This window comes from Astyanax mexicanus, chromosome 24, assembly GCF_023375975.1.
Source record: "Astyanax mexicanus isolate ESR-SI-001 chromosome 24, AstMex3_surface, whole genome shotgun sequence".
NCBI classification, from domain to species: Eukaryota; Metazoa; Chordata; class Actinopteri; order Characiformes; family Acestrorhamphidae; genus Astyanax; species Astyanax mexicanus.
The window spans coordinates 19,273,904-19,345,992 of record NC_064431.1 but is presented as its reverse complement, the minus strand read 5'-3'; the positions used below and the strand labels follow the sequence as shown (position 1 = coordinate 19,345,992).

General features: G+C 35.8%; 3 protein-coding genes across 3 annotated transcripts; 1 reads left to right on the top strand and 2 right to left on the bottom strand.

The window, feature by feature from the left end:
- The first annotated feature begins 16,603 nt into the window (after positions 1–16,603).
- On the top strand, positions 16,604–44,930 carry csf1a (colony stimulating factor 1a (macrophage)). The gene is made up of 10 exons (XM_022682690.2): positions 16,604–16,966; positions 23,417–23,530; positions 25,186–25,248; positions 26,780–26,950; positions 30,954–31,134; positions 33,803–34,573; positions 40,896–41,077; positions 41,212–41,262; positions 41,365–41,404; positions 41,520–44,930. The coding sequence occupies exons 1-9, from the start codon at positions 16,934–16,936 to the stop codon at positions 41,392–41,394; spliced, it is 1,596 nt and encodes a 531-aa protein (XP_022538411.2). The 5' UTR covers positions 16,604–16,933; the 3' UTR covers positions 41,395–41,404; positions 41,520–44,930.
- Positions 44,931–45,728: 798 nt separating this feature from the next.
- On the bottom strand, positions 45,729–63,729 carry LOC103047578 (uncharacterized). The gene is made up of 8 exons (XM_049471971.1): positions 63,452–63,729; positions 59,375–59,635; positions 57,624–58,514; positions 57,417–57,516; positions 55,783–55,880; positions 53,518–53,625; positions 53,370–53,425; positions 45,729–49,448 (listed from the first exon to the last, which is right to left on the bottom strand). Exons 1-8 carry the CDS (start codon positions 63,501–63,503, stop codon positions 49,140–49,142), a joined length of 1,875 nt encoding a protein of 624 aa, XP_049327928.1. The 5' UTR covers positions 63,504–63,729; the 3' UTR covers positions 45,729–49,139.
- A 3,978-nt stretch (positions 63,730–67,707) lies between these two features.
- kiss1 (KiSS-1 metastasis suppressor) lies at positions 67,708–70,059 on the bottom strand. The gene is made up of 2 exons (XM_049471858.1): positions 69,946–70,059; positions 67,708–68,038 (listed from the first exon to the last, which is right to left on the bottom strand). The coding sequence occupies exons 1-2, from the start codon at positions 70,019–70,021 to the stop codon at positions 67,797–67,799; spliced, it is 318 nt and encodes a 105-aa protein (XP_049327815.1). The 5' UTR covers positions 70,022–70,059; the 3' UTR covers positions 67,708–67,796.
- Positions 70,060–72,089: the final 2,030 nt, after the last annotated feature.

Sequence of the window (72,089 nt, the reverse complement as noted above, 5' to 3'; positions counted from 1 at the left end):
CTCTGTGTTGATGGCTGTAAGAGCAAGTTACCATTTGTTGTACATATGTGTTTTACTTATGTATAAAAACTCAAAAAACTAAAAAATGTCATACTAAACATTTCACCCACCTTAGAAGTCCTGTGTTATTTTAACTCTAGGGGTCGGCCATAGGCGGCCCACGGGTTCTTGGGCTCCCTATATCTTTATAAGGGCATTTTTTTTCCCCGGCCGTGTCCCAATTTACTAGCCAGAGCAGTGTTGGTGTATTGGACCGTGACCCTGAAAGACACGCTCGTGTGAGGAGCGATGTGTTTATTTTATTTTGATTTTTTTTCCTTTTTTCTTGGGTTTACCTGCTTTAAGATCAGCTGTTCTGCAATTGGGTTCAACAACCCTCTGGGCTGGAAAGCTACTAGTTCCCATTACACTTCATTTTCCAAAACAGATTTGTTTTTGTGGTCCGCCACGTAATGGCATGGAAAACTGTTTTTTAAGTTCTTAATCAAGAAAACAGCAAAACTGATTAACTGGATTAACATGGCTAACATGCATTAGCCTTTAGTTTTAAAGAACGTAAGATGCAGTGAAGGCTTTGAGTTGTTTCTCGAGGCTCAGGGAAGAAGGATGTTTGTGGCCAGTATAACCAAAAAACCTTAGCTAATGATCATGGATTGCACAGATTCCTTTTACACATTAAACATCGCTAACATAGCTAGCATAGCTACACTGGAGACACATCAAACAAGCTAACCTAACTAACTAGCTAACCCTAATGCTAACAGTAAACTAGCTAGCTAACCTAGCTAACAGAGCTGCGTTACATGCGTTACCTGCCTCCAGAAATCTAAACAAGCTTACCTTTCTAAATATCTTAGTGATGATGCTACAAAATATTTTTTATTCCACATATTTTGAGTTTTGTTTTCTATGGTTATGCAGCTGAACTTATGCATTAATCGTGTTTATTCCAGTAAGGGGGAAAGAAGCTGCTGTGTGAATCAGCTGTGTGGTGGAGTGAGGGTTTTTGGGTACTGGTCATGTAGACATTGTGTGAAGAGGCTGTGTTCAGATCACTGGACAATTAATTTCCCCATCAGTTTAGTTTTTATCCGCTGACGAAAAGTGTAATAAATTTCATCGTAGTTTTTGTTTTCAAACATTCATTTTTCTTTAGTTCTCGTCTAATTTTCGTGCTAAAAAATAGGTTGTCAATGAAGATTTTTTGTCATAGTTTTCGTTAAAGAAATTAACGCTGGAAACGAGCTAGAAGAGCCAGTTTTTCAGGGCTACTTTGGTCTGCTCTGGTGCTTAAAAGCTCCACTTGAGGCAAGTGTTCAGCTTTCCAGCCCAGAGCTTGAACCCCTAACAGGTGAAGGAGGGGTTGGGGGGAGACACCAGAGGATGGTGGTGCCGTGGAGCTCAGTTGCCAAAGTGCATTCCACTGCAGAGTTCAGAGCGAGGGTGAGGAGCAATTTCTTCACACTGGAATTTCAGAACTTATACAAGGTCTGTTTACCATCCCATTCTGTTTACAGGCCGTGTGATATGTCTCATTAGTACATACTTCTGCACTGTAACTAATCGCCATATTTTATACAAAAAAAATCATACCATCAACTATAGAATGCAGTGCATCTTGGGATGCCATGAATGCTATGAATACAGCTGCCACCTGTACATGTACCTAGTGCATATTAAAACAATAGAATATCATTGAAAAGTTACTTTATTTCAGCAATTTAGTTCAAAATGTGAAACTCATATATCATATACAGCTCTGGACAAAAAAAATAAGTGACCACTTACAAATGCTGAGTTTCTTTGATTTTACCAAATTAAAAACCTCTGGAATATAATCAAGAGGAAGATGGATGATCACAAGCCACCAAACTGCTTGAGTTTTTGCACCAGGAGTAAAGGCATAGAGTTATCCAAAAGCAGTGTGCAAGACTGGTGGAGGAGAACATGCCAAGATGCATGAAAACTGTGATTAAAAACCAGGGTTATTCCACCAAATATTGATTTCTGAACTCTTAAATCTTAATGAATATCAATTTGTTTTCTTTGCATTATTTGAGGTCTGAAAGCTCTGCATCTTTTTTTTTTATTTCAGCCATTTCCCATTTTCTGCAAATATATGCTCTAAATGACAATATTTTTATTTGGAATTTGAGAGAAATGGTTTCTAAGCCAAAGATGGTTATAAAACTCATGAGACATTTAAAAAGCATGTTTAAAGGCAAGGCCACTGATTACTTTGATTTCCTTTCAAGAAAGTCTTTATTGTAAAGAAATAATTGACTGCATGTTCAAATAATTGATATTTATGACAAAAAAAACCCTCCTGTTACTGGCACTCATTCCTGTTACTTTTCATGTTTTGAGTAATGGGAATGAAAGGAACAGGAACGAGTTGCTTAGCATAGAATTAACAAAGACATGAAAAATAGCTAAATAGCCACTATGCTAATAGCATGAGGACACTTAGCACGTTCTAGTGATTTTCCCAAAATATGTTGTTTTTAAATAAATAAATAAGATCTAAAAATTAAATTAGTTAACACCATAGACTGTATATAGCTGGACGGAGCATCGTCTCTCAAAAGTGAAGCCACCACAGGTCGGGCGCCCCCTGCTGTTCGGTTTCAGAAAGCTGTGTAACCCCACCCATACCCATAGGTTTCAATGGCAAAACAGACAACTTTCAATCACGTTTTTTTCCCAATATACTGTAATTCTACCTCCATTATTTAAATGCAACAGCTAGTGTAACCTCTGCTTATATTGTCAATTTTTTATATCCCTACAGAATTCGGTTTTTAAAACTTTATTCAGCTCTATTCAAAAAAGGTGTGGTTATTGTAAAAGGGCTGGTTATGGGAGGGACCAATAACAGACTGTCAGCTCCGCTCAGCTCCACTCTGCAGTCTGTGACCGCGAGGCAGCCCTCAGGGGCGGGGTTATTTAAATGAGTAGGCGGTCTCTCCACAGTCTTTCTCCCTCCTCTGGTCTCTACTGCGCAGATTCGGGTTTCAGGATCACCAACATGGCGGAAGATTGTGGCTTCATTTTCATTTAATGAATGGGAACGGCGACACGGCGTCCATCTTTTTTTACAGTCTCTGGTTAACACGAAAGAGTGTTGACATTAAGTCAATCTAAGGTCTTTCCATGATCTTCAGAAGAACCAGCTGATGTCACTTCCTGTTGTAGATGTGACTTGTAGAATGTTCCAGATGTTCCAGATGGGGTAATGCGTTATGGTAACAGGAATGAGTAAAACCCAGGGAAAACTAAACAACTAAAATTTGCATTCTAACCTAAATATTATGGATTTATTATATAAAAAAAATATTTTTAAAGCATAGATGGGATTTAGAGTCATACAATAATGCAAAAAACATCAATTACATCTCTGAGAGATTTTAATAATTATTTTTAACTTTTACCATTAAATAATAATTTCACGGTAAAAGTTTATAGTTAGTTATAGTTAGTTAGTTATAGTGTTCCAGTTTTCAACTGTATTTTTCTGACTGTCCTGTAAATTAAACATACATTTCAATAAACATTTAAATCATATTTCTCTTTATATCATTAAAATATGAATAAAATCTATAAAATAAAGTCATAATCAACCTTTCAATACAGTAGGAATCTATTTACTTACATAGTTAATTAGCCTTACGTTTTTTGTTCTTTTATTCTTTATTCTCACCGTCCTCTTAATTATACATATAGGCGCTGAGTGGTCCAGCGGGCTAAACGCTGCCACTGTGATCTGGAGATCGCTTGTTCGAATCCCGGTCATGCAGCTTGCCATCAGCTGCCCTGAGAAAGAAAAATTGGCTTTGCTCTCTCTGGGTGGGTAGGTGGTGCTTCCTCCCCACTTCACTCCAAAGTGTTCTAAGTATTTTTTTATTGATGTTTTTTTTAATTACATATTTTTCTTTAGCAATTAGGTCAATTTACAAGACACTGTGATTTATAAATTATTTATAAAATGTATTTTAAAGTTGTTTTGTGTGCAGATTTATATTTATATGTAATTTTCTGGGGACAGAAATGGAACCCATTCTGTGAAATCTTTAAAATTCTCTCTCTCTCTCTCATTTTTCTGTCATTTGGCAAATGTAAATCATTTTAGTCATATTAATTGACCTAAAATGGGAAAGGTTTATTCTGATTTCATTTCACACAGGAGGAAAAACATACACATGTGTCTTTTTATATAGTGTATGGAAACTTCTGGTTCCAACTGTCCAAAGGTTCAAATAAACCAAATTCAAGCAAACAGATAACTCCTAACTGTCTTTTTCTGATGAAGACACAGTATCAAGACATAATTATAACTGTTGATGGGACCTCAAACTGGATTTCCTCCTGAGCATGGAAAAGACTTTGATCTTATTTAATGAATAAAACAGGTTTGATCCTGCTGGTAATGTAAGTAAATTGAATGATGGAGCTAAAGAGAAAGTTTGCCTGTTTCACTGTAATGGCAGACGTCGCCAGAGCAGAATTAACAAGATTTATTGGGTTCCAGTTTTCTAGCACTCAAAAAAGCTCTATTGATGTAAAGGCAGATACACGGCTGATTCGCACATCTTCAGCACTCATCACACAGCTCAGACCGACTCAAAGCCTTTCCTGGAACGGGCCGAAACCATGTGACTAACGAGGAACTGATTTGATAAGAGTCCCTTCTGTAGTGGGAGCTGGTGGAATGTGCTAACAAAGCACGCTAACATCCAGACTCTCCTCCAGCAGCTGCTTCTCAGCATCACAGAGGGGCATGTTTACACACAGCTGAGCATTAATTACTGCAGTATTTACAGAAAAAAAACTTTGTCAAAATAGATTAAAAACTGGACTGTTTTAACTGAACATGCATATGTTCAAGTTTTAAGTTCCACTTTCAGATCATTCAACACACTACAGTAAACAAAGCACTGATTACATTGTGTTTGAGTACTTTTGTTGTTTTTGCAGTTAAAGTTGTTCAAATGTCCCATAAAAAAAAAAAAAAACTGTAGTCTTTAGTTAATAGTAACTTCCTAATAGCGGCTGGCTAACAGTGCAAGCTAAGCGATCCCAGCACTCAAACCTCTGAGTGATCACCTGTCAATCATCCATTACTGTAGGAAGAACTACCTTCCAACATCTGACAGACACTTCTCGTGATCTCATAGCTTGCTTCTACCACCTGATGTCCACAATCAACTGTATATACTGTATCAGACCGTATATAGACAGATGTGTAAGAGCCATAAAGCAGAAAATATAGAATGTGGAAATATGTACAATTTATATTTTATTTCTTTCTTAATTCATGTCATTGTGTAATTCATAATTCTAAGAAAATAATTTTTAATGCAAAAAATGTTGACGCTCCCTTAGAGTGACGTAACTGAGCATGTGCAGCACGAGTTTAGTCAGAGCTGCGATATAGTTATATGCGATATATGAGCATATAGTTTTCTTACCGTACGTGAGTTCATTTGTAACCTTTTGATTTTCTAAGTAAAGACACCTAAACTTAAAGAACTTGTGTCGTGTGTGTAAAGAAATGACTGTGTCTGCAGCTCTAAGTGGTACTTTTTGAAACGGAAGAAAGTGTCACTACAAGATGTGTGGGTGTATTCCATTCAATTTCAAATGGTGTGCACCAAAATTATGAGTGCTACCTCCTTTTTGGCCCTTTTGTTAAGAAGCTGCTAAATTAAACTAGAGCTATAGAGATTCATGGCAGTTGTATTTTAGCAATCAATGTAAAAACATTTGTAAAACTAAAAAAAGTAAAGGCAAAGAAAGAAAAATACTTCGTAAGACTGGGAAATGGGAAAATATTTAAATGAGTTTGAAACATAAATACATATGGGATACTTGGTCTGAAATATTTCTGTATGCAGTGTTTAAAAAAAAGCAAAAATGGTATTATGGTATTTCTTGAAAGTCTATGCATTGATTTAGTTTATGTACTATGTAGGATTACCAAGCGAAAGACAGTAGAAGGTGATTCTCTGAGATGGGTGCCTCTTCAGTCATAATTCATTAGCCTTAATTTTTTTGTTTTTTTATTCTTTATTCTCACTGTCCTGTTAATTAAACATATGGGCACTGAGTGGTCCAGCAGGCTAAAGTGTTCAAATCCCGGTTATGCAGCTTGCTATCAGCTGCCGGAGCCCTGAGAGAGCACAATTGGCCTTGCTCTCTCTGTGTGGGTAGATAGCGCTCTCTCCTCACATCACTCCAAAGGGTGATGTCAATCAGCACAAGGCGTCTGTGAGCTGATGTATCAGAACCGAGTCGCTGCGCTTTCCTCCAAGGGTGCTGTGATGCTACTCGGCGATGTTGCATCAACAACAGTTTAAAAAGAGGCGGAGTCTGACTTCACATGTATCGGAGGAGGCATGTACAAATCTTTACCCTCCTTGTGTTGTGGCATCACTAGTGATAGGGGATATATGGCTGTGTAGCAGCTGAAAGGGTGGGACATTTAGCCAATCTAAAATGGTAAAGAAGATTATTTCTGGACACAAATCTCTGGGCCTCCCATTAAAGTGTTGATTGTGATCATAATAGTACCCATAATTACACATTAAGCTGTTTTTGACTCATTCTTTTTTGCCACACAAATCATTTATTTCTATAACAGTATACAGCTCTGGATAAAAAAAATAAGAGACCACTTAAACATGATGAGTTTCTTTAATTTTACCAAATTGAAAACCTCTGGAATATAATCAAGAGAAAGATAGATGATCACAAGCCATCACACCAAACTGAACTGCTTGAATTTTTGCATCAGGAGTGCCATAAAGTTTTCCAAAAGCAGTGTGTAAGACTGGTGGAGGAGAACATGCCAAGATGCATGAAAACTGTGATTAAAAACCAGGGTTATTTTGTTATTTCAGTCATTTCTCATTCTCTGCAAATAAATGCTCTAAATGACAATTTGTTTATTTGGAATTTCGGAGAAATGTTCACAGAAAGGTCCACAAGTTCATAGAATAAAACAACAATGTTAATTTTACTCAAACATAAACCTATAAATAGCAAAATCAGTCAGAAACTAAAGTGTTTCTAAATTTTTCCCAGAGCTGTATATAATAAATGAGTTTCACACTTTGAACTGAATTACTGAAATAAATCAACTTAATTGTTGTTAATTGTTAATTGAATTAACATTGTTAAAATGTTAATTGAAAACCTTTTAAGTAAGAGAATCACACAATCACAAATTGTATTACCGTCCATCTACCTATAGATTTATCATTAATACACACCACATAAACAACTAGGAATATATTTAGAAAATAAACAGCTATATATGAAGGATCCAGCATGTACCTCATGTACCAACAACAGTAACAAAACTCTCAAAACCTCAATTTATCTGTATCTGTTCCTTGGCGCCTGAAATCCTGCACGGTCTGAACGTTCTATGATAATCTAATATGTCTATAAATAGACTTGAGAGCTCTTATGTTCTCCAAGCCGATCATGTGCATTTCGTAATCTCTCGTCTCTCTTTCCTGTAAAACGTGTTTCATTTTTAGCAGCAGATACGCAATATTGCATTTAAAGATAGCGGGGAATCCTTACGGTCTGTGCTATTAATAACTCATCATGAAAGTAGAGTCATACTGCAGGATCAGGCTAATGCTAATGCTATTGATAGAGATCAGGAACAAATGAGTAATATTTCAGAGAAACCCATGACTAAACACAACTGAACAGTGTAATCATGATGGAGCCCACAAAGGACAGTGCTGAACACATCTTATGTAATAAGTAGGATATTAGATATTATTCTTAATTGCTGCGTGATTGACCACATTAATGTGGTTAAATTATTAATGCTGGATGGACCAGTTGAGCTCTGGGTTAGTACGGGGTATGTTTTTATGATTTTGTTTTATGATTTTCTTTTTTTAGTTTAATGGATTAGCTTGATTGCAAAAAAAAATAAAAAATAGAGACCACCTAAAAACTGATGAGTTTCTTTGATTTTACCAAATTGAAAACCTCTGGAATATAATCAAGAGGAAGATGGATGATCACAAGCCATCAAACCAAACTGAACTGCTTGAATTTCTGCAGCAGGAGTAAAGGCATAAAGTTATCCAAAAGCAGTGTGTAAGACTGGTGGAGGAGAACATGCCAAGATGCATGAAAACTGTGATTAAAACCAGGGTTATTCCACCAAATATTGATTTCTGGTCTCCTAATTCTTAAAAAATATGAAATTGTTTTCTTAGCATTCATTTAGGTCTGAAATCTCTGTATCTTTTTTTGTTTTTTGAGTCATTTCTCTTTTTCTGTAAATAAATCCTCTAAATGACAATATTTTTATTGGGAATTTGGGAGAAATGTTGCCTGTAGTTTATAGAATTAAACAACAATGTTCATTGTACTAAACCATATACCTATAAATAGCAAAATCAGAGAAACTGATTCACAATCTGAAGTGGTCTCTTAATTTTTTCCCAGAGCTGTATGTTGAACCTAGATCAACAATTTTTGGTTAGTAGAATGTTTCCTAAATGTTACGGTTAACATACAATACATAAAAGCTCAAGCTGTCACATTTACCGGATGTTCTCAGAACATTTTTAGGTCCCATTTTACAATAACTATTTCCAATAACTGTGTAGTTACACATTAACAATCATGTAATAACAGTGTAACTACTGGTAAAGTGTGATTAATTACAGTTGTACAGCTTATTTAATAACACGTGTGTTTAAAGGTCATTTAGACAGAATATTTTGTTCATTTTCCCATGATAAAATCTGAATAATGATTTTTTTTTGTATTCACAAACAGTCACATCCCTGTTGGAGAAATATAAATGTATACACAACTTAAAGACACTTATTAACAGACACTTAATATAAAGTGGGAGTAGTAGTACATTAAAAACTACATGTGCTTAAAGGTGTCTTTCTGCTAAAATCCTGTTTTTCTTGTACAATAGATCTCTCTGAGTTGTATATGATGCTGCATATGAAACTGTTCCTCAAACTCTAGTAGCTAGTAAAAGAAAATATTCAGGAAACGAGTCGATCAGGAAAAGCACCCGTGTCTACATCAACCCGTGAATTTGTATTCATGGCCCCGCCCTCCTTGGCTCACGACCGCCCACAGGCAGAACTGAAGCCAGGTAGTAAAATCCATCTCATCAGACAGGAGCTAACAGCACTAGGAACAGCATGGCAGTTTGTTCCTGTGTTATTTGTGCAAATAACACATCAGTGTTTTATGCTTTGCCCAGTAATTCAGAGCTAAGCAAAAAATGGCTAGAATTTGTCCATGAAACACCACCAGCGAAGTAAAATTGAGATAGGTAGGTGTATGTTTGGAACAGTTCTGTTTACACTAGTTAAAAAGAAAAAATCCTCAGCCAACAGGGTGGATTTTTACTTTCTGAACCTGGACTACCCACCTCTGTGTGTAAATTACTAGGTTTACATAGGATCTCCGGTGATTTTGCATTTTACAGAGACTCTAAGACTAGATCAGTGGCTAGTCGTGATGTAGTCGTTATTACATCACGTTTTCAGAACATTCCTGTAACTTTCTTTCTGTAACGGTACAGGATAACCTTCCTGGAACCTTGTCAAAACACTGCTAAATGTTCTTATAACATTCTCTGTTAACTGGTTTAACTGGTAAACCCAGAGACTGTAAAAAAAGATGGACGCCGTGTCGCCGATCCCATTTATTCAATAAAAATGAAGCCAAAATCTTCCGCCATGTTGGCGATCCTGACACCCGATTCTGCGCAGTAGAGACCAGAGGAGGGAGAAAGACTGTGGAGAGACCGCCTACTCATTTAAATAACCCCGCCCCTGAGAGCTGCCTCGAGGTCACAGACTGCAGAGCTGAGCGGAGCAGAGCTGACGGTCTGTTATTGGTCCCGCCCATAACCAGCCCTTTTACAATAACCACACCTTTTTGAATAGAGCTTATTAATGTTTTAAAAACTGAATTCTGTGGGGATATAAAAATGTGACAATATAAGCAGAGGTTACACTAGCTGCTGCATTTAAATAAAGGAGGTAGAATTACAGTATATTATAAAAAAGATGTGATTGAAAGTTGTCTGTTTTGCCATTGAAACCTATGGGGATGGGTGGGGTTACACAGCTTTCTGAAACCGAACAGCAGGGGGCGTCCGACCTGTGGTGGCTTCACTATTGAGAGACAATGCTCTGTCCAGCTATACACAGTCTATGGGTAAACCAGCTAGCTCACCAGTAACATGTATAGGGAATGCTATCATCTGGACTATTGACTTTTTAATCCTCTTGACACAAAGCTCAAAAAAACAGCACAGACCATTTGAAAGCAGTTATGAGCATAAGCTGATTGAGAGCTATTTTTTTCAGCAGGGTAGAAAAAACATACAAATAAAAACTAAAATAAGAAACTATAAATTATCCTACTTTAATGTTTCTTAAATTAAATGGGAGAGCTGAATAAAGCTTCACTAACAGCAAAATTGCTGTAAATTAGCGACGTTTCATCTGGTTTCTGCTGAACAGCGACTGAAAGAGTAACTGGAGACAGTGAGTGCTCAGAGACGGGGTAATCAGATAACAGATCAAACTCTAGATTTAACAGATTATAATCTAATATTAGAAACACAGCCCTCTATTGCTCTCAGCGATATTCACCAATAAGTGGCAAATGACGTGCATCCTGCACACATGATCACATTTACATCATTTTTCATCAGGCTAATTCTTTTTGCCACTTGTTGACAAACCCAGCAACCTAAGTTTAGAGTGCTGTCCAAGTAGTGATACCTCATAAATTAAAAAATTAAAAAGATCAAAAGAGATAGAAGTGTAAGTAGAAAGCGTATAAGTGTATGAGCACTAATGGACACATTTATTTACAGTACCAGTCAAAAGTTTGAACTTTCAGACGTTTTTCATTACTTAAAAATAATGCAATTAAAATTGTATATTATAGTAGAGAGTAGATTAATACTAATACGTTTTCCAAAGTATGAAGAAAAACAAGGATTTATTATTTAAACTAGGCTCCTCTTGCTTAGATTGAGACAGCTTTGCACATCTTGGCTGGATTTTCTCAGTTAGCTTTATAAGGTAGTCACTTGGAATGTGAGCTTTCAGTTAACAGCTGTGCTAAGCATGTCAAAAGTTAATTACTTGAATTTCTTGTTTTTTATGTGTTTGAGAGCATCGGTTGTGAAGTTGTGAAGAGGTAGAGATACAGGTATACAGTGAATAGCTCTATTCTAGTAATGTTCTAATCCATATTATGGTAAGAACTACTCAGCTAAGTAAAGGAAAAAAAAAGACTGTAAGAAATGAAGGTCAGTCAATTTCGAAACACTTCAAGAACTTTAAAAGTGTCCTCAAGTGCAGTCGCAAAGAACATCAAAAACCTTATGATGAAACTGGCACTCATCAGGACCACCTCAGGAATAGAAAGAGTAAGGCATGTCAGAAATCCCTGGTCGCGTCCGACTGCTCATTCGCAGCTCGAATGGGCAATTAATCGGACATCGCTTCCCCTCTCACACTGCACGACAAACGACGCACGATCAAGCTAAAATTCGGCCCGATCATGAAATTCAGTCGCATCCGACCAGATCGGGCTTAAAATCGGGCTAAAATCGCACAGTGTCCGCCTGGCTTAAGAGTTTCCTCTGTTACGCAGGATAAGTTAATCAGATTTCCCAGCCTCAGAAACCTCTAAAAGTTATCAACACCCCAGATAAGAGCACCTAAATGCTTTACAGTAGAGTATTTGTGTTCCTTTCATAAAAGAAAAAAAAAGTAAAAAAGAAAACATTAAACGAAAAGGCATCTATTTTGTCGATTTCCAATTTACTGTAAATAAATGCTGTAAATTACAATATTTTTATTTGCGAGAATTTGGGAGAAATTTGTTCATGTTTCGCTGGTCAGACACACGACAGACACTCGCAGATACCAAACACAGGGCTAGGCTTTAGACAGGAGTAGTAAGGGACAGGCATGGCCAAGTCGGAAACAAAAATAGGTCGGTAATAAAAGCCAGTAAACATAGGGAATGAATTGTAGAAGAGCTAGCTAACTAGATTCAATACTCGGCGAGGAACAGAGCAAACTGAGGGGTATTTATACAAGACAGACCAGGTGCAAACAATCAGTAACGGGGAGAGCGAGAACAGCAGGTGATCAGCAGAGTCAGGGAAGTCCAGGTGTGAGAGCATGTTGGGAATTGAAGTCTTTGTTATCTAGCTATGTATATCTATCTATCACTAGCTTCCCATGACCTAAATAATTCACCAATTTCACAGCTCTGTTTTGATTTTTGCTGAATTTTCTTTTAAAGAAGAAACAATAACAGACTGAGTGATAAAATAATCTGAATTTTATAGTCAGGCTGGAATTGGTATTGTTGATTATACACTTCAAACACAGTCCTCAGCTTAACCCTTAGATCTTCCATTTTTTTACAGATCAGCGGGACAGAATCATAAAAATGTTCCACTAGATTTACTGTGACAGGTCAGATATCAGCATGGCAGCACGCTCTGTCCTTCATAAAGAAGAATTACTGCCCTGCTTTACTGCGACCATGATGGCTAGAGATACGGTTCTTTTCTCACAGTATTTTACAGAACATATGCCTTTAAAATAATACAACTACAACAAATTAGTCTGACATGCAGTTATTTCATGTCTCAGGCGGATATTTAAATGATCACAGGTGTGGTCTTATTGGGCACTGGGTCTTGCCACAAGAGGGCGTAAAATTGCTTCCCCTTCTGTCCTACACAAATCGAATTAAATCAAATTTATGGATATAGTGCTTTTACCAACTGATGTTTTTCACAAAGCAGCTTTACAGAAATGTGGTAGAAAGACAGACAATCAGACAAAACATTGAACAATGAGGAGAATCTCCATCAAATCTGGAGGTGGAAAAAACCTTAGGAGGAACCAAGACTGTACTATCACATGCACTATCACATGTACAATCGAGGCTAATATATTGGGGGGCCCATCCTCCTCTGGTCAGATCTGATATATGAATTTTAAAAAATCATTAAAATTATTTTGGAGAGTGGTATATATAACCCATGCACATTGTTTAAAAAGTACTCATTATTAGTCAGCAGGTAAAATAAATTACAATGGGTAAATTCTACCTACACTACTCATTTGTTAGCAGTGAAAACTGCAACTTAAAAATATAGTAATATAGTAACATATACTTAAAAACTATTGGTCCCCCGCACACTTGTTGTTGAGCTACTGTTTTGAAGGTAAGATTAGTTAAGCTTTTGCTGTGGATTTTACCCTTCTGGCACAGGCCGGCTCTAATAGCAGGCTAATTATTAACACATGTAGCCACTGCTAACCCCTCTGTGCAAAGTTAGCTAACCCTAGCTAGGTTCGCTAGCTAAGTAGCTAGTGTTATTCAGCCTTAATAATAAAATTTAATGCTGTCTAGCAAGTGTGCAGGTTCATGATAAAAATGTTGGTTACTTCAAACAAGTTAGTTAAGCACACTACATGTTGTATTTTGGAAATATGTACATGGGCATGGTTTGCATATAGCTAATGCTAATTAGCTAACTAGCTAGTGCTTTCACTGTTGAACATAATTTCAGGCTCTTGACTGAATGTTTGTGTTTGAGGCGAATTCTATTGTCGATTACAAAACACAGTGGCTACAAAAAGATTATCGTGCATGTTTTAGTGGGTATAACAGGATAAGTGTCGCTGATATAGTGCAGACATCCCAAGTTGCAAAAGTTGATTTCAGGGAGGTTACACACACACCCACCCCCCTTCCCCCGGCAAAAAAAAAAAATAATAATCTTGCACACACACCAAAGGATAACGAAACTTTACTTTTATATTAATTAATTTTACTTTAAATATAGAGTATTCAGAGGTGAAATGAGTTTTATCTTTTTTCTTTTTGGAAGGCCCTGCCTCTGCTTTCCTTTTTTTTTTTTTGAAAAAAAGCCTTTATTTGACAAAAATTGTCAGTTACAATATCACAAAAAATTGCACAACATCAAAAACATTTCATATCATATTACAATAATTATTAATATTGCCTCCGCCATTATCTGCTTTCTCTCACTCACTGAACAAATCCCGTCCGGGAGGGGGGAAAAACACTGCCCGCCCACACTAAAAACTGATTGGCTGTCTCACAGACTCTTTGCAGGGAACAGGCCAATCAGAACCCTCTCTGTTCTCTCGCTCTCCTTCCCACACACGATTAGTGAAAAAAAGTCTGTCGCCTGTGTGCGCGTTTGTGGCACTCGTTCTGAATTCCGGGAGATTATATGTGACTCGCGGGCATCAGGGAGCCACTACCGAAATGCGGGAGACTCCCGAAGCTTCAGGGAGACTTGGTTTGTCTGTATAGTGTTAGCCAAGATAAATAACTGGAACTTCTAAGTAAGTAAAGTTTGCAGAGGTTTGTAGCTGTGGTTGTCACGTGGTCCCTGTCTGTTCTTATGTTTCTGTGTTTATTTACCTTTTCTGGCCCTGTCTCATGTCTGTGTTATATCCCCACGTGACCTGTGCTCCTCTGTGTCTCCTGTCTCAGTAGCTTTCCACTTACCTATGTTCATTTGTAGCTCCGCCCCCTAGTCCCAGGTGTTTCCTGTTTCCCGTGAGTGTCCACCACTATTTATAGTCCATGTTCCCTTTCTCTCGTGTCGGTCCTTGTACTTATTAAGTCTGTTATGGTTGCGTCTCTGTTTCCCGTGTTTCCTGTTTTCAGTTTAGTTTCAGTTGTTTATTTGTTTATTTTTGTTATTTGTTTAATAAATATATTGGCATTTGCGTCCGCTCTCCTCGCCATTCCTTGCTGCACCCTGACAGAGGTTCTCTCTCCTTGATATTGAAGTAAATTTAACCATCTCTGAATAAGTAGTGGTTAGCTAGTCATATTCAAATATTTGAATATATAATATTTAACTAATCAGCCAAGATGTGCAAAACTGTCTTGATCTCTAGACTAGTTTGAAGAATCTAAAATATAAAGCATATTCTTTTTTTACTAAATTACTAAATGTACAAAATTTACCAAATAATTTCAGATGGTTTTCTAAATAGTTTTGATGCTTAGATTAATCTACAGGGGTTGGACAATGAAATTGAAACACCTGTCACTTTAGTGTGGGAGGTTTCATGACTAAATTGGAGCAGCCTGGTTGCCAATGTTCATTAATTGCACATTGCACCAGTAAGAGCAGAGTGTGAAGGTTCAATTAGCAGGGTAAGAGCACAGTTTTGCTCAAAATATTGCAATGCACACAACATTATGGGTGACATACCAGAGTTCAAAAGAGGACAAATTGTTGGTGCACGTCTTGCTGGCGCATCTGTGACCAAAACAGCACATCTTTGTGATGTATCAAGAGCCACGGGATCCAGGGTAATTCAGCATACCACCAAGAAGGACCAACCACATCCAACAGGATTAACTGTGGACGCTGTAAGAGGAAGCTGTCTGAAAGGGATGTTCGGGTGCTCACCCGGATTGTATTCAAAAACATGAAACCACGTCTGCTCAAATCACGACAGAATTCAGTGTGCATCTCAACTCTCCTGTTTTCACCAGAACTGTCCGTCGGGACAGTCAATTATTGTGGTCTAAAGCCAAGAGTTTCAGTTTCATTATCCAACCCCTGTGTAATGCAGAATAATTAAGGGGTTTCCAACTGGTGAATTTCTTTGGTTAATAGTGTAATAGTGTTAAATAAAACAAAAAAAAAAATGGTCACACTCTAATATTTCATTGGACCACCTTTAGCTTTGATTGCAGTTTTTTGCATTCGCTGTGGCATTGTTTCAGTAAGCTTCTGTAATGTCACAAGATTTATATTTCAATCAAGTGTTACTGGATTAATTTTTCACCAAGATCTTGCAGCAGCACTGATGATGGTAGAGTCTGACTGCTACACAAAGCCTTCTCCATCCAGCACATCCCAAAGATTCTCAATGAGGTTAAGTTCTAGACCCTGTGGTGAACTCTCTCAATCCATGTGTGAAAATAAATGATGATCTCATGCTTCCTAATGAACCACTCTTTCACAAATCTAGCCCCATATGAATCCTGGTATTCTGGTCATCTTGGAATATGGAAGAAAAAATGCCTCCATTGATGGAATAATCTGGTCTATATTCAGTATATTCAGGTAGTCAGCTGACCTTATTCTTTCAGCATATACTGTTGCTGAACCTAGACCTGAGCAACTGTAGGAACCACAGATCATTTACTTTAGTTAAATCCAGGTGGCGACTTCTTTTTTTTTTTTTTTTCATTATGTATTGAGCGCTTAGTGGGGGAACTCATTGTAAATGAGCTCTGACCGTGTAATGATATGCCTTATTTAAGATTTTAAAAAACTATAACACTAATATATTGAGCCAAAGTCACCACAGTGGTGGTTTAGTTTCATGATTTACATCAGCAGCTCACGCCGCTAAATGTTTTCCCTCTTCGCTTCTCTCTTGGTTTCTGTTGCTCGGTCACTGGGGAGCTAATTCATTTGTGGCCAATCCTCAGACAGTCCAGCCTGCTAAGCAGCTAAGGAGTGATTTCCTGTAAAAGACCTAAAAGGAGAGGAGGAGGGATTCTGGGCTTGAGGCTCAGCTCAGCTTTCTTCAGAGGACCGGAGAGCACAAGCACTTTCACACATCCCACGCCACCAAAGGAGGAAGGTACACTTTGAGTGTTGAGTGGCCATCAGAACCAGCGCGAGAACCTGAAAGAACCTGAAGAAACTCACGGACAGTTGTGGCTGCTGGTGACTGATAACTAAAAACATCCGAAGAGTGACCTGACCCATCTGTAGGTGTGAAACGGCGAAAGGAACTACGCCTCAATGAATCTCGATGTGGACGCTTTTCCAAATGTGGACTCCTCTCCATGCCCTTAGGTCAGCCAGATGAACACAAACACTCCAGCCCACAAAGCCAAGGTAAGCGCTTCAATATGTCCAGCTACGGCTGATCTCCAGCTATGTCTGATCTCCAAAAATAAAAAAAATGTAAAAATGTAAAAATGTCCTGGAGCACAGCCGAATCAATGTCCCTACATCGATGATGGGTAGCACAACATCTGCATCCTGAGCTGCCAGGCATTTTAAATAAAACATGATGCAGAATGTTCTCCAGAACTCTCCCTTCGCGTCAAACTGGGAAGATCAAACAGAACGCTCAAAAGGAATGTTCTAAACGAAACGAGAACAATCCGCTCAACGAAAAATAGAAACCATTCAAAATGCAATGGCTGCATGCATTTACAACAGCACAATGTGAATGGTCAAAAACTGTAGATCCTTGCACTGATTTTTTTTAAGTTAACTACCTCAAAACCTTAAACATCAGCTCTCCTTCTTCAATAGAAATTCTCCAAAATTTACTTGTAATAAAAGCCAATTTGCATTACTTTACATTGGAATTTAAATAGGGTTTTTCCTTTATCCTGTTGGAGAATCAGTTAAAAAAATAATAATTACATATATATTGTGCAATGAAAAACAAGTATCTCCATTTTTGTTGATTTTTTTAGTTTACTGAATATTTTAAACACATATACTGTCCCTTAATTTCTTGATGAATAGACCAACAGATATTCTCTAAAAATATCCTAACTCCTAACTCTATGTACAGTGATCTCCATTGAAAATAACGTTTTATCACTTTTCTGTGAAGTTGCTGTTTAGGAGATTTTTTTTTTTTATTTGACAGCAACAATAGATTTATTACATAAAAGAAATAAAATGGCTTATGATTATTAAAGGATTTAGTACTGACTTGCTTTCAATGACATCCAAATTCTTTTTTTTTTTTTTTTGCACTGAAAATAATAATTTTTACTCTTTTTGCTCTTTAAACAAAAACATACAGTTTATATTACATAATATATATATATATATATATATATATATATATATATATATATATATATATATATATATAATCATTTTCCCTCTGATTTTGCTATGTATAGGTATATGTTTGAGTAAAATGAGCATTGTTATTTTATTCTATTGACATTTCTCCTGAATTCCTAATATAAAAAAGTAATAAATTCTCAAATGATGCAAAGAAAACAAGTTCATATTCATTTAGAAACAACAACACTAATGTTTTAAGTCAGAAATTCAATATTTGGTGGAATAACCCTGATTTGTAATCACAGCTTTGATGCATCTTTGCACTGATTTTGAGTGAATTCATGCCACGTCTGGATTATTTCATCACTCTGTGTTGAAAAGCTTTGAACAAAAACATACAATTTGTCTAATGTTGTGGTATTTTACACTCTGTTATGACATCAGGGAACAAACTGACTCATTTCAAAGTAAAATAAAAAATATTTAGATTTTTTTTTGCTGGAGTTAATTAGTGCATTAATAATGATAAACATGTTTGTATTAAACACACACACACACACTGACAGAAAGTGATTTGCTTTATTTTCAAATTCGAAACAGTATGTGTTTAAAAAAAAAGAAAAAAAGTTAATTAAAAAAAATTAGACTTTATTGTCTTTATACTAATACAGAGATAAAAATTGCAAAGAGATGTGGTTAGACTAAATCTAGAGATCTCCATATAGAACATGGGAAAACAGAAAACATACAAGGTGCATAGTTAATAAAGACAATTAAATACATTCATTCAATAAATAAAACTATGCACTATGAAAAAATATTCTTAAAAGTTTTCTTCAAAATTGAAAGTTTGATGAGATAAAAATTTGATCCAACTGATATTATTTGAACTAATGATAATGGTTATGGAGAAATATATTCTACTTTTGCATGATTAACTGTGCACTGCGTCAGCCTGACTTAGGGAAAGTACTGATGGTTATTAAATATAATGCAGTATTAAATCAAGGCACTGCCCCATAGGGAGAAGTTTATAAAATACACTTAAAAATGTATAAAATTGGCCCAAATTGTATTATTAAAATGTTTATTTGAAGTATTTTTAAAATGTAAATTGCATGAATTAATACATGCATAATTTGTATACATTAAAAACATTTAAAATGTTAAGTATATGTGTAACATTATATATTGCTGAGAAAATTAACCCTGTTCTTTTATTCTATAAACTATTGACAACATTTCTAACAGATTTCAAATAAAATAATACAAAGAAAACAAAATCATATTCATTTAGAAACAACAACGATAATAAAGTCTTAACTCAAAAATGTTTTTTTTATTTTATTAAATAACCATGATTTTTAATCACAGCTTTCATGCGTCTTGGCATGTTCTTCTCCACCAGCCTTTCACACTGCTTTTGAGTGAACTTATGCCACTTTTGGCTCAAACATTCAAGCAGTTCAGCTTTACTTGGTGGTTTGTGAGCATCCACCTTCCTCTTAATTACATTTTAGAGGATTTTAATGGAACAGGTTCAGGTCTGGAGATTGGGCTGACCATGACAGGGTCTTGATCTGGTGGTCCTTCATCCACACCTTGATTGGTACACCTAGCTGTCTGAAATTGAGCATTGTCCTGCAGGAAATAAAAACACTGCAACAGAACACTGCAGGGCAGAAGGAAGCTCTGGAGGTTTTCTTCCAGGAAAACATTCTTGTATGTGGCTTGATTCATACATCCTTTGCAAAGATGAATCAGCCTGTTTTTAGCCTTGATGACGCATCCTCAGATCATCACTGATCTTCCACCAAATTTCACAGTGGGTACAAGACACTGTGGCTTGTAGATCTCTGCAGGTGTCTGTCTAATTATTAGATGACCAGGTGCTGGGCAAAGCTGAGCCTTATGATGTTTTGCAAACTTCACCATTGCTCTTCTTTGCTTCTCATTAATAACGGGCTTTTTTCTAGGTTTACATGACTTAATCAGCATGTTTCAAACTTTGCCTGAACTTCACCACAGCTGCCATTTGCCATTCTTTTTGTAGGTCACTTGATGTAATCCAGCGATTGCTGACTAAATTCAGTCAATAAGGTTGTCCATCAATCTGCAGGTTCAAATCTGAATACCTCTGAAAACATTTGGAATGTAATCAAACCATTAAAAAAAGCTGAACTGCTTTGTTTGTGGCATAAACTCATTCAAAATCAGTGTGAAAGACTGGTGGAGGGGTACATGTCAAGATGCATGGGATTAAAAATAAGGGTTCTTCCACTAAATATTGATTTCTGAGCTCTAAAAACATTGCCTTTGAATTATTTGAGATCTGAAAGCATTTGACCTTTCTCATTATTTTGAACATTTCTCATTTTCTGCAAGTAAATCCTTTAAAAGATGATTTTTTTTATTTTGAATTTGGAAGAAATGTTTTCAGTAGTAGAAAAAAGAATAAAACACCAATGTTCATTTTATTCACACATATACCTATATATAGTAAAATCAGAGAACCTGACCATTTTAAAGTAGTCTTAGTTTTTTTTTTTTTTTTTTCTAAGTGGTATATAAGCAACACAACACATTCTCAAGAGAGCAAAATGAGACTGCAAAATGATCTTCTCAAGAAACCACACTGAAATAGATTTTCCTGCTGATGGAAACTGTTGTCCAGCCCCTCAGTGAAGTGTTTATGGATGCCGGATCGTTCTGGTCAGAAAACCGAGATCTAAAATAAGCCGAAGAACCAGGGAACCCAGGGGTCTCAGACCACAGAGGGGACGCGAGAAACCAGAGATGAGTGTGGTCTGTTAACTTCCACCACTTTAAAAAACACTGCCGGGGCTGCCGGCGGGGAGTTTACGCAACAGAGCGAGCAGTAAAGAACGGAGCATTGTTATTGTCACTGTTTCCCGCTGGTTTCCAGCTTATGATTTATTTACATTGTTTTCGTAACTGCAGACTTCACTGATCAACCACAGGCGTTTCTAATAAAGATGGGGGTTGTAGTGATGGTCTCATTCAGACTCTCATTTTGTTTGTTTGGTTGATTTAGAGGTATAAGTTTGGGCTCTGAGTTTATTAGAATATTGGGAATATTCACTGCTTTGCAGCCGTTTATCAAATCTGTAGCAAGATTATTCTAACACAGATTCCAGTACATTCCAGTGCCATGCTGGGGCCTGATTAGGCTTTTTTTTCTTTAGAGTTTACTAAGGTGCTGCCACTATGATCAGGAGATTCCCAGTTCGAATCCTGTTCATGTAGCTTGCCGTCAGCTGTCAGAGCCCTGAGAGAGCACAACTGGCCTTGCTCTCTCTGGGTGGGTGGATTGTGCTCTGTCCCCACATCACTCCAAAGGGTGATTGCACTCTGCCCTTATTTACAGTAAGCTTAGATTTCCACAATTTTTACTGAAATGGCTAAAAAAAAGGCCACCACGCTATTATAAAACATATACATTATATAGATCATTAAATACAGAGAAGCAGCAGCCTGTGGAGAATGATTACTTTCTCTGATGGTGAGAGGTGGGAGGACACGCCCAATATGCAAATTCCATAAGCAACATCCGGTGAAAAACCCTGCAGGATTACTCAAGAGACCCTGTTCAACTAAAGAATCAAACTAAGCATGTGTAAAATAGTTGGCTATGGCTTCAAAAAGGGTTCAACTACAATTGGTAATTTTGCCAACACAGGTTATTCAGTCAGCTCTGAATTACTCAAATACTCCAAGTCCCAGCATGCACTCACACCGGACTTGACCTGACTCCGCTGATCACGTGCCGCTGCGGCATTCTCGCTCCCCGAGTCACTGATTGTTTTCACCTGGCTGCTCTATTAAACATACCCCTCTGTTTGCTCTGTTCCCTGCCAAGTATTACATCTAGTTAGTTAGCTCTTGTCAGTGATGTCAGTAACGCGTTACTCTAATCTGACCCTTTTTTTCAGTAACCAGTAATCTAACGCGTTACTATTTCCAATCCAGTAATCAGATTAAAGTTACTTATCCAAGTCACTGTGCGTTACTCTCTCTCTCTCTCTCCACCTCACACTCACACACAGACACACACACACAGACACACACACACACCGCTCCCTTTCCCGTCACCTTTACAATCCTCCCCTGTCTCTCTCTCGCGCTCGGTGTGTCTTTAGTTTCCGCCTGTTCTCATTTTTCCGCCAGTTCTCGGGCTCTCTATCTCTTTATAAAGGCGTTTTTTCCCGTCCCCGTCCCAATTCACTAGCCAGGGCAGCGGTCTGCACAGATCTGATTGGCAGAGGAGAGCGTTTGAAGATTTTGTGCCGCAGAGCGCGTATACCGTAAAGACAAGAAAAGTTCTGACGCTTTAAATGAACGCTGTCAAAATTAAATACTTTTCAGTAGTTTACTGGTTACTGGACAACGTCTGGGTCCGGACCCGGACTGCAGTCCGCATATATGTGATCCCTGGCCTCGACCATATACACGGTTTTGTTTTATAAAACCACTCTTTGCTGCCTTGCAGAGAACAACAGGTTCAATGTTAAGATTTACAGTGTTAAATATTTCAGGTCAAGAAAGACTTTTTTTATTTTTATTTTTTATAAAAACAAGTATTTATGTTAAGTGAAATCAAGAAAGACCATATTTTATTTTTTATAAAAAAAATAATTTATGTTAAGTTAATTCAAGAGAAATTGTCTTTTATTTTTATAAAAAAAACTTATTTTTTCAGGAAATAGTTCAACTTTAAATGTCTAGAGATACATTGTTGCTGTTAAAAATGCATTTTCCAATAAAGGGAGTATTGGCAAAACTGGTTATAGTTTTTATGTTAAGGCGGCGCCACGGCGGGAGGTGGTGTCTGCAGCTGCTGAAAGTAACTAATAAAGTATCTTGTAAAGTAACTTAGTTACTTTTAAAATCAAGTAATCCATAAAGTAACTAAGTTACTTTTTAAAGGAGTAATCAGTAATCAGTAATCGGATTACTTTTTCAAAGTAACTATACCATATCTGGCTCTTTACTTTCTTTGTTTTTTGCCTTTGTTACCGACTTGTTTTGTTTCCGACTACCGATGTTTGCCCTGCCCACTATATTTTTTTGTTTTTCATTGCCAACCAATTTTTATATTTTGACAATTCTTTTGCCTTGCCCCTTATTTGCTGGATTTTCTGTATTTGTCCCTGTTTTTCCTGACAATGCTCTGGTATGTTGTTTAAAATTGCTGCCATACTGTTGTTGACCCTGCCTGTCCCTTACTACTCCTGTAAGCCTAGCCCCTTTCTTAATAAACTGTGTTTGTTATCTGCGTTTGTCTGTTGTGTGTCTGGCCTGCATGACAGCTATAGTTTACAGTGCAATTAATTTTTTTTGCTAGGCTGACTTAAACATCACATTAGGAATAAAAATGTTATGTTTTGTGTGGTTTTACAAACAATTACTGTTGTTATGCTGATATATCACTGCCAACTACAGTTTGCAACTTTTTTTTTTTTTTTAATAAATCATAGTGTTTGTTCTCGTACTGTTCTTTGATTGCAGATAAGGCATCTGTGCTGTTTCCTTGTCTTGTGCTTGCATTTGGCCTGTGGAGCTGTGCCAGGTCCATGTAAGCACTCTGTCACCAAGGAGCATCTTCTCTATTTAAGACGACTGGTGAGTAACACTGGTTTAAGTTACAATTTGTACATCTATAGTGGGTTATACAGCAGTTTGGGCACCCCAACGTACATGTACATATTATCTGCACATTCTGCACATAAATAAACAGCATAATTACTGTATTTTACTTAATTCAAAGGGGAGTATTTCCATTCAAGTCTTGACTGCCTCAGAATCACTTCAAGTTGTTGAATTATTATTCAAAACTTTGAATAATGAGAAATAAGAAAAATAACGATAAGAAAATGTGCACAGAACCAACCTGGCACCACCCCTCACCTGTCAACCCTAACCCAGAGCCTGAAAACCTCAGACAGTACACAGCAGGATTAGCCAGCAGACTTCGTCTGACTGAGGGATCTGTAGCAATTGTATGTGGCAAGTCAGCAGATAAGGGAGATGTAAGCAGTTTCAAATAATGATTTTTGGGCTTCTATCGCTGTTAAACATGAACTAACTTGGTTGTTTTAAACGGCTCACTCTGAAACTTGCAAGAATATAGCTGGTGAAACTCTTTATGCAAGAGTGATTTTGTGCAAAGTATGTTATGAGCGTGTTTCGTATAGCCCATAGACTATTAACTTCATACTGAACATTAAATATAGTGCATCATAAAGTAAAGCATCTAAAAAAGGTTTATAGTGCATTTTAAATCAGGACTGTACAAAATATTGCTTTTTTATGACCATCAGGATGTGCACATAAATTGTAAGCAAATTCAATCATACACATCATGCTACAACTTGCCTGAATCATTGGATTAAAGCAAAGAAAAACAAACAAAATGCAATTTAAACAGTGTGTCCCATTTTCTAAAAAAATATATTGTACATTATTTTTTTTCCCCAGGGGTTTAGTAAAAATAGTGAAATATTCTTTCATTGAAAGTTAAGAACAGACAGATAAAGTGGCAGAAACACACAGGCATGCAAAAAGTCATGGGACAGCATGACTTCAGACTGCCCACAGTGAATGCCCACGCTGGCCAAGGTGCTCATGACAAGTTTGGTCCATGCTAACAGTCCCAAAAGGTCCCAGGACTTTTGGCATATCAGTGTATAGCTATACAGAGGTTGGACAATGAAACTGAAACACCTGTCATTTTAGTGTGGGAGGTTTCCTGGCTAAATTGGAGCAGCCTGGTGGCCAATCTTCATTAATTGCACATTATTGCACCAGTAAGAGCAGAGTGTGAAGTGTGTTCAATTAACAGGGTAAGAGCACAGTTTTGTTCAAAATATTGCAATGCACACAACATTATGTGGACATACCAGAGTTCAAAAGAGGACAAACTGTTGGCGCATCTGTGACCAAGACAGCACGTCTTTGTGATGTATCAAGAGCCACGGTATCCAGGGTAATGTCAGCATACCACCAAGAAGAACCAACCACATCCAACAGGATTAACTGTGGATGCTGTAAGAGGAAGCTGTCTGAAAGGGATGTTCGGGTGCTAACCTGGATTGTATCCAAAAACATGAAACCCCGGCTGAACAAATCACGACAGAATTCAATGTGCACCTCAACTCTCCTGTTTCCACCAGAACTGTCCGTCACCACAATAAATTATTGTAGTTTAAAACCAGGTGTTTCAGTTTCATTGTCCAACATCTGTATATATCTAACCATTTACCATTTTCCTATTTCAGATTGGGAACCAACTTCAGAATGGCTGCTCTATATCCTACAACTTCACAGAACGGCAGAGCTTGGTAAATATCTTCAGTTCATGTTCAATTTTAATCATATTCATGTTAATAGTGTTTAATAACTGTGTTCAAAAGTGCCTATGTTAAGGAGTATAAAGAACATCAGGTCAGTAAGTTTTATGGCAGAGAGATAAAAAGACAGTAAATGTTTGTCACATTTTTCCTCCGCAGTCACTCCCCCACCCAGACCTCAATCTAAATTTAATAGTGTCTAAATCACCACTCTGAACAAGAAGCCTTGTTTATAAAATTTACGATGTGTAGGGAAAAGGAACTATAAAGGAAAATACTGAAGAACTGAAGAAAACGTCCTAATTAAATGAATGGCTAGTAGTATTTTCAGCACAACGAAGAAAAAATGTAGAAAAATAACAAATACTATAGATTCTTTTTAATGGAACAGCAGAGTCTCCCTTTAAATGAAGCAGCTTAAATAACTGTGTAACTGTGTAACTGCAGGTAATGTATTCACTGTAACAAATAGCAGATTGATCTCAAGGGCATGTCTTTAGCTTCAACAGAGTCCATCCATCACTGTCAGGCTCTGCAACAACTTCTTCCCCCAGGCTATCAGACTCCTCAACATTCATGAGCTGAAGAAAAAAAAATATAAAAAAACACATATACACACATAAAATCAGGAAACATTTACCTAAACATATATATAAACCTATATACTGTGCCAGTCAAAAGTTTAGACACACCTTTTTATTTAATGTTAAAAAATAAATAAATAATTAAATCATGTCATACATTGTAAATGAACATTGAAGTCATCCAGTTTATGAAGGAACACATAAGGAATCATAATAAGTAGTACCTTTTAAACAAACCAAAATTCTCCTGTGCAACGGAAGTCGTGATTGGTCGTCCTCTCCTGGGACGGTCCTGAGCGCCAGTTTTATCATAACAATTTTGATGATTTTTGCAACTGCAATTGAAGAGCTTTTCTAAATACTTAAACGTTTTCATAATATACAATATAAAACATATTCTGGTGTGTTTGACACTTTTTTTTTGTTTTCTAAATAATTCCATATATTTTTCTTTATAGTTTCGATGATTTTAGTATAAATCTACAATGCAATTGAACAACACTAAAAAACAAGCTTTTGACTGGTACTTTATATGTCATAGACTGTGCTATTAAAATGTACTTCTGGAATAAATCATGTAATTAATTAATCAAGAGGTAATTTACTGTGCTGCATAAAGATTTTATCGTGATTCCAAACATATTTTTAGATTTTAATTCATTTTATAAATAGGAATTGAGTTCTAACATTTAGAAAATACTATATTTAAGTCAAAGTTTCATCCTTTCCATCAACGTTTTCTTGGTGCATTATTTATTTGGCCAATAACTGAATATATTTGTCAATCATGAATGGCAAATGTAAGAAAACTAAGTAACATTGTGCTGTAATATATAGTATTTTCATTTCATTATTGTGAAAATAAGGCTGGCATGTTTTTTTTCAGTGTCTGTTGGATCTCGCTCATGAACTTTCTGGTGTGTTATTTCCTGTTTCAGAGTGAAGTCTGCTACATTAAAGCAGCGCTGCCTCATCTCCTGGAACTTCTGAATGCACACTTCAGATATGGACGGGATTCGGATAACTACAACTATGCTAAGTCACTGAAGACCCTAATCTACAACATCTACTCCCAGAAATGCGTTCTTCCAATCAATGAGGAGATTGAGGTAATTTGCTGCATTACGCTGAGCAGTACACAATGATTTAGATCCAGCAGGGTTAATAACTCATTGAGTTAAATTTCCTTTAATTCTACACTAAATATCCTTACATATAAACTCTATTGTATGCATAATCTCTAAATGGAAGAGCTGTATTATAATGGTAATTTATACAACGCCTCTAAACAGATTTCGGAAGTATGTTGTCGGTGTCTGTGTGTCTTTGGTATCATGAGAGTGCAAAAAAATACACCTTGCGCAGCTTGAAATGCGCAAAAGGCATGTACTAATTCTCTTATTTAATTATGGGTGTGTTTTGGGTGTAACATAAAGTAAACAAAATAAACAAATCAGTGTTCCAGTTTCCATTGTCTTTAAGAGGCAGGTGAGCTCTGACTTTGGCGCATTCTTATCTTAACAGTGCAGTGCTTTGTGTGTCTCAGCAGAGGTTACTGACCTGTGATTCACACTGTGAAAATACACCAGCAGCTCATTTAAGAGAACAGCAATGTTATTTTATTCTTTATTCTGTTTATTGTTAAAATCATAAAATCAGCGATTATATGTTTGTTTAAGGAGCGGGGGTGTACACCCGCTGAGTGTCTGCTTGGCTAAGATAGAATTGGACAACTTACTGTTGACTGTTGTTAGGGTTTTAATCAGTCAGTCACCTGAATCACCTGAACACACCTAAACTCACTTCCAGACCACCACGCCCATAAGTGTAGATTCATTCTTAAACTTCAACGGTATTTTAATGGCACGGGCGCAAGGCATGAAAATAGACTGTTGAGGGGCCATAGACTATTTCTGCCATGTCCTCCATCTCTTTAATCAACAGGTAAAACAGCTGAACATGAGATTTAAAAAGTATTTAAATATACAGATGCAGGTACTGATATTTATTGAGTAATTTTGTAATGTAATCTAGCTCTTTTGGAGACACTGTCCAAGTTGAGTGTGAACTGTGTGAGTGAGCCTGTTACCCATCTCCTATTGCGCTTCTGTCCCCAGCACTTTGTGTAATGCAGTTCTGTTACAAATTAACGATTAGTCGACAATGAAACTTGTAGGCGACAAATTAAAATAATTGACATTGTCGATTATATTGACTAATTATTGCAGCCCTAACCAGGAGTGCATAAAGTTATCCAAAAGCAGTGTGTAAGACTGGTGGAGGAGAACATGATGCCAAGATGCATGAAAAATGTGATTAAAAACAAGGTTATTCCACCAAATAATGATTTCTGAACTCTTAAAACTTTATGAATACGGACTTGTTTTCTTTGCATTATTTGATATCTGAAAGCTCTGCATCTAATTTCTCATTTTCTGTAAATGAATGGTCTAAATGACAATATTTTTATTTAAAATTTGGGAGAAATGTTGGCCGTGGTTTATGGAATAAAACAACAATGTTCATTTTACTCAAACAAAATTGGAGAAGCTGATTCAGAAACTGAAGTGTTCTCTTATTTCTTTTTCCAGAGCTGTATTTTAAATATTTTTTTCGCTAGTAGACTTTCAGCATGATGAATGATCACCAGCTCCCCAACGCGTCCCATATTGTCAGGAGCTCCATTTTCATTCCAGACTACACAGAGAATTCCACTGTTCCACAAATCAAAGCTGTGGGGCTTCATACCTCTCCACTCCATACCTGACATTAGATATGGTGCTAAACTCTTGTATTGGCGATATTTCTCAACAGAGACAAGGCAAGCTGTGTGCATTTGCACATCTGTGTTGACTTAAACTAGCTGAAAGCATCCATTAGACGGGGTGTTCGCAAACATTTGGAAATGCACTGTAGAGTACAGTATCTTGGCCAGTTCTAGTGGAATACCTGAGCTGAAAGTGTGGAGTGGGGGACTGTAGCAGTGATTTGAATCTGTTCTGAAGTAAGTGACTGCAGATGCCATGTCCAGAATACTAGAACAGTTGCTAATGTTCTGCAGATGTTTTGGGAGTGCCTGGTTACCCGCAGAGCATGGTCAGATACTGCAGCTGTGATGACTAGTGCCACGGTCATTCGTCTCACAGCTTCTTCCAGCATCTTTGCTAGGAATGAGATCTTTACTGCAGTTTTCAGCCCCTTTTATAGAGTCCATCTGGAATATGGATCATTATCATACACCGCCATTTCTAATAGGGCTTTTCTAATATGCAAGGCATTAATTGGCTTGTCGGTTTAGTGGTTAGCACTTTCGCCTCCCTAGTGCTGGGGTCCTGGGTTCAGATCCCTATCTATCTGTGTGGGTTTCCTCAGGAAACTCTGGTTTTCAACCACAGTCCAAAAACATGGAGATCCATCCATTTTCACGCTCTGTCTTGGGCCAATCCACAGAGTTAAAATGACAATGTTAACATGTTTTAACTCTCTGGGAGTTTTTCTAACAACCCTCAGTGATGAACAATTCATAAAGTAGGTGTGTAATTATTTAGAGTTAAATTTCTGTGTTTGTAGGTAAATGGAATTTAGTTTTTAGTTGTAGAGTGTTATTGACTCTCTTGGTGTTGGGTCGGATGGTGGATAAGGGTCTCCACACAAGAGTTATTGTGTTAGAGGTTGTTTTTGTATTTGATGGTCTCTCTTGTTCTAAATAAAGTTTAGATAGGATAAAAAAGATAATTTATTCTACGGTATATCTCACATCTAATAATGTTTTATAGTTACTCTGGTATATAGTTTCGGGTGAAGTTCAGAAAATATACATAAATAAATTCAAACCAACTTTGAAAAAAAAAAAAAAAACTGAATTAACTATTTGGAGAGTTGTTTTACCCTGTTGGGTAAAATGTGTTAATATTCATGAGAGTTACATAGAGTTAATATATGACTCCATACTGTGTTGAATTAATTTTAAAATTTTAACTCTTGTGGTAGTTATTTTAACACAGTTGGACCATATGTTATGTAGGACAGTGTTAAATATTTAAAGAGTTAATTTAACACTGTACATTTTTCTGTCCAAATGAACAGTATTTTCCGGTTGAGAGTATGCTGCGTGCGATTGGCTGCTGCATGGGACATCAAAAAATGTGGCTTACGACAAAAAAATCTTCGTAATATTAGTAATCATAAAAACAACATATTTGAAATAAAAACATTTAAAGCATCTTAATAGATATAAACAGTACAAAAGTAACACATTTGTTTGAGAAAATGAAAATGAATTTGCGCTAAAGTTGGAGTGACATTAAATACATATTTTTTCTGGTTAAATACACAAAATTTTAAACATTATGTTATTTATAGACGACAATTTAAAGTCATATTAAAGAAAAAAAAAAGGTGTTATCAAATGAAATATTGACGAACACATGTAATATTATGCATAATGTATCAAGTAATAATTCCGTAAGAATTTGAATTATTGTTATGGCAAATGTCCATAACAATGACCAGAATTTAGACTTGTCTAGTTAACCTTGCTGGCTATGAATAGGGTGCTTATCTGTTCAGATGGACACTTCTAGCCAGACACTGCCAGTCACCATCATTACCACCTTGTGCACTGTCCACTGTGGGTGGTAATATTAGATGTGACACAAGTGTGGGCATTCCAAAGCCGCCGCCTGAGGTGACAGCACTTCATGATCAAGAGTTTACATACTAGTTTACATACTATCCAATGACTTTTGGCATGCCATAGTATATGTTACAATTAGGGTGCCATGTGACATAAAAAAAAAATATATTAATCACATGAACGAGCTTCTCAATTAATAAACGATTCAGTTACAGTACACCGAGTCTGGGCTCTTATGGGTTAATTTAAGATGGCCAGTCTCATGGCAGCAATGTGATTTGCATTAACGGGAGATTTTGACTTTGGGTCAAGACCAGGAATCTGCAAAACAATCTACAAAAGAAATTAGATTACTGGAAGATTAAACCAGCTATACAGTACGACTGGAGCCTCCAGCTCCCCGGAGCTCCAGGTTCATGCTAAACTTTAACTAACCGTGAATCCTCCTCCCCTGTTCCGTGTGCCTCTCTGTTCAGGACAGTCCGGTGAAGTTCGCGAAGCTCCACATGACGTCTCCAAGGGTTGGACTGGAGAAGGCGGAGGAGGTCCTTCAGATGTACAAAAATCTGGTGACCACGACTGACCAACCCATAAAATGGAACTGTGAGGATGAGTACGCTGAGGACCTCCCAGATTCCACCACTGCACAAACATCAGGTAATAGATAAATACACTACGGCACTGCTGGCATTAGGCATGGTGCTATTAGGTTTATGTTTTTTTTTTTTTTTTTTTTTTTTTTTTACAGTATCTACTCCAGGGTGTCCTATTCTATTGGCAATACTTTATTTCTACAAGGACTAGACAATAAATGTGTTTAGTTTTTACTAGTTTTTACCCACACTGTAACAAAAAAACTTTAATTTTCTGGCAGCAGGGGGCGCCAGATAATGTCTGTGAAAAAACATAATTTCACATTTAAAACAGATATAAACCGTAAAAAAACAGTTATTGTATTTACTATGATTAACAACTATTACTGTCATTTTACAAGAACTTGTCTTATAATTACATGAAATCTTTCACTTTCAACAGATTTTAATTCTTAAAAAAGCGTCATACACTTCTTATAAAATAAAATAATTAGTAATTTTACAAGAAACTGCCCTATAATTACATTAAATTGTTTACTTTTAACATATTTTCATTCTTAAAAAAGCGGCGGAATAATTAGTAATTTGACAAGAACTTGTCCTATAATTACATGAAATCTTTACCTTTCAACAGATTTAAATTCTTAAAAAGTATCATATACTCATTAAAAAACAGAATAATTATTATTTTTACAAGAAACTGCCCTATAATTACATTAAATATTTTCATTTCAATAGATTTTAATTCTTAAAAAAGTATAATATACTCATTAAAATCAGAATAATTATTATTTTTACAAGAAACTGCCCTATAATTACATCAAATCTTTCCCTTTCAACAGATTTAAATTCTTAAAAAGCGTCATACACTCCTTATAAACAGAATAATTATTAATTTTACAAGAACTTGGCCTATAAGTACACAAAATCTTTCACCAGCAGACATATGCTAGTGGTTACCTCAGAATGCTAACGCTAAACTAGCCTTTATAGTTCATATTTTTGAAGTAGGAAACAGACAGTCTGAGTCTGTAAAGATGTAGTAACTGACACAAAGTGTGGAAATTTGGGGTAATTACCTTTATTTTCTTAATTTTGTTTAAAAAGGGTATATTAATAAACTTTAAGTTGCCATTTATTGGCTCCCTGATGCTATACTAAGGCTAGCTACACTGCACTGGGAGACAGCTTTAAATTATTAGTATGTTCTAAGTATATTATTATCAAAATAAACATTTTTACATCAAATTTAATCAATATTTTTCACATAGTAGCATTTAGTTTGGTGTAGGAGTAATGCTAACATTATTGGATATACTGTGGTTTGTGTGTGTGCAATGGTACATATATAGCTAGCTAGCTAGTTAGTCTGCTACATGTGTTGGTGCATTAGCTTATCTAGCTAGTTTGCCTGCTACTAGCTAAGCTTAATTTGTTAAATCTCTTCACTCATTACATGCTAATAATAATTACAGTTCTTTTATTACTGTAATAAACATGATTTTATTAAACATATAATATACACACTGTAACTTTTACCACATCAACATATTAACTAACTGATGGCAGCAAGTATTATTTTTACAGTGCATATATTTATTTTATTTACTGGGCTACAGTTGGTTAGTGGTGTCCATTAAAAACTTTTAAAAGTACATTTATATTAGATGTGTAAATTTGTTTTATTTAACTGTTTTAATCACAATTATATTTAATGATTAATCCTGTCTAAAATGAAGTAACGTATAGCTTCTGGACTGCTAAAATCACGCTAATATGTCACAATTGTCACAAGTCTGCAAAATAACTGAACTACAGATAAATTTACAGCTGGAACACAGCTACACACAGCTACATTCAGCTACACCTAAACACAGTTAAAAAAAATAATGCTAAAAATCCAGATAATATATCACCATTCTCTGTAAAAAATACTGAATTACCGGAGGAGGATGCGAGTTTTGAGTTGAAAAAAAAAAAAAAAAAGCATTAAAGTTTGCTGATAATCACACAGAAATACAGTTAAACGCTAAATGCAGCTAAATACAGCTAATAACACTCTAAAATACAGTAAGTAACATTCTCTGTAAAACAAGTGAATTACAGAGGTTGGTTTGTGGCTAAACTTAGTGATGTGATTAATCTGAGTTGAAATACATTATTATATATTACATGCATTAAAGTTTCCAGATAATCACAGAGCTAAATACTGTTAAAATCCCAGTAAAATCCTTCTTATATATCACCATTCTCTGTTAAAAAAGATTCAGTTACGGAAGGAGGATGTGAGTTTTGAGTTGAAAAAAGAAAATGCATTAAAGTTTGCTGATAATCACACAGCTAAATACTGTTAAAATCCCAGCAAAATCCTTCTTATATGTCACCATTCTCTGTAAATGAGTAAATTACAGCTAAAACTGTAATTCACAGCTAAAATACAACTAAACACAGCTAAAAATAATGCTAAAAATCCAGGTAATATATCACCATTCTCTGTAAAAAAAAAAGATTCAATTACGGGAGGAGGATGTGAGTTTTGAGTTGAAAAAAGAAAATGCATTAAAGTTTGCTGATAATCACAATCAAACTGACGCAAAAATTAATGCATTAAAGTTTCCAGATAATCACACAGCCAAATGCTGTTAAAATCCTGCTAATATGTCACCATTCTCTTTAAAATGAGTAAATTATGGAAAGAGGTTGACACTTTTTATCTTTCTGTTTATCCCTAGGTACCCAAGAATGCCAATGCCCTTGCACAAAAATCAGCTCTACGCTGTTGAGGACATCTGTGCAGATCAGATCAACTTCATCAGCACCCAGATCATCCCCTGCACCCGTCCTGAGACACAAAAATGAAGGACACAGTGAAACTGAACATGTTTTCAAACAAGGAACATCTAACTCAATTAAAATCCAACCTTCTCCAGTTTCGCTCTCCAGTGAAACCTCACCCGGGCGGCACACCAGAACTGAACTCTATGGTTCAACCCCTGGGGATTTTACACACATCATCATGTCCAGCACCCCACATTTACTGGACACCCCAATAGAGACGGCGAGGTCACCATCTCAAGCCATGTCTTCTACCACAAGAAAGCCGCAACGACGAACTGCCCTCACTGTCCAGTCAGCACCATCTCGACCCGTTCAGAGGAACGTTCCACAGCGCAGAAGGTCAGGCAGAAGAGCACGGGATGTTCTCTCTAAGAGATCCTTAGATACCAAAGTTGGAGGAGGACTATTTGATATGTCCTCTGATCTGATCCAGAGTTGGATTACAACAACTACAACAAACAACCCTGTCCAAACACTTCATGTGGACAGAAAAACAGCACCAAAATCAGCAACACCTCCTCTATCCCTCAACATCACTGAGGATATATCAGATAATGTAATCCCTCCTGCTGAACAGACTGAGGATCTCCAGACTCATCTTCACATGGCGGCATCTCCACCAGAGCATGGAATTAAAACCATCAGTGAGGAATCAGACTGCAAAGGTGAAATGTGTTGAAGCTCTTTGTAATTTTTTGATTTTGGTATAACTTTATTTGAATGGTCCATTATAGATACCTCATAGCTCATCTAACATTCCAATTGCATTCAACTGAAAGTGTATTAAATATAACAGAACTATAAACCTAACCGTAAACGCTAACTAACCTTCATTTTAAGAATTTTAGTGATTTAAGGTTATATTTGTTAGCTTTAGGATTGGGATGTGTTTTTATGGTTGGTTTACGGCTCAGTATAAGGATAGAATTAGGTTAGGGTTAGTTTTAAGGGTTAATTCGGGGTTCAGTATAAGGATAGAATAAGGTTTAGGTGTAAAGTTAGGTCTTAGGGTTGATTCAGGGTTTAGTATTAGGATAGTATGAGGTATAGATGTAGCGTTAGTTTTCAGGGTTGATTCAGTATAAGGTTTAGGTTAGGGTTAGTTTTTAGGGTTAATTCAGGGTTCAGTATAAAGATAGAATAAGGTTTAGGTTAGGGTTGGGTTTTAGGGTTTTAGAGTCTCTGTAAAACGTCAAATCCACCGGAGATCCTATGTAAACCTAGTTACTTCAGGGTTCAGCATAAGGCTATAATAGGCTTTAGGTTAGGGTTAGGATTTAAGGATATTGACATTTTTAAACTGAACATGTTTACAATATGTTTTACTGTCCATTATTGTAGGAGTGCCATTCTTTTACAGTACCTTGCTGGAGTAGATTGATTGATTGATTGATCGATCGATCGATCGATCGATCGATCGATCCCCAAAGGGGAAATTTTAGATGTCCAGCAGCAGGTATGTATAGTACACAAAGTTACAAAAAGATAAAATATAACAATACATATAAATACAATAAAATAAAACATTAAATGAAAAGTATAAAAGTACATTCTTTAGTGTGTGTGTGTAATGGAGAATGGAGGTAGTGCAGTTGAACACAATAGACAGTGAACACCAGTTGATGTGCATAAAGTGAGGATAACTGATGTCAGCTATACAGAAAGTGCAAATACACAGTTATGTAATAGTTTAAATGTAGCAGTGCAAAAGATACGTAAACAGTAGATGAATGAACTAGTGAGTGAACTACTAGTGCAAAATGGGGTAGAACTGTAAAAATAGTGTTATAGGCATCAGCAAGACTGAGAGTGTGTCTATAGATGGGGGTGTGTCCATGGTGTGGCCACAACTGCCGGAATAAAAAAGTGTCACAGAGTCTTTAGTTTGCTGTGCTGAGAGGAGTTGAACAGTCTTATGGCCTGAGGGACAAAAGACTTTCGGAGTCTGTCTGTGGAGCTGGACTGGGACAGCAGTCGGCCGCTGAATGAGCTCCTCTGCCTGGTGATGGTGCTGTACAGAGGTCTTTAAAAGCATTATACCAGTGTGTGTTAAGGCAGCCTACATGGCAAGAAGCTTGTTTTATACAAATGTGGAAATAGGACTGAATGAAAAACACCTGAGTTTAATGCATCAGTAATGCATGTAGTGTAGCAGCTTAAGATAAAGCAGCTTATGGCCTGGTCCATTTTTCAACTAGATATTTCTGAAGTTAAAGAGATTTATTTCTGTGTTTTGGGGTCTTGCCCACATGCACATGATAATTCCTTTTTGGTCACTAAAACAGTGAATTTTCACAAATATGTGACATAATTATGGTTTGTCAAAAAACTAACCCTAAACTGGTTCCTAAAATTATTTTGTCCTGTGGTTTACCAATGGTCTGGTCAGCCTTGCTTACAAATATGTTAATTGGCCAAGGGTGCCCAGACCAAACGTTCATAACAGGCAACAGGAAACAAACTTATACAATTTGTTTTTGCATGTTAGAACATACCAAAAATGTCATTACATCATCATTATATACAGTGGCGTAAAAATAGTATTTGCCCCACTACAGATTTGTTTGTTTTTGTTTTTGTTTTTTAATATTGATATTTTTCCAATTATCAAACAAACTTTAATATCAGACAAAGATAACCTGATTAAATATAATTTTAAATGATAATTGTATTTATTAATGGGAAAAAAATCCGAAACAATCTAGCCGTGTGAAAAAAAGTTTTCAGTCAAGCTTTACTGATAACTGCCAATGAGTCTTTTACATCTCTGTGGAGAAATTTTGGTCCATTCTTCTTTACAGAATTGTTTTATTCAGCCACATCGGAGTGTTTTTGAGCAAAAACATCCTGTTTAAGATCAGCCACAGAATCTCATTTAGACTTTAACCAAGCCACTCCAAAAGCTTCTTTTAGTTTTTTTAAGCCATTCAGAGGTGAACTTGTTTGTGTGCTTTGGATCATTGCCCTGCTGCAGAATCCAAGTACAGCTTTCCAAAAAAGTGTGATTAATCACAGTTAATTTATGGGGAAATAGATTGGTTTGAACAATGTCTGATATTAAAGTTTGTTTGATAATTGGAAAATATCAGTCTGACAAAAAAGCAAAAACAAACGAAATCTGTAGGGGGATAAATACATTTTATGCCACCGAACATTGTTCATAATGTGTTACCTCAGGGCATGGCCTGAAAATGCCTTCACCTATGCTGATGCATGATACCATGCTGATGGTAAGGGCACATAAAATTATATTAAAAGTGTTTAATGTGTACACGGAAAATCGAGCATTATGATGCTTAAATCACAATGCATGCATATTGCTGACTGATTCTTAAATACCTCTTTAGTTCACTTATACAGTGAGCTGTATACTCTTAGTCTACACACAGATAGTTCTAGATTTCAGATTTTCTTATGAATAAATGTAGTTTTTCTTCTATTACAGATATATAATTATCTATTCAGAGTTCAGAGATTTTAAGGATTGCCTAGTACATGAGATGTAGTGCTTAAAAAGCTTCATTCATGAACTTATTTACTATATACTATAGCATCTGTAATATGTTTATGAACTTACTAGCAACAGACCACACAACACATATCTTTGTGCCGCTCTAAGCGCAAAGATTGTATTATGGTACACATTGGAAACTCTAGCGTACATCATCTGTACACCACATTCTGTAATGCATTATTGGGGACTGTCTTTCATCCTGCGCAAGGTGCGTTGTGATGCTTATTGCTATTTTTCACCCCCGCAAGCTGCCATCACATTGCTGAAAGGTGTCTTTCCATCATTTTTTCATTCATTTTAAAATGTATAGTTGTGGTCTCTAGTATGAATGAATGCCATGCGAGCTGGTTTTTGTGGAAAAAAGTTCTCTGATTATTCGCTATAACCGCTGTTCTATTTCTGGTGGAAGAGTGGGCAGGGAAAAATGATAGGATTTTGGCTCTTGCTCATGAATATTCATACATGCAAACATATCGCCTCTGATTGGCTAACAGCACTGCGACACAGAGCCTTTTTTAAATAAAGACATTTTTTACACTAATAACAGTCTTTGCAGTGTCATGTTAACATGTCATGTTACTTTACAACATGTGTAATTTCCTGCTAAGTGCAGTTCAGCCACTGACCTAGTCTTTGTAAAACGCAAAATCCACCGGAGATCCTATGTAAACCTAGTAAGTTACACACAGACGTGGGTGGTCCAGGTCCAGAAAGTAAAAAGTAGTCATTCTAAAGTAAAGTAAAGTACATTTGTTGACTGAGTCGCAGCAGAGTGTGTCACAAGCCAAAGTGGACGAGGCCATGAATACTAATTCACGGGTTAACGTAGATACGGGTGCTTTTACTTCAGCAGTAAACAGAATACAAAATAAAATAACATTGCTGTTCCCGTAAATTATCTGTTGATGTACCTTCACAGAGTAAACTTGTAGGTCAGTTTCCTCTGCAGAGAAGTGCAGAAGCAAGTGATGACAAGTGACTCACTGATCGGTTTATTTCATGTTACACCCAAAACATAGCAATGATTCAGTAATTCACTGAAGAGAATCAGTATTTCTTTTTCATACTTTCGTTTTTTTTTTTTTATCAGTAGGATTTACCCCAATTTCTTAGTTTGGAAAACATCTTACAGTATTTCACATTAATGAAATATTTTGCTCCAATATTATGTTAAAAGAAGGGAAGCATTGGGGTTTGAGTGGTCTAGCGGACTAAAGCGCAGCCACTATAATCTGTAGATAGCTGGTTTGAATCCCGACACACTTTTCGTTTCATACTTTTTTTTTTTATCAGCAGGAAAAACTTATTTGACCTCGAGATTTACCCCAGCTTCACTCACAGATGTGCGTCTGTGTCTGCCTCTGCGTCAGAGTAGTTTTTTTAAACTTCCTCTCTTGTCTGTGTTCTTTGATTCTGGCTGATCTGCAGCTAAAGTAGATCTGTCAAATCTACTAATTTATAGATCCTCCAGGCTACCAGACCAGACAGGTTCTAGGAAATACTCTAGGAATACTGTTTCTGTGAAGTCTTCATTGAATACTGGTCTACTGCAGGTTATTCCAGTAGCTCCAAACTAAAAACAGATTTCAGACTATCCTAAATACACAAAAGAATGAAAATATATTTACTGAATCAATGAGCTGTGATTTCAGTTAAACGAATATAAAATAAGGCATTATTTTCAGCTTAGGGTTCCTTTAGGGCTCTGAGTGGTCCAGCAGACTAAAATGCTGCCACTGTGATCAGGAGATCGCTGGTTTGAATCCTGGTCATGCAGCTTGGCATCAGCATCCAGTGCATCTTGCTCTCTCTGGTTGGGTAGATGGCACTCTCTTCCCACATTACTGCTAAGGTGATGTTGGCCAGCACAGGCATCCATTAGCTGATGTATTAAAGCTGTGTCTCTGCTCTTTCCTTTTATTTACCAAGCGTGCTGGATACTCAGTGATGCCACATTCCAAAAGAAGTGGTGGCTGACTTCACATGTGTTGAAGGAGGCATGTGCTAGTCCTCACCCACCTGGTGTTGAGGAGTAATGGGAAAAATGTGGTATGATTGGCATAGTTAAATTGTGGGATAAAAAAAAAAAAGGACCCTAAAAGGGTTTCTAAAAAAATAATCTGGTCTACCAGTGATCTGGGGGTCTTGAATCAGCTGGAATTGTCCATGCGAACAAACAAGACAACTGCCCCATATATAATATTATTTTACTTCCATGGGACATAGCAACATTCTTTGAAAGCTATTTGGCATGTCACCTTATAAATACAAATAATGATGTATTTGTTTTGTCAATTAAATAGCTACAACGGTACAAATATCTACTAAAACTTTATGGGTCAGTATCTCAGACTAGGATTAAGCCCATTCCAAGCCTAAGGTTTTTCTTTTAATAAGAAATCTCCAGTTTCTCAGGGGGGCAGCTGTAAAACATATTTCACACTTCTGCATCCGGACAGCAAAAACTGCAGGACCAGTGAGTTTTTTGGCTTTCTTGGTCACACAGCATCGCGTTTAGTAGTTCCTGCATTTACACTCGCTGTTGTGTTTACGTGGATCTCCATGGAAACACACATTCGAACTATAATTACGGTGCATAGCAGTGGACAAATAGCTTTTTATTCAAGGCGAGGTGACAAAACTCAAAGATGTCCATTCGGATTGGACTAAAATTACCTCATGAAAACAGTAGGTAATTCAGCCTGTAATTTTCTCAGAGGACGTCTGAGAAAAACACATACATGGGCATTTCGTACAGGAATAAAGTCATAGAGGACCGCCCATAAAGAGAAAATTACCCTAGGACCCCCTTAGAAACTAATCCCGTCCGGCCAGGGCTTCTGAGGGGATTTTCACACCTGTAGTTTGTTTCTCTGTTCCAGATCAGTTAATGATTTTGTTTATTTGAAGCATTTCCCTCTGAGTTTGGTTTGTTTTCACACAGGCAAAAACCTAAACGCACCAAAATATGCACCAATAAATCATGCAAGCGTGTTGACCTCTCTGATTGGTCAGAGTTGTCAGATTCTGTGTTCCAGACCAGGTTGTATATTTATGTATATGTATTTTGAGTCCTGTGGTCGCAACCAGTAAACTCTGCACATACAGAGTTCAGTGTGAAACAGCTTAGCATGGAACAGCAGCGGAGACAGAGTTTGTTCAAAGCTGTGGGAATTAAATGGCTAATAAATCAGTATAAACTGCACCTGAACAGCAGTTAAGCTCAAATAAAAGGAGCATATTTCATAATTGGGTCGGATCAAGATTGAAACACATCCTCACCACAAACAAAACACCTCCTTTAGTGGGTCTCGGTACGGTTGGTCAAATTTAACCAGACCAAATAGTGCTGGTATGAAAATGCACTGAGAAACTGCATCTAAGACGTCACAAATGCTTTAAAAAGGCTATATATTGGAAATTTAACACATTCATAATAGTCAATCATAATTTTGTATATTTTTCTTTCTCAGATTTTGAATGCCAAAAGGACACTGAGGCCACAAACGATCAGATTTCCAAACATCCTGAAGCAGAATACTGGGTGAAGAACATCCAGCTTTCCAGCAGCTCCATAAAAACAACAGTCCTTATTATATCTGTGTGCTTTATACTACTGCTTCTCTCCACCCTCACCTTCTCCAAGCAGCGAACGGTGAGTTAAAGAAATTATGTCTTTAGTTCAGACATTGTTAAACTCAGTAGAATAAATAAAGAATATGGATGATCATGAGAAAAAAAGCATTGCCTGTTTCATTGTGGGCTTCTATTTTTTGCGGGGGTTCACAGAACATCTCAACACCTGCTTTAAAGACAAACAAGAAGAACAGCGACACTGAGGTACAATATTTGTTCAAAGATCTATTTGTATCATGAATCAGTCAACAAATTTATCATGATGTACTTTAAAACCTTCTTCTGATATCTATTATCTTCCAAAAGGTCAAACATCTCTCGAGGATACAGCTTTAGAAGTGCACAGGTAATAAATGATCCGGTCGGTCACTGCAAACATGCTTCATTCAGTTTCACCATCATTTATGAATGCATACTAATATTCTCTTTTTTTTCTTTGTTTTTTTTTACATGCCAAACAGCTCATGAACAACATGGATGGATGCTGACATTGGGATCCTCATTGAAAAAATAAAAATCAACCACATACGGGACCAGTCAAACGTTTGAACCACCTTTCATTCAGTGTTTCTCCTTTCTTCTACACTGTAGATTTAATATTGGAGAGGTTAAAACTATGAAAGAACATATGAAATGATGTAGTAAACAAAACCATGTAAATTAAACCAGAATAAGTTTTATAATTTAGAGTATTTAAAAGTAGCTCTGTTAGCTTTAATGCCAGCTTTGCCTACACTTAACATTCTCTCATTTAAAAGTGTGAACCAGAGTCCAAACCAAGGCTTATGCATTTGTAATATTGTACATGATACATTCAATCCAGTTAGTTTTGGTTTCAGACTGCAGTTTAGTGAGTGGGTTAAAGAACTTTACTACATCCTGTCGGCATCATTCACATGTGAATTCTCCCTAGACCGAATACTCGACACTGGTTTGTACAATGTTGTTGACAAGTTGTTGACAGCACAAGTTTGAAATCTTGCCCTTTTGCTAGAATCGTCCTCCCGCTTTAACAAGAAGCTGCAAAAGTTCATCTTAGAGTAAAAATATGTGTATCACTGAGATGATATAATTGATAATCTAAAGTAGATTACATATACTAGGTGTCATTAAATTATAGTAATTGTGATAAAACAGCCATGGTGAACTTGTTGGTATTCATAAAATGTGTCTATTATTATGTACAATCAGTCTAATTTGCTTTAACTGTTATAAATGAACATATTCAAATTTCCAGCTATTATTGTGGCATTTCTTTATTTATTTAACTTTTCTTTTTCTATTTGAGTCTTCCACTGTTATAAAACAGCAAATGTTTGTATTTTCTTATCGTAGGTCATGTGGAGAGACTACATGCATAGTTCTAATGCATGTAATCTAAATAAGATTAAGCATTCAAAGCAAAAAAAAAAAAAAACAATTATACTTCTAAGTTTAAAATAATTAATATTAATAAATAATTTGAATATCTCGTATTTTTTATGAAGCTATGATTTGAAATACACTAAATTTTAAGATTTACCAGACACATTAGGTGTATGGTATTGGATCGGAAAGAAAATCCGTGGTATCAAACTTGTCTCGAACCAGAACAAGGGTAAAAAATAATATCACGCCAGTTTACATTTAAAAAAAAAGTATTTCAGTTCACAATAATGTAAATGAACTAGATTACATTCATAATTCACTTTAAAAATGCAACTAAGTTCACAGTTCCAAAAACAAACAAAATGCAAATTAATATTAAAAAAGTTAATACCTGCAGAAGCATTTCTGCTAGTCACACCTCTGCCGGTGGGAAAGTACCAGCTGCAGGGTCTTCAGCTGCAAGCCATCCCTCACTGATGTTTCTCCCTTTTCATATCCAGAACATTTCTTTTTGATGGTCATGTTAACTTGTGGCCTCTTGCTTTCCATGGCTTTCAGTGGCTTCTTTTCATTCCTTCTCAACCAGAGCCAGAAACCTCCCTTTTCTGCTTCTTCTGAAAGATCCTTGATGACCCTCTCTGCCTTGGCTGACGGGAAGTCAATGTCTTTCAGAAAGCGTTTTGGAAGTTCAGAGTTCCGAAAATTAATAATGTTCATGATCATGTTTAAAGTTAACTTTTTATGTACTGTACCTTAACAGTAGATGAACAATTATTTATAAACAGAAATAAAAGGAACAGACTGTAATAGACACAAAGCTTGGTTTGGACTCTAATCTGCACTTTCAGGTGTGAAAACAGCCTTACGATGCACGTCCACTGCACTTAAGCCCCGACGCATCCCATTCATTTTAATGGAGAAAGTCGCCGCATGCTGCGGTGCATGCTGGGTTGCGTTACGTTGAGCGCATCTCAACTTTATTCAAATGAATCCGGCCGCCGCGCTGCGTCCACCCAATCAGAGAACAGCAGGCTGCCACGCCACACACATACGAGCCTCACACACACAGAACAGGCGCCTTTTAAACACAGAAGAGAGGCTAGAAATGACAGAATATGGATTTATTCATCTATAGATCCCAGTGAGGTTTACTAAAAATGTAAAATCTTAAACTTATGATTGACTACATCTGTTGCTTCATTTGAATTAAAAAACGTCACAGACACGCCCACACGCGGCGGTGGACTCGCACCGTTAGACAAATAAAAGTTTGGTGCTTTGGACTGGACTGTGGTCTGTTGCACCTTTAATATTTTGGTTCAGACCAAACTGAGAAGTCTGAAAACGCGAAGCAAAGAAGGCAGGTGTAAAAGCATTATGAGGAAGAACTTGGAACGAAGTCTACAAGAAGTTCCCAGAGGTGTTGAGCACTTGTTGATGCATTCCCTTGATGGTGTAGGATAACAATTTTTAATTACAATGTTTACTACATAATTCCATTCATGTTTTTTGTCTTTATCGTTTTGGTATCTTTATTATTAGTATATGTAGGAAACATTTCAAAAAAAGAGAAAACACTGAATGTATCTGTGTCCAAACTTTTGACCGTGGCTGTGCCTTCTGTAATTTACCCAGCGACTGTTCGACCTGCTTGTTGCTGATGTGCAGTACATACACACTGTGTGTATATAAACATTCAAAGTTATGTATTTTTCTACAGTAAGAGTTTATGTTTAATGTAACAGAAATGATTTAGTTTATAGTAAGTGTGTAATTAATACGTATAAGATGAAGATGATTATAAGTCACAGTTCAGGTGGATCAAAGGGATTTGTTCGTTTATGATGATCATTGGAAACAAAATCAAAGAAAGCTTATATTATTACTAGAGCTTATTAATGTTCAGATCAATCTTGCAGCAATTAATCAGTTTAATACTGTAGTTGCTTATCTGTATGGTCTGTGTACCATCTGGGTGATTTTTATATAAGAGGGTGACCATGGTTTGGAGTGTGTATGTGTGTGTGTGTGTGTGTGTGTGTTTAGAGGGGTCTTTAATACTTTTAATACATATTTAATAAGACCAAGAGCAAAAAATTACTTAAATATTCAATATAACGAAGTTATCTTCATGACGATATGAAAAATACATAAATAATACACACTGCCTGGCCAATAAAAAGTTTAACATCGGCATTTAACTAAAAGTTTAAAAGTAAATCGATAAAAGCATCCCATTGGATAATTTCTGCATGGTTGAATATGTTATTTAACCCTACCCTATAGAACCCAAAACAAAGACATATTTGGTCACCCTGTTATATATTATATAAAGGCAGCTGTTCTGCTACATACTAGAACTCATACAGTACAATTAGACATCTGCAGGACATAAATAAATATATAGGACTGGATCAAACAATAAATCCTTAACAAAAGTGAATATCTACTTGTTCTGTCATTAAAATCACATATGTACAATAAAATGATCACCTACATTTTAAGGTCTCATTTCATGAGTTTTTATTACTTGTCGTGGTGGTCTCTGGTATGAATAAAAGCACTGTGAGATGGTTTTTATGCTCCTGCTTTAGGCTGGAACTAAAAAAACTAAAAAAAAAAGACAGGATTTCGCTTTTACTCATGAGTGTACATGACATGCAAACGTCTCGCCTCTGATTGTCTAGCAGCACGTTTTGCAGTGGGTGGTCGCATGTCACAATGGGCGAGGCTATGAATTTGCAAGTTGACGTCAGTTTGGAAGCTTTTCCATTCGTTTTTCTGTCTGTTTTCTTTTATTGGCTAATGCAGGTGATGAGGGTAGAAGAACAGGTTCACAAAATCAAGTACTAAATGTTTTCAAGCAAAATGCTGTTACCTGTTGAGCTTTTTTTTTTTTGTTTTAAAGAAATTACATTCAACAAAAACTTTTTACTCTCAGACAAATTTGTTATTAATATTAATATTAATGTCCTACATGTTACAATTAGACTTGTTCACATCTAAAACACAGAAAAAAAACATTTTGGAATAAATGATCAGATTAATAAAAATAATAATATAAACTGCCCACTCAAATAAACATCTTAAAACAATGTTGTTGTTTTTTTCATATGAGCCATTCATAGGACTGTCCCAATTACCATTATATATTTTTTTATATTATTTTTCTTTCCTCAATTATTACAGTGTACAGTTGGAACTAAGTTAATATACTTAACAAAACTTTGACACGCATATCATGCTTCACAGTATATTTAATATTGATATGGTTTATGTAACACAGAGACAGTCATCCTGCATCAGTAAAAGCTTTTTTTCCTTTATTCATAACTGGAATTGTTTGTATTTAAGTTCATTTGATCGCAATAACTAAAGTTAAGCAGCAGAATACATCCACAAATCAACCCACGCTCTCCTGCCATGACAAGAGTGCTGAAGCGCAAGATTGGTTAGACTCTGGTAGTGACACCTTGCAAAATCTGGAGACTGTATTATCTAACTGTAACACTGGAGCATTAATAAGCAGCAGGTTATAAATGTAACTAACTGATGATAATCACAGCAGCCCTGTAACAGATTGTTAGCATTAAATGCTCCTTTTCCTCTGGGCATCTTAATCTGGCAGCCCAAGTAATTAATCTAGTTTTTCCTTTTAATATTACAACTTCACTCTCATGACTTTTCCTGATAGACTGCTGTATTTTTTCAGAGTGTTTTTTGTACATTTAATTAAAATAGCCTATTTAATTTTACAAAAGTGCGGCACATAGTCAGGCTTAAACTAAGATGTCTTAGCAGATATGTATTTCTTTCGAGTTTGGTAGTTTAGATGGTCTACCAGCTTAAAGATTAGGGAACCAGCATGGCCAGTGTGCTCATGGCAAGTCCACGTGAATTATTGTTGTTATAGTGGTAATGATTGTGAAGTTGTGGCAGTAGGCATGATGCCAACAGGTTCATGTTTATCTGCTAGTGTATATAGAGCTCCTCTAATCTGCCACCATCATCTTCCTGGCTTCTCACACCACCCTGTGGTCACATGCTACGACTGCACAGCCACTGAGGTCGACCCAGAAGATAAGGACTCATATTTTCCATTTGCGGCCGATTCTGAAACCAGACCCAGACATATTTCGGCTTTCATGCATCGACACACTTAACACCGCTCTTGCACCATCGATTACATGTCAGCCCAGATTTCACAAGATTATCACTAAACTGCACAGGTTCACTATTAGATGCAGTGTTGGAGCATCTAAGCCTCAAGTGTGAAATGATGTCTTTGATGTTTCTTTGATTGCAGATGGTAAAGTTCATGTTTTATCTGCTCAACAATCTGAAAGCTCTGCATCTTTTTTTGTTAATTTTTAACCATTTCTCATTTTCTGCAAATAAATGCTCTAAATTACAATATTTTTATTTTTATAGTCTGACTTTCAGTATGTTGTTCTTCTTCTTTTCTGATGTGTTCATTTTATGTCACATTTCCAAAAGTCCTGGGGATCATCAAAATGATCATCAAGGCCTTTGTATTAATTTTGGTCAGCAGTGTTTTTTGCCTTGAAACTCTCCAACACTGACCTTTACTGAGGCAGGTGTGGTCTGCAGTTCTTTATATTGTTGTTCTGGGTTCTTTTGTGACCTCCTGGATGAGATGTCCATGCCCTATTGGAGGACATCTCTATTTTTCAGTAGGCTAGTCACTTCTGGGAAGGTTCACCAGTGTTCTATGTTTTATCAAATTGTGAATAATAGCTCTCACTGTGGTTCGCTGGAGTCCCAAAGCCTTGGAAATTGGTTTGCAACCTTTCAAATCTGTTTTTTGTTTGATTTGAGTTTTTAGAAACATAGGAACAATGATGACAAGAAATCAGTGATGTAGAAAGTATTAATTATAATTAGTGCACACGAAATGTACAAATACTAAAAAAAAAAGATAAAAAACTTCCTATGTAAGTCTACTTGCTGGCATTTACAATCTCATACTTGTTCCTTCATCACAGGATGTAAGACTGCACGATGACTGTAATCAGAACTAAGAGAACTTTATCAGATCAAAAACAACTATTTTAGGCTCTCTTTGGTTTTTAGAGAATTTCATACCTAGAATTAACTGTTTCTGTTTCTTTTCTTGTGCACCGTCAGTGAACGTATTCCCCCTTCCCAAAATAAGCACTGAAAATACTGTCATGTTACACATTCATGTCGGCAAACTGCAATGCAGAGTTTGATACAAAGCTGTAAAAATAAAAAATAAAAGGAAATTAAAAAATCAGTCCTTTTGCTGGTAGACAAACTTCATTCCAGTCAATATTTACCTTATTTCGGTTTATGTTAAATACACTTAACAGCTTAGTATTCCAACACAACACACTAAAAGATTGTGTAGAACTCCAGTTATCTTAAAATGTTGCTACTGCTATGCTAACCCCACATTGCAACAAGCAATTTATTATGATATACAGTATTTATAACTATTTATAACATTTCACACAGAACACAAAAAGGTGGAAGTGATACTAACACAAGACGAAAAGATCAGAGTGTTATGAATACAGCACAAAAATGTTGCTGTGTTACGAAACAAGCGTAAATACAGCTCTGGAAAAAATGAGAGACCACTTAAAAATTATGAAAACCTCTGGAATATAATCAAGAGGACTATGGATGATCTGGTGCAAACATTCAAGCAGTTCATCTTGGTTTAATGGCTTGTGGAGTGGCATAAAGTAATCCAAAAGCAGTGTGTAAGACTGGTGGAGGAGAACATGCCAAGATGTATGAAAACTGTAATTAATAACCAGGGTTATTTCACCAAATATTGATTTTTGATCTCTTAAAACTTTATGAATATGAACTTTCTTTTGCATTATTTGTGGTCTAAAAGCTCTGCATTTTTTTGTTATTTCAGCCTTTTTTATGTTCTGCAAATAAATGCTCTAAATAATAATATTTTATTTGGAATTTGGGAGAAATGTTGTCTGTAGTTTATGGAATAAAACAACAATGTTCATGTTACTCAAACATATATCTATAAATAGCAAAATCAGAGAAACTGATTCAGAAACTGAAGTGATCTTTTGAGTGTTGCAAAAAAGCAAGTGAAAAACATGAATCGATAATAGATAATGAACCAAACCCACTGAAAAAAAAAAAACATCACAGAAGAAGAATGCAGAAGGTTAGTGATGTCAGTGGGTCCCCGTCCTTATGCAGTTACTGCAAGCGAAGGATTTGCGACTAAATATTAAGTCTTCCAATACTTTTGCTTATAAGAAACATGGGTTGGTTCAGACAGAAGGTGCTGTCTTCTGAAATGTGTAACAGATCCTGATGTAAATAACTGGAAATAAAAGATGTCAAACCCAAATGTTTTCAGTCGGCAGCAGAAATAAAGGGATCGGCCTACTTTTGGAGGGGACTGTATTTAATACAATTCTGTAAATAGCTGTAAAAAAGTTAAATTAGCCTGTTGTAATGTTGGGTTTCTGGTCACTTTTTCGTCCACAGCAGTAGCTACTTCTGACTGCGTTGGCTTTTAATACAATCGTAAACCATCTCATTTGCAATTCTGAGCTGAAATTCAGAATCCAAATTAGGAAGAAAGAAGTCTTTAAAGGTGTGGCCAAATAAAGTTGCTAGAGAACCCCCACCTAAAAAAAATAGATAGCCTTAAAGTCATTGGTGTCCTTGAGTACCTACTCTGTAGTTTATGTGAAGACGACGGTGGTGTAATTGACCGCTTCTTCGTCGCTCTCGTCGCTGCTGCTCTCGCTGGTGTTGTCGTTCTGGCCACAGTTTTCGGTAGGCTGGCAGCTCTCGCTCTCTTCATCCTCAGTAAAAGATGAGTTTGGGGCTTCAGACACGTTTACGTAGTCCTGCTCCATGTCTGTAGTCACGTTCTCGTAGTCTGATAGAGCCGGATGCATTCCTTCAGAAACGTTTTCGTAGTCCAGGTCTCTCGGACAGGGTATGATCGTCAGGTACTGAGGTCGAGGGCCGGAGGATATATTCCCGAACTGAAACATCAACAGAGCAATAAATATTACAGAAGATTAAGGCTGTGACCGAAATGGCTCCCTATTTACTAGTTAGGGCACTATTGAGAATGTCAGCCATTTTTCTTTGAGTGTCCGAATCTTAAGGAGGAATTCGAACGTGATTTTGAGGGCACTAAAAACTCCCTTAATGCATCATGATTTATAGTAAACGTCGCTGCTTACTAAGCGAGCTGAATGTGTCCCAAAATGCCTTGTGGGTATCGCTACTAAGCAACAAACAGCCGCAGAAACGGAGCGGACAGCGAGCCAGCAGGGTTGCCAGATTGTTACAGTGGAATTCAGTTAAAACCAATTCACTGGGTAAAACGTGTTTCAAATCCGCCGAAATACTGAGAAAACCACCCAAACAGCTGATGTTCATCATATTAACAATATTACAGGGTTTATTCCAACATGAGCTTAACTAAAATACCTTAAATATCTCAAGTATCACTAATTACAAAAAACAATATTTAAATGAGTTTATCTGCATGTTTGTATTATGTGTTTTGTGCATTGTATCATTGGACACACGAAACAAAAAAGTAAATACAGTACAAAAAAATAACCTTGCAAGCAATGAAAGAAAGAAATATTCACATATAATAACGAACATAAACACAGCTTCAATTGAGCATGAAGCTCTGTCTCTGCCAGGTTAGATATCTAACTATACTCCTATACTCCTAACCCTTGGTAGTTTTGTTCACCCGTCGAACCACAGCGTTTCCTCCAGACAATTTCAGACACAACTCGACATTTGGCATGAAACCACCCAATCTGGCAACAATGCTTTCAGGTTTTCTTCGAGTAGTTTAATAATGTGAGGATTATCTTTTGAACAGCGTTAATATAACGGGCAGATAAATGACTTCATGATTAGCTCAGAGCTTCACTAACTTTTATTCATAGCTCAGTTCAGTGTGTTTATGGAGTTTTAAACACGGCTCAACCCCCTCTTTGTTTATGCGAGCGTACCTGGCGCATGATAATGATGAGTTAGTGTCCGAATTCACTCCTGTTTCACCACTAATTAGTAAACTACATAGTGTCTCCTACATAGCGCAACGCTAATGAGGGAGTAGGGAGCCATTTTAAAGCTCCACTAGGAAGGATTGAGATTTTGTGCTTGTGGGCTCAAAATGTAATAAATGTATACAGCACTGTTGTAAAACCTCCCCACTCCTTCTCCTGGCACTTTTTATCTACAGTCCTAACATAACATCGTGGATTATATGTTTATATATTACATATATACAGTAGACTGTTATGTAGGTACTACATATATAGTGGAAAATCCACCTGCATGTAAGCTACTTTTTTTCATCAGAAAGTAAAAAGCGCACGAAAATAATTACAACCATCATCAATTTGTCTCTTTTAGCATGAAATGTTTACTTTATTGTAAATCACGACTGAAACAAGACATTTCTTCTGTGTCTACAACTGATAAAACAGCCTGTTTACAGAGTAGCACTGTTAGCCCTCACCACCAAACAAGCACAGCATGAAATAATATTAAAACAAAAACACACAGTATCAGTAAAAGCTTTTACAAGCCCCAGACTAAAATTTATATTTCAGTTTGGGGCAATTTACTGCAAGCTAAGCTTACAAACAGCCATATTTTACACTTAACATGATATATTTACACATTTAACCCGATCGCTAATGCTAATCGCTGCTAGCTTCCGCCTGCTAGCCTACAGCTTTAGCAGTTAAAACAAACACTTTAACTCAACTTATACATCACATATTAACACTCTGGTTGTTTTAATAACCTTTTTACTCTCTTATTAACATTTTAAGCTCCTTACAAAACAGAAACACCCGCTGAATTACTTATAATCTGTCTTTATCTGGTAATATCTCACCTCACCAGAGCTTCTTCGTTACAGCACAGAGAAACAGCACAAAAGATTTGTTTAAATGAACGAATCTTTTTAGTGAATGGATTCTAATGATTCAGTTCATCTAAAAGAGCTGCTCATCACTACTACTTAGCTTCTGTAAAGGCTTAACAAACTCCAAATAGCGTGTTTGTAGTCCTTGTAGGACTGTTAGAACTACATACAGGTCAGAAAGCAGAGCACCGCTATTCTTCCTATTACACCTCAATGCAGTGCTGCAGTGAGTTTCAAGCTGTAATTTCACTTCTTTAAAAAGGTCAAAAATCAAGGAAATACTACCTTGTGTGCCTTTAAAAAGTTAGTTATTCTATATTTTTTCCTGCTGGAAAATTGAGATTCTAGGCCAGTTTTTGCTTGTAACTGTTTTCAGATGGCATAAGCTTTTCATGGCTGAAAAGCTGCTCATCCAGATGAATAACCAGTTCTTTTTAATAACCTGGATGACTGGATTCTTACAACAATGTGGCATTTAAACCCACAAAAATATTTCTCTATTTAATTTGTATTTATTCCTGACTCGAGGAAACTTTAGTAACCGGAATATTAGCTGGCAGGGGGAGTTCTAAGCACTGCGAGCTCAGAGCACTGAGATGTAATATGAAAAATGTAATCAGATTATTCACCAGTGTTGGGCATGTTACTTTGAAAAAGTAATTAGTTATAGTTACTAGTTACTTCTCCAAAAAAGTAGCTGAGTTACTGAATTACTCCACTATAAAAGTAACTAGTTACCAGTAAAAGTAACTATTGCGTTACTTTTGTGTTACTCACCCCTATAACCACCACTCAACGTGCACATTTTTATGTTTGACCTCAGTAAGTTTGAAATAGTGTCGGTATTTCCATCTGCAAAAGGCTGTTTTGCCACTGGAGTCCTCTTCTCGCCATCTCTCGCTATGCAAACAACAACCGTCACTATGCATGCACTCTAAACACCCACCCACCTATTTACTCTGATTGGCTGAACACGTAATCTTACTATACCTTAGCCAATCATTGGTTAGGCGGTTATCTCATCCTGTGACTCACACAACGCACACACACACTTGCGACTTTGTCTATATGCGTGAGGTAAAAAAAAAAAAAGGTTAATTGAGTGGCTAAAGTAACTTGCAGTAATGGGGTGTCGGAAATTGTAACGGTGTTATAGTTACAGTCAGAGTAATTAGTTCGATTACTCGTTACTGGAAAAAGTAACGGCGTTAGTAACGCTGTTAATATAACGCCGTTATTCCCATTACTGTTAATCACAACAATATTCTGTGTTTAACTTGAATATCGCAATTGTTCTTAAGAAATCCACAATGGAATTATATTTATATTAGTGATTAATTCTAAATACTAGTATATACTTGCATGTTAAAGGGTGGGGGTGGGGTGGGGAGAGTTAAAGCCAACGTGGGGCGCTGAAATAAAGAATGCATGATACACTGGATAGAGGAAACTTTTTTTACTTTATAATAAACATTTCAGGTTTCTCTGTTTGGTTTGGTTTCACACAGGCATAAACCTAAACACACCAAATTGCGCACCAATAAACCATGCAAGCACATTTCCTCCTCTGATTGGTCAGAGCTGTTTGGCGCAGGAGCAAGAAAGTATGCTGAAAATTTGTAGCTGTGCTTTGAAACACAATGTTTTTAATGGGACATGCAGCACAGAGTCGTGCAGCTGCGAGTAGTGAACGCTGCACACTCTGGGCTCTGTGTGTAAACAGCATGAAGCAGCAGTACTGTATATTTTCTGACTAATATATCAGGTTAAACTGTGCCTTATCAGCATTTTAGCTTAATTAAATATAAATATATTTGAAAGCTGGGTCAGATTGAGACCATATCACATTTTCACTACAAGCAAACCTCCCCAGAAAAAATATCTGTGCATTGGGCGGGGGCAGATTTTGGCGGATGTTAGTTATTTATAAATACATGTTTTTTTCATCAGAGAGCAGCTAAATGTTATAAAGCTTTAATAGCTCAGTAAAACTTACCGAATGACCTGAGCTTTCTGAGCTGGTAGAGGAGGAATCATTATCCATAGTTCCAGCTTTAAAAGAATGTTTAATCAATCAGAATCAGAGTTAAAATTGCATAGTTAACATAAATGAATATAAATGTTTATAAAGATAAGATCTTTACTGTAGGGATGCTGATGGAGAGGCAGGTCAGGGCTTAAAAGGTGGATGTTGGTTTTGAGATCATTCATCTGAAATGTTCCTCCACCAAGGTCTGGACTCTGCACACGCTCTGAAAAATGTTTTCAACATATTTTAGAAAATAAATAAGACAGTGTTATGAAAAAGTTTGTGCACCTTTAATCATTTTCATGATTTTCCTTTATAAATCATTGGTTGTTTGGAACAGCAATTTAAGTTAAAAATATCATATAGCAGTGCAGTAATATTTGAGAAGTAAAATGATTTTTTTAGGATTTACAGAAAGTGTGGAATAATTCTTTAAACTAAATTAGGCAGGTGCATAAATTTGGGCAACAGAAAAATTACTTCAATATTTAGTAGACCCTCCTTTTGCAGAAATAACAGCCTCTAAACGCTTCCTATAGCTTCCAATGAGAGTCTGGCTTCTGGTTGAAGGTATTTTGGTCTATTCTTCTTTACAAAACACCTCCAGTTCAGTCAGATTTGATTGGTTGGCTTCTGGGTGTGAACAGCCCGCTTTAAATCACACCACAGATTTAATAATGTTCAAGTCTGAGGACTGAGATGATAATTCCAGAACGTTGTACTTGTTCCTCTGCATGAATGCTTTAGTAGATTTTGAGCAGGGTTTAGTGTTTAGGGTCGTTGTCTTGTTGAAATATTCAGCCCTGGCGCAACTTCAACTTTCTCACCGATTCTTGAACATTGTTCCCAAGAATCTTCTGATCTTGACTGAAATCCATGCGACCCTCAACTTTAACAAGATTCCCAGTACCTGCACTGATCACACAGCCTCACAGCATGATGGAACTGCCATGCATACCACCCTCAAAATTACTCAATTTTAGCCTCATTAGTCCACAGCACCTTATTCCAAAATGAAGCTGGCTTGTCTAAATGTGCTTTAGCTTTAGCATACCTCAAGCGACTCTGTTAGTGGCGCATGTGCAGAAAAGGCCTCTTCTGCCTTACTCTCCCATACAGCCTCTCCTTGGGCAAAATGCGCTGAATAGTGTTTAGTTGGTTAGAAAGAAAGCTGGTAATATGAATGAAGTGTGTGCAAAAAGTGCAAAAGCTAGATTTTGATATGTAGTTTTGGTTGCAGAGCTTTATTAGCAGGATAAATTAGGTATTTTGCCTTTTGTTTGAAAAACCAGACTAGTTTACAAAATTGTGATTTAGCAAGTGAAAAAAACGGAATAGAGCTTTATTCCTGATTGAACTGGCAAAAATTAGCCATTGAGATGTTCAGCTAGGTGGCACATATTGGCCTGTAAAGCTAAGCTAAGTTAAACAAAACTGTAATTATTTAAAAAAGCTTTTTTTTTTCAAGTCAAACAAGCACTGGATGTTAATCTACATAGATTTCTCTCCTGAAAACTGTTTATTTGGGTGAGTAAAGCTCTTACATTTATTTACAGTAAGCTTAGATTTCCAGATTTCCACTTAGGCTGGTTGCAGCAGCAGCATGTGTGTTAGCAGCTAGCTGCTAGCCCTAGCCATGGTTAGTGGCTAATGCCACCCGACAGCACTACACTTAAGGACTCTGAGTGTTTCAGTAAGCCAGGGTGATATTAGCTAGCGGTTCATCCCACATAGTTTTAACAAAGTAAACGTGCAGACTACAATCCAATATACTCACTGCTAAATGGCGAAAGAGCTAGCACCTAATGTGGTTTGCAGCTAATGCTAATTCCGCTCCAGCAGTGCTAGCTGGGGGTTAACAGCAGGCTACAGGCTGATAATACCTCTAAACAGCAAAAGACCTAGCCTGGTTATTGGCTACTGCTAATACTGCTCCAGGAGTGCTAGCCAGGGTTAGCAACGAGCTACAGTCCAATATACTCGCCTCTGAATGGCAAAAGAGCTGGTATTTAGTGCGGATTACTGTATATTAAATAAATGATCAATCATTCCACTAGAAATCAACATCATAAACAACCAATCAAACCACATTAGTATAGTAAAATAAGCTACGCATAATGTCCCATAGCATATTAGTTTTCTGGACATTTATGGAAATACAGAACGAATCATTTAATTTCCAATATAGGACGATTCTATTCAATTGTATTTTACAGGATGGGTGGCAACTAGACCAATCAATCAAGTTTGAGATAAAAAAGTTCGCCCACAAGTTAAAAAGCATTGCCATACGTAATAAAACAAATCAGCAAAAGTAATCATAGCAATTGCGCTTTTTTTTTTGAGTAACCTTTAATAAAAAAAATAAATAATTACTTACCCCTGCGTCTTTTGCAGTACAGTTTCACTAGTATGATCAGAAGAGTAACAGCTATGACTGTGAGAAGAAAGAAGATGCCATAGAGCAGGGAATTTGATCTGAAACAAAAACACCAGCTAAATTAAAATGTTTGTTTAGGAAATAATATTGTTATGTTAACAAGAAGCAACCAAAGCCCGATCTTCACAACAGGTGTGTGGAAATACTGTATATCATGACTTGAACACAAATAATCACACCAAGAGCAAGGCTTGTAATAGTCCACCGGTCCTCAACAAACACAAGGAAACTTCTAAGCAACTAAAGGCCTTTCTATAATTGGCGGTGTGCATGCCATGGAGACCACTTCAGTTTCTAAATCAGTTTCTCTGATTTTGCTATTTATAGGTACATGTTTATAGAAAATGAACATTGTTGTTTTATTCTATAAACTACGGACAACATTTCTCCCAAATTCCTAACAAAAATATTGTCATTTAGAGCATTTATTTACAGAAAATGAAAAATGGCTGAAATAACAAAAAAGATGCAGAGCTTTCAGACCTTAAATAATGCAAAGAAAACAAGTTTATATTCATAAAGTTTTACGAGTTCAGAAATAAAATATTTGGTGGAATAACCCTGGTTTTTAATCACAGTTTTCATGCATCTTGGCATGTTCTCCTCCACCAGTCTTACACACTGCTTTTGGATAACTTTATGCTACTCCTGGTGCAAGAACTCACACAGTTCAGCTTGGTTTGATGGCTTGTGATCCTCCTCTTGTTTGTATTCCAGAGGTTTTAATTTGGTAAAATCAAAGAAATTAGCTAGGTAACGCTTTGTGCGTTACCTGCCTCTCACAAAATATTTTTATTTCACATATTTTGAGTTTTGTTTTCCATGGTAGCGCAGCTGAACCTATGCCAAAAATCATATTTAATCCAGTAAGTAGGAGAGGAGCTGCTGTGTGAATCAGCTGTGTGGGGTTCAGAGTGAGGGGCTTGGGGGAACCGGTCATAGAGATGCTGTGTAGAGCAGCTGTGTAATAAATTTTGTCATTGTTTTCATTTTCAAGTAATATATTTTATTTAGTCTCGTCTTGTTTTCTTCATGAAAAATAGGTCGCCAATGAAGATTTTTTTTATCATAGTTTATCGTTAACCTAATTAACACTGTAAAACAGCTCTGACACACTGACATTTCAGGACTTCTCAAAACCTCTGAAGATGTTCTGTGGTATTTAGAATCGAGACTTTGTGATGTGGGACCTAAATGTGCATTAGTGAGTCTTTGGTGCCCATGACCCGATTTCAGGATCACCGGTTGCCCTTTCTTGGACGTTTTTGGTAGGTACTGATCACAGCATTTTTCGGGGAACACCCCAAAACACTCGCTTAAAGACGCAGTCTAGAGTATCACAATTTGTTTCTGGTAAAGCGTCTCAGATTTTTACGATCCACCATATGATTGTTCCTGCTTTAACTCGTCAACATCAAGGACTGCCTAATACATCCGCCCTGTTACAGGAGCCATTAAGATTGGAATATTATAGCTGATTGGTCTGTATAGAAACCTGGAAAATTCTAAAGGGTTCACAAACTTTCAAACACTCAAACGTTTTTTTTTCCAATTATATACTTTCTGATCAATACCTGAAACTGGATTCATGTGTGTTCAACACAATCTTGGTAGGACTTCTGGTTTTTCTTTCTATGATTGTCTTTCTCGTTGTTGTTGGTGGATTCCTTGGCTCTGAAAACGAACAGTTGCCCAACAAGTTGTTATTTTGCTGACATTACAAAGAAATAAAAAATGTATAAACTTTTGTAATTTTGCAATAATATTAAAAGTTTGGATACCTATAATGGAAAGTTCCACATTTGCCTTTATTGAATGAACATAATTTTGTCTATAAAAACCACATCGATAAGTTCCAGCATCACCTGTCTGAAGACGTTCAATTATGAGGTCAAAGAACTTGGGGTCCTCGACAAAACTCCATTTATTATTGTAATTGTATTGCTGTTCATTTTTACTAAAAAAAAAGCCACATTCCCCTAAATAGTTCAGCTTGCACCAGTATTTACTATAAGCATAATACTGTTCATTTTCGTATTGACAGCGTAATGTCACACGGCCTCTTCTTGTGCCAGTCGCAGTATGTGGTGCTGTCAGTCCAACCATGAGCGTGGTACTGACACTGTGAAAACCTCCACCAGACGTTGCGACTTTACATGTGTAAACATTTAAATTCATTGAAGTCCTGACATTAGCAATTGTCAACACCAGCTCAGACCGAGAGCGGTCATCCTCAACCTCGAAATCTGTGCTGCAGCTGCTATTTGTGTGCTGTGTGGAACATTCCCAGAATTTTGATGCATTCACGTATTCCTGAATATATTTGCAGGCAATTTTGACTTGTTGTCCCGGCATCACGTTGAAGGTCGTAGGTGCATGGAGGCCATTCTGGCTTTGAAGTAGCTCTAGGTTGACGTTACATGTTTTACCATATTTAAATACACATTGGTACGTTCCGCTGTCCTCAGTGCGTAGATCATGTTTTTCAAGGAAAACCGTGCCCTTGGAATCATCTGGAATCTCTTTTGATGAATTACTCAGATTCCCTTTAGAGCAGCTCCTGTTCTGCTCTTTGCGGCACCAGTATTGACGCTCTGAAGACCTCTGGTCAGATGTACAGGACATCATAACGGATCCTCCAAGTTTCCCAATCACAACAGATGGACAATTCTCTGAATATTCGGAAATAAAAAAAAAAAACCGAAATTAATTTCTAAACATTTAGATTATCAAAATCTAACATAATGTGAATCAGCTAGTTGTTCTTTATTGTTCTATATTCCAATGAGGAATCAAAGCGTATTGACATTTATTACTCTGTAGGTAGCAGTATTGATACTAGGGTTTAAAATAATTCTGTAGAAGTTAAAGTATCAACTCAAACTTTTAGCTCAAGTAAAAGAGTAAAAGTACTGGTTTCAAAACTATTTAAAGTATAAAAGTAAAAGAAATATAAATGTTCCCCTAAACACTAGGCTTGAATGCGTGAATGAATGCATTTTAGTACAATGTACATATATTAAAGTTAAACCTCAGTAGGGACATCATCTAGGCTACATAGATGATGGGTCAAATAAACCAATACGGTGTTGGAATGGTATATGTTTATACTTATATGTTCATCCAACCATCAAAATCACACTGGATGGAGAGATTTATCTGCATACGACGTTTTTAAACGATGAGAAGCTGGAATGAAAACAGGCCTAAAATAAAATATAAGTGATGAGGCTATTTATAAATAAACACTTCTTAAATATAGATGATCAAAATTCAGACAATGGATAAGAAAATTCAGATGCACTCGTAATGGCTTTTGCACAGCTACACCTATCCCGGCACATAGCCGGCATCAGGCAGGCAGTATACACAGTATACTTTAGGTATACTTTGCAGTATTTTTTATTCAATATGTTCTTTTAATTTCCCTTCATATGTTAACCTCAGCTATTGTTGTAGTAATACATATTATTATTATTTTTTTTTTTTTCATTACGCTATAGTACAGTGTTATAATAAAATGGTTGCTTACCTTGACGCACTTCAAAATGATATACCTGCTTCCCACATCGGTAACAGAGATCAAAATCAAACGGTGATAGGTCAAGGACTGTGATTTTTGAGTTTCCCAAATGAGGCTCTACCTCATACCTAGAGTATTTGGAAGTGCTTAAGTTATTACAGTAACTGATGGATTTGCACCAACATCTCTCAATGTTATTTGATTCTGTACAGTAGAATGTTCCAGGGCTGCCACTGAACACAATGATCTTCTTCTCATCTGCAGCTGAGCCTGGTGACACAGAAACATATATAAATGTTCAGTGTTTTGAACATTTTCAAATTCCATGCGCAAATTCTGTAAGCATAACCAAACAAGCCAGAATAACTGTGAATCAAAAGGGTAAATGGATTCACTGTTTTGTTAGTATATAACTTAAATCATACCATACACAGAAAATACATTATTCAATTTACATTATTCAATTTTTGGAAAATGTATAAAAAATAACTTTAAAATGATCTTTTGCTTATCTGAGTAATGTGTCTTTATTTCCTCAGTAAAAAAAAGAATAATATTAGAATAAATATGAATATAACTCATACAGAAAGTGAATGAAATCATCTCTAAAAAATCTCCTGATCCGGTATTATTTATAGAGATCATTATATCAGCAGTTGGTTTTGTAAATCAGTGTTTAATGACTGTAAATCAGGTGAGCTGTTGATGGAATTGAACACATGTCCCGGGTCGCTGGCTGAGGACGTTCCACGACCAGAGCTAAACTTGGTAAAACTGTAATTGTAATTGTAACTCCGTAACTCGGAAATGCTTGTTTCTTTTTACAGTTTTTTTTTTTTTGTTGTTGATCTCCATCTGATTTAATGAAATCTACAGTTTTTTTTACATTAAAGAGAAACTCAATGCAGAGAGAAACCAGTTGTAACAGTTGTGCTAATAATACGATAATAAGAAGCATAAAACCTCTACATGTGGGCATATATGTGTGTACGAGAATGACTTCCAAAGTACGGTGTATATAATTTGTACAGAAAGTAGTGTTTTTACATCACTGTGTTTGTTCAATTATTTCTAAAGTTTTCCTAATGTAGGGTAGTATTATTTATAGTGATCCTCATATCAACAGCTGGTTTTGTAAATCATAATCAAATCTTAATGATGATAAATCATTAAGGTGAGCTTCTGATGGAACTGAACACGTGTACCGGGGCGCTGGTTGTGGACATCCAGGAGAAATCTGAAACTAAACTTTATACTATAACACTGTAATAGTGGTTTTACACTTTTTTAATGTATATTTGTCTGCTTTTTTTATAAGTTTCAGAAGACAAGTTTGTTTCTTTTTATTGTTTTTATGTTTACCACCATATATTATAGGGCAAAAATAGACAAAATCACTGCAGAGAAAAATCAGTTGTAATACTGACAATAAGAAAATAAGAGGCCTAAAATCTCTGTACACTAGTAAATGTATGTACAATAATTTTATACATACATTTGTACATATACATTTTATACATACATTTTATTTTATACATAAATTTATACAATATCCAAACCAATCAGGCTCTGTGTGAAAAAGGTGTTTGCCCCATAAACCTAATAACGTGGTTGTACATAAATTTGTATAAATTTGCCCCCTACAGATATCTTTTGTTTTTGCTTTTTTTGTCATAGTGATATTTTTCTGATTATCAAACATTATCAACTTTAATATTAGACAAAGGTAACCTGAGTAAATATAAAAAGCACTTTTTAAATGATAATTTTATTTATTAAAGGAAAACAATATCCAAACCAATCAGGCTCTGTGTGAAAAAGGTGTTTGCCCCATAAACCTAATAACGTGGTTGTACCACTCTTGGCGGCAACAACTGCAATCAACATGGTAAATGAGAGACGGGCCGTTGTGGGTTTTTTTAGGTCAGCAGTTATTTTTTTGCCTTGAAACGTTGTTTTCTCATCTGTTTTATTATTTTTTTTATTTTTTCAGATTAAGGCATAATGTGTTTTGCTTTTTGAGATCTTTTAGCTGCATCATGTTGTCAGACAGGATCTATTAAAAGTGATTTCTTGATTCTACAGGTCTGGCAGTAATCAGGTCTGATTGTGATTAGTAGTGAAATTGAATCAGCAGTGAATCAGTAGTGAAATTGAATCAGCTTTCCAAAAAGTGTGATTATTCACAGTTAATTTATTGGGGATAAACACTTTTCACACAGGGCTAGATAGTTTTTTTCCTTAATAAATGAAATCATATTTTTAAAAAGGGCTTTTTATATTTACTTAGGTTGTATTTGCTAAATTGATCATTTGAAAAAGGTAAGTATGAAAGAAATGAAAAAAAATATCTTTTTTAATTTTTCTAATGTTTAAATTGTTTAATACTATGTTATTAATATAACTCATAGGCTGTATAAATACATATAAATGAAAGCTTAATTATGTTTATATATATATAAAGATTTTATGTTCCAAAAGTAAGATAAGACTTCTGACATTAACACTTAACACAGTGACATTTTTCACAAAAGATGTATTTTACAAAATGGCTACAAATGGCAATCAGCCCACATGTTGGCAATCATATGTCAGCTAATAATATATAATATATAATATATATGTTGGCTAATAATATATATTTAATGTCATACTTAAGGCCGAATCTATGTCAAAGCCAAGACCGTATAAGGCTAGAACTAGATTAATATATTTTTCATCATATAAATGTAATAAGAAATTGACAAAAAATATATTTTTGCTAGTCTGATTAAATATACATTACATATAGTATCAGCCAAATTTTGGACACACTTTTTTCCTTCAATGTTTTTATTTTATTTTATTTATTTTCTACACTGTAGATTAATATCAAAGACGAGCTGAGATGGTGTTTTGAGGTGATTTGGGATGAGCTGGAGCTTCACAGTGTGAAGGAAAGGCAGCAACTTTTGTTCAGCACCTCCAGAAACTGCTTCTTTAAGATGATGAGAAAACTATTCCAGGTGACTCTACCTCATAAAGACACTGAGATTAAAATATGAAGAGTGCAAATCTGTCCCCAAAGCTACTAAAATGTAGCTACCTAGAAGAATTTAAAGTATAAAAAAGTTTCTGGTTTATTTAACAAGTTTTTTTGTTTACAGAAAATTGCGCATGATATTCTGTATAGCTTTAACATAGCCTTCAAGAAATACATTGAATGGGAAGAAGTGTATCCAAACTTTTGACTGGTAGCCTATATATATATATATATATATATATATATATATATATATATATATATATATATATATATATACATTTTTTTTTATCATCAACATTTCATTTTTTTTAAACATTACAATAAATAATGTATATAGAAACACATTTGGTTTCTAATTAATCTAATGAGAAAAAATGGACTCTTTATCTAAGTCCACCTCACCCTGAGGCCGAGCATAAGACAAGACCGATTTCAAATGAGCTTTAGGCCAAAATAATACTGAGACATATTGTTTATGGTCTTGATCCTATGCTCGACAAAAAAGACCGGACTACAACACTAAAAATATACTGCTTTCTACTAGCGCCAGACATTTCCCCTGTAAAAAAATAAACTAAGCTTGAATAAACAAATATAATAAGATAAAAAAGATGTTTATTATTAAATTATGAAAATGCTCAAGAAGATTATAAGGTACAATCTTTAAAAATGGGAAAGTTACTATGAACAAGAGATATTTTATTACCAAAAGAAAAACAAATTCTAAAGGGTTTAAAAGTCATTGTAGGATTATTTATTCTCAGAAGAAATAAATGAAATAAACTCTCTTATTAGTTTGGAAAAAATATAATAATAATAATAATAATAATAATAATAATAATAATAATAATAATAATAATAATAATAATAATAATAATAATAATGTTACTGGTTACTTTCCCACATTGAATAAAAATAAATAAAAGAATTGAAAAAGCATAGAAATGATCTTTCTTCAAAAACAACCAGATTTATAGTTAGTGTAAGATGCAGATGAAATATGGCATAAATGATTTTTTTTGTTACATTTTTCATTATTAAATTATGAAATCGAGTCTTACCTGTCAGTGCACTCACAAGAACTAGACTGAAGAAAATAATAAAGATGTTCATCCTGGTAGTTGCATAAATCCAAACCTCTCAGTCAACTAAAATGATCAACAATAATTATTGAATTAATAATCAATAAATAAGTCACAGTGCATTCTCTGAAGTAGTAAAAATGTACGATAGCACTGAGACACTTCTGGCACAGCTCAAGTCAGTGGAAAATTGTGGTGAGGCATCATCACAGCTACCAGAGGAAAACATCTCAACAGCTATCAGTGAGGTATCAGTTGAGGTCTGATAAAAAGGGAGTGTTGATCTCAAAGGACAGATTGACAGGATTATATAATCCTTTCATAATAATGTATGCAGCAGCTGATGCAAATAATTCATCTTAATTACCTAAGAAACACAAATAATCTGAATATTATATCTTTTTTTTCTGAAGGCTAAGTTTAAGGAAAAGAAGCAATAGTTTTATTAGCATAATTTATTATTTATGAGCATGAATAACAACAAACTATTTATAATTGGGGATGTCCAATCCATTTGTTACCAGATACAGAGTTCCAATCCAATACTGTGGTAATGCAAAAAGAAAGAACACATGCAAATAGTCCCTTTATGTTTTTTTTTGTTTTTTTTAAATCTTTAGTTCATATTGAAACAATGGTATCAAAATGTACTGTTTTATCACAAAATAAACACATACAAAAATATAATAATATAATAATATAAGGCATATAAATGATTTCGATTTAAACACTTTTCTTTTCTTAATTAAACAAACGACTAAGAAATTAAACAAATGACTAATTAAACAAACAACTAAGAAATTAAACAAACGACTAATTAAACAAACAACTAAGAAATTAAACAAATGACTAATTAAACAAACAACTAAGAAATTTAACAAATGACTAATTAAACAAACGACTAAGAAATTACTATAAATAATATAAATATCAGAAAAAAATACTTTGTCACAGTTCTCTGAGTACACCGAGACAGCTCAGTTTTAAAATAACCAGTTAATTTGCATTTTATAAAATTATAGTATAAAAATTATAGCTCAAAAAATTTTAAACAACATTTTAAACTGTGTATAGTTTAAAATGTGAGGTGACTCCTTTTATTCCTTTTAAATATGTTAAAATAAAGTCCAAGTAGCTCAATATTACAATTCTGATATTTGTTCCTATGTACTGACTTACCAGGGGGAACTAATTAAGGGTGACGCAGACACAAAAATGCAAACCTGGACCATTTCTCAAGACGAAGTACCGTATTTGTTTGGACTGTAAGGCGCTCTTAAAATTCTTTAATTTTGCAGTAAAGCTACTCCGCTGAAATGCAGTGTTATACAGGAGCTTCATTTTATTTCTCCAGCATCGAGACTGCTAAGCGCTAGCTCTTTTGTCATTCAGAAATGAGTATTATCAGCCTGTAGCCTGCTGCTATCCCCGGCTAGCACTGCTGAAGCAGCATTAGCAATAGCTGCTCACTGCGCTAAGTTCTAGCTCTTTTCCCATTCAGAGGTGAGTATTATCGGCCTTTAGCCTGCTGCTAGCACTGCTGGAGCTGCATTAGCATTAGCAGCTAACTGCGCAAAGCGCTAGCTCTTTTCGCATTCAGAGGCGAGTATATCAGACTGTAGCCTGCGCATTTCATCGTGTTAAAACAAGCTATGTGGGGCAAACAGCTAGCAAATATCACCCTGGCTTACTGAAACACTCAGTGTAGCGCTGTTGGGCAGCATAAGTCTCGCTACTTGTTCACACTGAATCTACCCCATAGAGCTTTGACTACCACTAGTAGCACTGTACTAGAGTTTACAGTATGGACAATGTAACGATAAATTTTTGATAAATCAGTGATCCAGATTTTTTCCACCTGATTACGATCCTTTAAAAAAATAGATGATCAGATTATGTGCTTCTCTATTTATAATACTAATAATACTAATACTAATGCTGATTCTAATCAAGTAATAAATATTAGTTGTGAGTCATTTCTAGCAGTGATGGATTCCATAGTGGGGTATTTTCTACTGACGGTTATGTTTTGAATAAAGTTTTGTCATCTTTGTTTTGATTAGGCTCTGATTTAAAATGGTTTTGTACATTGGTGGAAATTAATCTGTTATTCATATCAATAGTTGAACCCATTTGGGGCTATGAGGAACTTTATGCTAAATGTAAAAAAGCTTTCCCAATAATGCAAATATCGGTACATTTAAAAAAAAAAAAAAATCTTGGGATGTCATTCGCTATATATATATTTTTTTATCTAATTAATCACAACTATAGGCTTTATTCACATACGTCACTATTGTGTACCAGAACGAGGCTGTGGGGTATGGAAGTAGCTTCCCAAATGCACTTCTTCAAAAAGAAAGAAATCTTATAAAGGTCAAAACCCCAAAGATCCCAACCTTCACAGTGAATAGATTCACAAAATCAGTAGAGATCTAAATTTCAATTTAAGATGTATGTTACTGTGATAGCTAGTTAGCTAAGGCTAGCCATATTAATATGACCCAGCCAGCCAATCTAGCCAGTTGATATTAGCAGAGAGACAACAAGCTAGCTAAACCCAGTTCTCCAGCTATGACCTGATTAACCCTGAACTGGTTATTTTCTCAGTTTAATGTTAAAACGAGGGCCATAGCTCTTTAGAATAGCCTGCTTAGCTAACTAGCTAATTAACACCCTACAGTGGGGATGCTGGTTTTACTGGACTGTATTTGGCTGTATTTAAAGGCACACTAGGTAGGCTTTCCTTGATTATTGAACTTTTTAAAGAAGTAAAATTACAGCTTGAAACTCACTGCAGTGCTGCATTGAGGTGTAATAGGAGGAATAGTGGTGCTCTGGTGTCTGTACCGTAGCTCCTCTGAGCTTAAACCAGACTCTGTAAGTTTTCTTAGGCGGCCGCGACCAACGCTCGCGAGAACTGCGCCTCTTTCCAGAACTGCGACCTGCTTTCCGACCTGAATGTAGTTCTAACAGTTCTACAAGGACTACAAAAACCCGCTATTTGGAGTTGGTTAATTCTTTACAGAAACCAACTAGTAGTGATTGGCACAGCAGCTCTTTTAGATGAACTAAATCATTAGAATCCGTTCATTAAAAAGATTCGTCAAAAGATTTGTTCATTCAAACAAATCTTTTGTGCTGTTCGTCTGTGCTGTACAGGAGAAGCTCCAGATAAAGACACATTACAAGTAAATCAGTGGGTATTTCTGTTTTTTAAGGAGCTTAAAATGTTAATGAGAGAGTTGTTAAAACAACCAGAGTGTAAATATGTGAGGTATAAGTTGAGTTAAAGTGTTTGTTTTAACTGCTAAAGCTGTAGGCTAGCAGGCGGAAGCTAGCAGTGATTAGCATTTGCGATTAGCATTAGCGATTGGGTTAAACGTGTAAATATATCATGTTAAGTTTAAAATATGGCTGTTTGTAAGCTTAGCTTGCAGTAAATTGCCCCAAACTGAAATATACATTTTAGTCTGGGGCTTGTAAAAGCTTTTACTGATACTGTTTTTGTTTTAATATTATTTCATGCTGTGCTCTGGGGGTGGGGTGATGGGGTGGTCTGCAAATGTAGGGGGAGCCCACGAGCACAAAATCTCAATCCTACCTAGTGGATCTTTAATGGTTGTGTTAACTTTATTTATTATTTTATATCTGATTTGATATTATAGATTAACGTGGACACAAAAGTAAGTTCAGAACACTTTATAAAGAGTGTTTCTTTAAGACACTGGTTGGAAGGTTGAAGAAGGACGCTGTGCTTACATTATTTGCCTGGACAGATAGTTTAGTAAAGCCTGTAAGGTAAGAAGGACTGTAATTAGACAAACTACAAGGGTATTGTAGCGTCCTGCTAGACGTGTTGGAAGAATGACAGAGAAAGACTTTTAAAATTCGCTTTATTGCTGAACTTGGATTAGTTGTTAATGGTGGCCGCACCACCATTCCAAGGTGGAGCCTTGGAACTTCCCCAACCTCGCTTTCATTTCAACATGGCCGCGGAGTGAATAAGGCCATATTCTGTGATTAACTTGTTCTTCTTAGGACACAAGTTTTTATAGTGAATATTTAAATGTAAGTAAAATAATGAATGTAAGAAATGTAAAGTGTAATTACATTTATTACGTTTTTAAAACATTTTTAATATATGTAATTAAACCCAGATATTCAAAGATAAAAGAGAATACATACAGCACTGCAAAAGCTAACAAATAGATAAAGAATGAGGCACAATACAATTACAATCAATCCAGTTGTCTGATTTTATTTAATAAACCCAATAATACAGATTTTTTAAGAGCAGAATTTTTGGTGCATTTCACATCTTTCACTTTCCATATCGGAGGCCAAAGGAATTAAGATTATAGGATGCCAGATTATTCCTCCTCTTCATTTCAGGGTGAAGCGTTTCCGGGTGCCACCACCCACCCCTGGAGGAGCCTCGGCTTAGTGGTGGGCTGGCTTCATCTGCAGGAAGGTCAGCTGAGGGTTTGGAAGCTGGGGATCCAAGCCTGGACATAAGATCCAATCGCTGCAGAACTCGGAACAACGAGTCCTCTGGAGCCTCATCTAAAAAAAAAATAATGATGAGAAATTTTAAAGAAAATTATTAAGTAAAATCTTTACAAATATTTTTATTATCAAACAAAAAAATAATTCTAAAGGTTCTAAAGGGTCACTGTATTATTATTTGTTATTAATAAATGACATATCTTGAAAGAAATTAATTAAATAAACCTTAAAAAGCCTTAAAATAAGCGTTGTCTGAATGTGAGTTTCAGCAGATGTTCTAAGAAAGGTATAAAAATTGCTGACAATATTTACATAAAAATATTGTTTTGTCTTTTGACGACAGCCACATTTACCATTAGTGTTGAACACAGATTAAATAAGGCCTCCACCTTTTGAGACATCTGTGCAGTCAATACACACACACTATTATCAAACCCACAGCCTTGGTGCAGAAAGGGTTAAGTCATGTTGGAACAGGAAGGGGCCATGCCTGAACTGTTTCTGCAAAGTTGGGCACATACAACTGTCTAAAATCTTTTGGTAATTGTTAGGAGTTCCTTTCACTGCAGTGTTAATCTTGACTGGTGATTTTGATTTAGTTTTATGTTTAGCCTTTTGACTAAAATGTATAATAGTTTTAGTCACATGAAATCTTTAGGTTATTATTAGTTTTAGCCTAGTTTTAGTTGACAAAAACAAACAACATTTTTTTGTGTTTACTAATCTGTTTGTGCTGGAGTTAATGTTAATTTAATTAAAACATGGCTAGCATGCATTACCCATTAGTTTATAGAATGTAAAATGCAGTGAAGGCTATCTAACCTAGCTAACAGAGCCACATTATGTGCTCTATCTGCCTCCAGAAATCTGAACAAGCTTACCACCATTCTAAAAAATCTTGGTGATGAGACACATGCCACAAAATATTTTTATTCCACTTATTTTGAGTTTTGTTTTCCATGCTAGCACAGCTGTATTTATCCCATAAATCACACTTAGTAATATTTGTAGAAGTATTCTGCAGGTGCTTGCAAATATTCTCAAATAATCAAAGTTAAAAGTCGGGAAAATGAAGTTGGGCCGAGCCCAACTCCTGATAATCAACATAACCCCCCCTTCACCAAACTTTACACATTGCACTATACAGTCACACAAGTACCTTTTTTAGTTGGCATCCTTATATAATGCTGAAATTCACTGAGCTCCTGAGAGTTTAGATAGATAAGTAAATATTTTTGGCAATAAAGTATATATATGTTAAATGTACTCGTAAATGCATTTAAAAGTTTGAGTATGTCCGCAAATATTTGAAAAATATTTTGAAATGAACAAACATGGAATTGGATTTAAAATATACAGCACTGGAAAAAATGAGAGACCACTTAACAATAAAATGTTTCTTTCATTTTACCACATTGAAAACAATTGGAATATAATAAAAAAGAAGATGGATGATCACAAGCCATCAAACCAAACTGAACTGCTTGAATTTTTGCACCAGGAGTAAAGGCATAAAGTTATCCAAAAGCAGTGTGTAAGACTGGTGGAGGAGAACATGCCAGGATGCATGAAAACTGTTATTAAAAGCAGGGTTATTCCACCAAATACTAATTTTTGAACTGTTAAACCTTTATGAATATGAACTTGTTTTCTTTGCATTATTTGCAGTCTGAAAGATCTGCATCTTTTTGTTATTTCAGCCATTTCTCATTTTCTGCAAATAAATGCTCTAAATGACAAAATTTTTATTTGGAATTTGGAAAAAAATGTTGTCCGTAGATTACAGAATGAAACAACAATGTTTATTTTACTCACACATGTATCTATGTATAGCAAAATTAAAGAAACTTATTTTTTTCCAAAGATGTAATTTTCAATCTGGGAATATATGAACAAAACACACAACTCTAAAGCCTTTAAAACATCGAATAGTACTGGAATAATAGGAATTGTGGTAATAGTACCTTCAGCATAGTACGCTGTGGGATAGGTCCTCCCGAGCGTAACTGTTAATATAAGCATCATCATGAGCAGCAGCATTTCCAGCAATATCTGAAGGCCTCTGTAGTGAAGTACAGAAATCTATTGGAGAAAAAACGTAATTGGAATGTAATCTGTACATAAACACACAATTCATGAATATTAAACATATATTTATTCAAATATACTGTGTAAATTGTAGTAGGCAACTATAATTCTAGTAATTGGCTGAAGTATTTAATTTAGGCATGTTATGATAATATCTTTATCGACTTATTGTACAATATGTAGATATACATTATCTCACAAAAGTAAATAAAATGTAGGAATCCTGTTTTTTGTCTGTAATGCACAGAAAAGAAGACTCAAATTATACTCTTAATAAAAATACTAAAAATAAATAAATCCAGTTATAACTAAAATATTTAATATTTATTTCCATGGCATTTGAAGGCTGTATGTAATATTTTATATTGACTTTCTATTTAATAAACAGTAGAAAAAAAATAGATTAAAACGTGTTCTAAATCACATTAATTAGTAAAAATGAGCTGTTACTTTGCCTCATTTGCTCTAGTAGTACTGATGAGACCAAGCTAGTGATTCAATAGTGTTAAATGCAACAAAACATTTAAAAATAAAGAAAATACATGATGTTCACTGTAATGGACGCACAGTCTGAAAGTGACATTATGATTATACTGTATATGTGGAATAAAATGGTCTTAAATAAATGGTTGAATATCAGTGAATTGCAAATTTATATTGGACAATATACAGTATCGTCCTCAGTAAAATAGTTATCGAGACTGTTTTTAATAATTTATTATTAAATTATATAATTCATTATTTATTATAAAAATGTATTTTTTTTAGACTGTAATGTGTGATCTGTTTGATCTGAGGCAGTTAGATGAGAGGGTGGTGTTATATTGACTGAGGATGTATAAATGTACCCTTTCAGTTGATGAGAGTTTCCTGTCTGTGCCCACACATAACCTCACAAACACACACACAGGAGCACACACACACACACACACACACACAGAGGAGCACGCTAAGTTCAAAAAGGAGCAAACACCATCAAAGGCGACTGACGTCAGCTTTCCTCCCGCAGCTAATATTGAGTTCTCATCTAAACGCAAAAGGTTACGCCACACTGATACTAAAGAAGAAAAATATAAAAATATATATAAATAAATAAATAATATATAAATTATTAAATAGTCAAAAGTTTAGATTTAGTAGTTTTTCATTATTTTAATGAAATTATATTCCTTATATTCAAATAAAAAAAAAAGTAAATTAATACTAAAGTCAAAAAAGTGTTAAACAAAGCAGAATATGTTTTTATATATAACATAAAAAGGAACTGCTCTCAACAGTCACAGAGCCTGAACCCAATCCAGATGGTTTGGGGTGAGCTGGACCACAGAGTGAAGGCAAAGGGGCCAACAAGTGCTAATAAACACCTCTGGGAACTCCTTCTTTCAAGACTGTTGGAAAATCATTTCAGGTGTATATATATATATAAATATATATACAATATATATAAAATATATATAAATATAAAAACCTCTGGAATATAATCAAGAGAAATATGGATGATTACAAGCCATCAAACCAAACTGAACTGGTTTATTTTTTTATTATCCAAAAGCAGTGTGTAAGACTAGTGGAGGAGAACATGCCAAGATGCATGAAAACTGTGATTGAAAACCAGGGTTATTACACCAAATATTGATTTCTGAACTTTCTTTGCATTATTTGAGGTCTGAAAGCTCTGCATCTTTTTTGTTATTTCAGCCATTTCTCCTTTTCTGAAAATAAATGCTCTAAATGACAGTATTTTTTTTTTATTATTAAAAATTGTGTTCAATTGATAAGTGAAATTAAAAATAAGTAGAATTTCACATGAATTTTAGAGCATACTTTAGCATACTGGAAAAAAAAACTTCATATTTTTTTAAAATACATTTGATGTATTTAGGTATATCACAAATAAAAGAAATACACTCTTCCAATTTGGTCTCCTTTATTTTTTTTCACAGCTTCTCCACAATATTCAACCTGACCCGGATGCTGGCAGCCACAGCAATCCTTCATCATCAGATAACAAACATTTCAT

Excerpts from the sequence above, each read along its gene's own strand:
- LOC103047578 (XM_049471971.1), bottom strand. The coding sequence starts at position 63,503 with ATGAACATCTTTATTATTTTCTTCAGTCTAGTTCTTGTGAGTGCACTG. Across the intron at positions 58,515-59,374 it reads TCATTTTGAAGTGCGTCAAG|AGAATTGTCCATCTGTTGTG; the intron begins GTAAGCAACCAT and ends CCGAATATTCAG. Across the intron at positions 53,426-53,517 it reads TCTCCATCAGCATCCCTACA|CTGGAACTATGGATAATGAT; the intron begins GTAAAGATCTTA and ends ATTCTTTTAAAG.
- csf1a (XM_022682690.2), top strand. The coding sequence starts at position 16,934 with ATGAACACAAACACTCCAGCCCACAAAGCCAAG. Across the intron at positions 16,967-23,416 it reads CTCCAGCCCACAAAGCCAAG|ATAAGGCATCTGTGCTGTTT; the intron begins GTAAGCGCTTCA and ends CTTTGATTGCAG. Across the intron at positions 26,951-30,953 it reads CAATCAATGAGGAGATTGAG|GACAGTCCGGTGAAGTTCGC; the intron begins GTAATTTGCTGC and ends CTCTCTGTTCAG.
- kiss1 (XM_049471858.1), bottom strand. The coding sequence starts at position 70,021 with ATGCTGCTGCTCATGATGATGCTTATATTAACAGTTACGCTCGGGAGG. Across the intron at positions 68,039-69,945 it reads CACAGCGTACTATGCTGAAG|ATGAGGCTCCAGAGGACTCG; the intron begins GTACTATTACCA and ends TTTTTTTTTTAG.